At 36.6% G+C, this 66,893-nt stretch overlaps 8 protein-coding genes across 13 annotated transcripts; 5 read left to right on the top strand and 3 right to left on the bottom strand.

Moving 5' to 3' along the window:
* Positions 1-4,648: 4,648 nt before the first annotated feature.
* LOC6651930 (kinesin-like protein KIF23) lies at positions 4,649-7,991 on the top strand. Its single transcript, XM_002074343.4, has 6 exons — positions 4,649-4,665; positions 4,721-5,482; positions 5,538-6,087; positions 6,150-6,471; positions 6,553-7,109; positions 7,197-7,991. Exons 1-6 carry the CDS (start codon positions 4,655-4,657, stop codon positions 7,656-7,658), a joined length of 2,664 nt encoding a protein of 887 aa, XP_002074379.1. The 5' UTR covers positions 4,649-4,654; the 3' UTR covers positions 7,659-7,991.
* Positions 7,992-28,512: 20,521 nt separating this feature from the next.
* Positions 28,513-36,337, bottom strand: LOC6651928 (F-box/WD repeat-containing protein 7). The gene is made up of 8 exons (XM_002074342.4): positions 36,210-36,337; positions 33,408-34,699; positions 31,560-33,350; positions 31,305-31,486; positions 31,012-31,237; positions 29,566-29,776; positions 29,249-29,420; positions 28,513-29,185 (listed from the first exon to the last, which is right to left on the bottom strand). Exons 2-8 carry the CDS (start codon positions 34,629-34,631, stop codon positions 29,074-29,076), a joined length of 3,918 nt encoding a protein of 1,305 aa, XP_002074378.2. The 5' UTR covers positions 34,632-34,699; positions 36,210-36,337; the 3' UTR covers positions 28,513-29,073.
* Positions 36,338-39,105: 2,768 nt separating this feature from the next.
* LOC6651927 (solute carrier family 66 member 3) lies at positions 39,106-40,677 on the top strand. The gene is made up of 4 exons (XM_002074341.4): positions 39,106-39,552; positions 39,666-39,925; positions 40,264-40,384; positions 40,455-40,677. The coding sequence occupies exons 1-4, from the start codon at positions 39,399-39,401 to the stop codon at positions 40,580-40,582; spliced, it is 663 nt and encodes a 220-aa protein (XP_002074377.2). The 5' UTR covers positions 39,106-39,398; the 3' UTR covers positions 40,583-40,677.
* Positions 40,678-40,686: 9 nt separating this feature from the next.
* LOC6651926 (NF-X1-type zinc finger protein NFXL1) lies at positions 40,687-47,682 on the bottom strand. Of its 2 annotated transcripts, none has more exons than XM_002074340.4 (8): positions 47,509-47,682; positions 45,054-45,823; positions 44,845-44,961; positions 44,670-44,786; positions 42,072-42,412; positions 41,826-42,012; positions 41,282-41,740; positions 40,687-41,212 (listed from the first exon to the last, which is right to left on the bottom strand). In XM_002074340.4, exons 1-8 carry the CDS (start codon positions 47,627-47,629, stop codon positions 40,799-40,801), a joined length of 2,526 nt encoding a protein of 841 aa, XP_002074376.1. In that variant the 5' UTR covers positions 47,630-47,682; the 3' UTR covers positions 40,687-40,798. The 2 variants fall into 2 exon arrangements, with proteins under 2 accessions (XP_002074376.1, XP_023036737.1); XM_023180969.2 differs by lacking the exon at positions 40,687-41,212 and having other exon boundaries at positions 41,279-41,338; positions 41,413-41,740.
* Positions 47,683-48,419: 737 nt separating this feature from the next.
* Positions 48,420-50,691, top strand: LOC6651925 (phosphatidylserine lipase ABHD16A). 3 transcript variants are annotated; one of them, XM_023180987.2, is made up of 7 exons: positions 48,420-48,465; positions 48,557-48,695; positions 48,817-49,130; positions 49,204-49,355; positions 49,424-50,027; positions 50,107-50,374; positions 50,443-50,691. In XM_023180987.2, exons 2-7 carry the CDS (start codon positions 48,567-48,569, stop codon positions 50,551-50,553), a joined length of 1,578 nt encoding a protein of 525 aa, XP_023036755.1. In that variant the 5' UTR covers positions 48,420-48,465; positions 48,557-48,566; the 3' UTR covers positions 50,554-50,691. The 3 variants fall into 3 exon arrangements, with proteins under 3 accessions (XP_023036755.1, XP_046867725.1, XP_046867724.1); XM_047011769.1 differs by having other exon boundaries at positions 48,441-48,496; XM_047011768.1 differs by having other exon boundaries at positions 48,444-48,469.
* LOC6651924 (zinc finger matrin-type protein 2) lies at positions 50,692-51,644 on the bottom strand. Its single transcript, XM_002074338.4, has 2 exons — positions 51,305-51,644; positions 50,692-51,237 (listed from the first exon to the last, which is right to left on the bottom strand). Exons 1-2 carry the CDS (start codon positions 51,405-51,407, stop codon positions 50,753-50,755), a joined length of 588 nt encoding a protein of 195 aa, XP_002074374.1. The 5' UTR covers positions 51,408-51,644; the 3' UTR covers positions 50,692-50,752.
* Positions 51,645-51,725: 81 nt separating this feature from the next.
* Positions 51,726-52,112, top strand: LOC6651923 (V-type proton ATPase subunit e 2). The gene has a single exon (XM_002074337.4). The coding sequence runs from the start codon at positions 51,794-51,796 to the stop codon at positions 52,049-52,051; it is 258 nt and encodes an 85-aa protein (XP_002074373.1). The 5' UTR covers positions 51,726-51,793; the 3' UTR covers positions 52,052-52,112.
* An 8,339-nt stretch (positions 52,113-60,451) lies between these two features.
* Positions 60,452-65,737, top strand: LOC6651922. 3 transcript variants are annotated; one of them, XM_047011782.1, is made up of 6 exons: positions 60,452-60,472; positions 61,056-61,170; positions 61,902-62,217; positions 62,273-62,510; positions 62,568-62,727; positions 62,815-65,737. In XM_047011782.1, the coding sequence occupies exons 2-6, from the start codon at positions 61,084-61,086 to the stop codon at positions 65,371-65,373; spliced, it is 3,360 nt and encodes a 1,119-aa protein (XP_046867738.1). In that variant the 5' UTR covers positions 60,452-60,472; positions 61,056-61,083; the 3' UTR covers positions 65,374-65,737. The 3 variants fall into 3 exon arrangements, with proteins under 3 accessions (XP_046867738.1, XP_002074372.2, XP_046867737.1); XM_002074336.4 differs by lacking the exon at positions 60,452-60,472 and adding an exon at positions 60,714-60,809; XM_047011781.1 differs by lacking the exon at positions 60,452-60,472 and adding an exon at positions 60,729-60,770.
* The last annotated feature ends 1,156 nt before the right edge of the window (positions 65,738-66,893 follow it).

Genomic DNA, 66,893 nt, shown 5'->3' with positions numbered 1-66,893 from the left:
AGAGACTCCTGATGGTACAGTCTCCTGGCATGTAGTCGTGAGATTGCTTGAAATTGACACAAGCAACACTTCTACAAGAATGTGCCCAAAATTAACAAGGAAACACATATTTCCGAATTCTTTCGAGAAGATGAAGGTTAAATATGCAACGCAGGTATTTAGCCAAACAGTATCATCCGCCATTAAAACATTGATTCAACATGGCAAATTTATTGACTGCGAAGATGTGGCAATCGCAACATCTAAATTTATAGAAAAAGTTAATAGGTTGTTCGATTGCTTGAATAGCAGTAATATTTATGATAGAAATCCGAATAAATCAGCGATCCAGAAAGGCAGTGACAACGAAAAATACCTAATAGAAATGAGAGAGTATTTTAAGAAGTGTCTATATCGCAGAAAAGTTTATTGTTTAGATGGAATAGTTCTATCAATAAACGCAATACTAATGCTTACAAACGATATTTGGAATGAAGGGCACGGAGTATTTTTTTTAATGTTGTCACGTCTAAACCAAGATGCGCTAGAACATCTATTTTACCTAATAAGAAATAGGGGTGGCACAAACAATAATCCTATGTTATTCGAATTCAATGCAATAATATCAAAAATGTTATCAATGAAATTAATAACTTCAAAAACGACAACAGGTAATTGCGAGCCAGATGAAGATATGCTAATAAATGTTATTGAAGAAACAAAGCATGAACTGGCAATTGAAAACGTAAATGACCAAGATCAGGTGTATTACGAAGATTTTAACATAATCTTAGATGAAAATATGGAAGTATCCGAGTCTGATGAAGAACAGCCAACTGAAATCAGTATAGCCACTGAGAATTCATTGAGATATTTCGTAGGATTTGTTATGCATAAAGCCCAACAAAAGTTCAATTGCGATAAATGCAAAGAACTTTTGAAAGAAGAGATCGCAAATTATGAGGGATCGGAATTTTTTATCATTAACAAACATTTTAAAACTATAAACAACAACCTAAAGCTTAAAGCCCCACAAAATCATTTATTTAACCTGATGAAGCAGCATTATAAGATTTTCCATCAGTTCTTTAAAAATTTCCCACATGCGCGAAAAATAAAAGAAAAAATTATTAATGAATGCTTTTCGAATATTGAGAAGGACCCGAATTACCGAGATTGGTACAGTGAATCCCATGAATGCAGCGAGCATCGAAAATTTATTCTAAATTATTTTCTACTCGTTCTGCTTAAGAAAAATAGCAAATGGCTGATGGATAGTTTATGCGGTGCTTCTGAAAAGCACAAAAGCAATAGGAAAATATAAATTTTAGAGTCTTAAAAATAAAAAAAGGTCGATAAGCTACAGAGTCGGTATTCTGGGAAAGTCCGTCCGTCATGGGTAATTTTTTAAAATATAGATTTGCTCAGGATTTATTTATTAGTTTTTTTTTAGGTGGGGAACATGGAGAAGATTTAATGTGAATTTAATCATCTCAAGTCGACTCGAAGGTCATTCGTAAATGACCCCATTGCTATTGCAATGGCCTCCTCGTGGTGTTCCCTGGATACCGACTGTACATACTGTACATTGCAATCGGTAACGAATTCGAGCGGCGACCTTTATTATGCAGGTTTTCAGTATAAATAGTTATAAGATAAGCAATAAAGAAGAATGAAAAAAAGCGCGGTCAAGAATAGTGCAGGAAGCAGGAAGAGAAAAAAAAGAGGGGGCACGACTAAAACCAAAACAAAACCGATCACACTCCTCAATTGCTTGTTTATTGTTGCCATGTTCTTATTATTAAAATTGTTTATAGCATATAAAATTTAAATTTCATTAATATATGTATTATTAAGTATACATATAAAGAAAATATAATTAAAAAAAGTAAATAAATTAATAATTATTATAAATTAAAAGAGTAAATATATTTAAAAAAAAAGTAAATAAAAATGTATTAATAAAATATGTATGTAAAAAGAAAATTGGCATCGTCGCATCTCATTTTCGCTAGCTCGTCGAAAACTCAAAAAGTCTGCGAGCCAGCGACTGAAAAAGCTACGGTCACATCTTCGCTTGCTTAACTCAGCCTACGCATACATATGCAGAACGAGAACACAGCGACACAGACATGTGTTCATCGTTCTGCGATCTGTGGCAGACTGAATTATTTTCGATGCGTAGCGACAGTGCTGCGAGCGAACGTTTTTCGCTCTCGCTGCGACCGCTCTCTGGGGTTCTACGCTGTTCGGCTTTTGCCGAAGTTCTCTGGGGTTCCAGACTCAGGCTAGCATTTGTAATCAAAAAAACTTGAGTTTGACGCATCTATGTATTCTATGGTTAGTGCTAGAACATTCATGTTTTTCCCATGGTCAATTATACGTGGCATGTTGACGGGTCGGAAGACCATCTGCGTTGTTGGTTTTTGCGCCTGATAATAAAAGAAAAATTGTCGTGTATCACAAGGTACTTAAGTGAAGAGCATCCTATGTACTAAATACAGAAATAATAATGAATGATTAATGTAATATTTAATTTTTTTTTTTTGTATTTTTTCCAAAAAAAAAAACCCAATCTGTTTATTTATTGTCATTATTAAGGCGGAACAAAGTTCGCCGGGTCTCTAGTATATATCTAAAACTATAAATGAATATGCATTTGTTTTACGTTCGAAAACTAGGTATTATTTGACCTGTTGATATATTTAATTCTACTATTTTTTATTGTACTGGAGAAGGGTTCTTATATTTATTTACGTTAAAGTTCAATTTAGTTAAAACGCACATGAAGGGATGCTTATCAAATATACACATACATACATATGTATAGAGAAAATATGTATGTATGTACATATGTATGTATCAGAGAACGGCAGGGCGTGATGGTAAAAAAAATCACACACAAAAATAGCCGAATAATCGTGTCATTCGGCTCAGCCGATCAAACATTCGTATGTACACGAACTCGCTGTCGACTTAAATTGACTCCAATCCGCTCATATTTTTTTTTTACCGAGTTTATTCGGCTCAACATTGATTTTTTTCCTTGATTTGCTTATACGCCCAAATTCTTACTCAATTCACCTCACTGAACGAAAATCAGCGTTGAATGAAAATCAGCTCATGATGCCGATCACTGAACTCGTTTAGATGCATTACCGTTATGTTTTTGTTTCTTTGTTTCTTTTTGTTTTTGAGAATGCTTGCGATTGTAGGTTGAAATTAGCACAATTAGTTTAATTATTAAGAATTCATATATGAAGTCAAAATGTGTTCCTTTTTTATGTTATTTTTATATTTATGCACTCCTATGTACATATATACATATATACATATATATATATATATATATATATATATATATAAAAATAAAAAAAATATTTCACACTTATAAAATAAAAATATTTTTTTTATTTTATTTCATTAATTTTTTAATTTTTTTTGTTAATTTTCTTTTCGTTGTTATTGAATATGAAAATATACATACATATGTATAATCTGTTGTGAAATTACGTATTTTGATTTCCTTGACTTAGCACATGAATAAACTCATACGCGTTGATTTAAATCAATGTTGAGCCGAAACAACATACGCCCAAAAGATCGGTAGCACATTGAATAAACTCAACAGTGAGTTCGCGTACATACATATTATGTATGTACATACATACATTGGCATAGGAGTACAAATAAATGTATTGAAGTATTAAAATAACCAAAATTGTATAAATTACTAACTTTGTATCTACAATATTCATCTTTTTTATATTACGACAATTGCAGAAATTAAAAATGATTTTTTTTTTCTCTGCAGTTTGTAATAAGACTGCCTATGGCAGCTGTTGAGAGATGATAGATGGTGCTAGTGGGAATGGATATTTCACATCCACCGTTTATCCCAACCATTCCACGCAGATGGATCGAGTGGGAGTATGAAAACTTTTTAGATGTTATCACTAATCGTGACTAGAGATGAAACATCGACGTTTGGCCACATCGATATATCGATACTACATCGAAATAATATAGTACATTTTTTGATTTTCTATATATATATATATATGTATATACATACATATAGCCGATAGGTATATATATACATAAATCTTTATTAAAAACAACATTCTTTTTTCAAACTTAAAACTATAAAACAGAAATTTAATTTTTTCAAACTTAATACTACACAACAGAAACTCAATCTTTTAACTTAATACTATAAAATAAAAATTCAACCTTTTAACTTAATACCATAAAAGAGAAATTCAATGTTTCAACTTAATACTATAAAACAATCATTGCTATTCAGAGATCAGCTTGTTACAATTTATAAACAGATGCATGTCAACATGCTTAAACTTAAACAAACTTATCTTCTCGCTTACTATGATTCCAGCCTTACTGAACATACATACATACGTAATAGCTTTTACTGCGTTTCTTAGTGATTGAAAAACTGACAAAAATATCGAACATCGGAGAAAAAAATCGATGTTTTTTACGAAAGAAGAACCATCGATGTATCGATACTACATCGATGTTTCGCACAGCTCTAATCGTGACACTAATATTATTAGCGTCGCTTGGCTCTGTTTGGCGCTGAATATTTAAGAGCAACTATATTTATGTGAAAAATTTATAAAACGAACAGAGTTCAAGTAAAAAAAAAACAATAACAATGAAACAAATGTAAGTAGACTATAAGATTTATTATGTACAATGAACATTTTTGCATTTGTTACAGTCCTCGCACACCAATGCGTATCCCGAAAACTCCAAGAGCTCAGCCACCAGCGTCGGTAGCAGAAAACCGACGTGATGTATGTGAAAAGGCACAAGATCCGGTAAATGTCTTCTGCCGAGTACGACCTTTGCAATCCGACGCGGATCTCACATCGTTGCGGGTAAAAAACGCAACGACGATATGTCTTAATCCGCAGGATCAATTAATGCAGCATCACAAACCACTACCCGGCGCTCAACGCGAAATTCAATACATATTCAAGCATGTATTTCAGTCTGATGCGACACAGCGAGAAGTCTTTGCTGCAGTTGCACAGCCACTAGTTGAAAATTTAATACGAGGTCGGAATAGTTTGCTTTTTACGTACGGAGTGACAGGTAGTGGGAAGACTTTTACCATGACGGGTAATCTAAGACATCGTGGAATTATGCCCCGATGCCTGGATGTCCTCTTCCGCACAATTTCCGACTACCAAGCAAAAAAGTTTGTATTTAAACCGGACAAGTTAAATGGGTTTGAGGTACTTTCGGAAGAGGATGCCCTTTTGGAGCGACAGCAGGAGATGAATCGTCGTTTCGCTGGAGGTGGTCGATTTGGACGCAAACGCAAAGATTCCGATCCGGAAATCGCTTCACAGGCATCTGTTGACCCCTCGCCGATTGCTGGGTTGGACGAAGACAACATGTATTCGGTGTTTGTGACTTACATTGAGATTTATAACAATAGTGTGTATGATCTTTTGGAGGTATCCGGTATACAAAAGTAAGTGTAAAAGAATGTGTGATTTTATATGAATAATTTATTCATTATTGCGTAGGACTTTACAAAGCAAAATCATACGTGAGGATGCCAAGCGGCACATGTTTGTGCATGGTGTCACTGAAGTGGAAGTTAAAACAGTCGAGGAAGCCCTGGAAGTTTTCCAAATGGGACAGAAACGTAAGCGCATGGGCCACACAGTGCTTAATGCCGAGTCCAGTCGCAGTCATTCAGTCTTCAACATTCGCCTTGTCCAGGCGCCTACTGATAACCAAGGCGAAAATGTAATCCAAGATAGGCAAACTATAACAGTAAGCCAACTTTCATTAGTTGATTTGGCTGGTAGTGAACGTTCTTCGCGCACTAAAAATACTGGTGTACGCCTTCGAGAGGCAGGAAATATTAACAATTCGTTAATGACGTTGCGCACTTGCCTCGAATATCTTCGTGAAAATCAGCAAATGTGTAATGCAATGGGGGCGGCAAAGAAAATCCCCTATCGCGACTCGAAAATAACGCACATGTTTAAAAATTATTTTGATGGTGAAGGACAAGTCTCCATGATTGTGTGCATCAATCCGAGAATTGAAGATTATGATGAGAATATGGTAAGCCATGTCCAAATGCGCAGTAGCACTCAATAGTCAATAAAATTTTCCATCGGTTACAGCAAGTAATGAAATTCGCAGAATTAACCCAAGAAGTTCAAGTTGCCAGGGCCACTCCAATAATAACTGGACTTGGATTAGCACCTGGACGTCGTAGGGCCAACAAGCTATTTAAGATTGCTACCAATAATCTAACTGAACTTGGCATATCTGAAGCTAAAGAGTTACAAGTAGATCTGGGTTTGGTTTACAGTTTGGGTCCAGACTTTCCAAGCTATCAGATGAACAGTCCGGAGACGGAGATAAAAATCCAAGAGCTTATGTTCTACCTAGAGCAACGCATTGAAAAGCGTAGGCAACTTCGCGACAGTTTAAAAGTTAAAAGTAAGTCGAGATTCTGGAGATTTGTTTCATTGTTAACATTAGGCAGCATTTGAATTCCCGTCCTCGCATTTTCTTTTACAGGCGACAACTTCCGTCAAATTCTTATGAGAATGGAACAGGACAATCTACAGCTGCGCACAGAAGTGGCCTCATCAAAGGTTGTCTACAAACAAGAACGTGAACGCAGTGCCGCTTTAGAAAATAAGGTGCGTATCCACGAGAGTTCTATCGATGTGCTAAATAATACACTCAGCAAGCGGGAAAGACAAATCGAAGAGCTGACATATAAACTCAACGAGAAGGAAAATTTGCTAACGCAAAAAGAGCAGGAGAAAGAAAAACAGAAAAAGAAGTTTAGCTCTAAATTGGCCGTTGAATCCGATAAGAAAAAGCGGGAGTTCGAACAAAAACTTCGCGAGCAACGAGTCAAGTTGCAAGAGCGCATGCGCATTAAAGACGAAAAGTTGCGCCTCGTTTCAAATATTCTTCAAGCTGATGATGTGCCACCGAGCAGTCTGATCAGGTCACAAAGTTCCGAAGATCTACTCAGTGATAAGAATCGTGAGGGGGCATTTACTGCTCGCACCGAGACATGTGTGGCTTCAACACGAATGGACATCTACGCGACACCTCGTCATGTAAGTTAATACCACCACGCTTTCAAATGAAATAATGCAATTCGGTTTTTTATCTTTTTTTTTTTTTTTTCTTTTTGTTAAAAAAAGGGCGCGATAGCCGCAAATCCCAGACATCGCCGATCTCGTTCTGCTGGCGAGAAATGGTTAGAGCACCGCTCCGCCAAACCTATTCCTCTGGGTACCATTATGCAACCTTATCTTAAAAATCGCAAATCTGTTACGAAACTAACAGACTTAAAAGAGTTGACTGGAAATGGAACGACCAAATACTGCCTTGTTTCCCAGGAGGCAGACACTGATGGTGACGTGGAGACGAAACTGTACAAAGGAAATGTGATTCCAACATGTGGAGGCGGCGCTCAGGTCGTATTTAACGATGTAGAGTGTTTAAAACAGAAGTCCCCTATTCATTCACCTACTCGAAAGCGCATGAGCACCGGCACCTTGTCAGCCCTAGGTGGTCCCAGTACAGTAGCATCTGTGCAAGATGTGGCCATGCGTTGTAATCTTGGCATCGAGGGTCACAGCAGCAAGAAATCAAAACCATAAGAGTTGAGATGAAGACCATGTTTATTATTATGAATTAATGAAGATTAATTTCATTGTATGTTTAACGCAGCAAGTACCAAAATACTCGTTGTTTTACAGTTTTAATGTGCCATTAGGCGCTTCCTTTTTGATTTTTTTCTTACTTTTTTGAATCACCTAAAGAAGTACTTAAACTTAAAAAACTAGGACTATCAGTGAAATGTGTATTTTTTTAATAACCTTTTTACTTATTTTAAGGCAGAAGAATCTGAAAAAAAAAACTTTTTTGTGAGTGTATTAGACATGAATTTATCAATTTATGAAGAATATAATTATATTTAATACGAAAAGCAATTGCTTCTTATTTATTGCAGTTAGAAGTAAGTGGACATCCAATTATCAATTGTGAAGCAATTTGAAAATTGGTGCAGCTGGAGGCGCATGAAGCTGAAGAGAGTAAGCAATTTAATTTAAGCTCCATAATACAACCAATATATTTATTGGTTAACGATTCCATGGTACATCTGAGTTGTAAAAGTGAATTGAAGCCGATTTGTCAACTTAATAACAATTTTATCTACTTAACCAAATGTGGAAAAATATAACAAATTGTTTGAATATGTGTGGCATTTATAGCCAAGTCGAACTAGATTTGTACAGGCATCTGCAAATTGAAACATATAAATTTTTTGCCCACCAATGAACAGTCTAAATGCGTACGAAATTTGAAATAGATTCACTTCTACACGCAGATGACAGCCTTATTTTCTAAAATTATTTAATAGACAAACTATTTAATATATTAATCCGATCGTGGTAAAATAAAGTCATGGTCGGCGTGTGACTACTAGCAGCTATATTATTAAATTTTAAATAAAACTAAATTTTTAATCGCGTGAATAATAAACTAATTATTGATAAAAGTCACTCTTATCGACCTATCGTTAATATGGGAACCATATGACATAGTCGCCCGATCTTGATCAAATTTGGCACAATCATTTGGAGGTACAATATGAAACTCACAAATTACATAGTGGTCCGATCTGGTTGAATCCTATATATACAACCCGTGCAGTATATAGAAGCTGACACTCAAAGTTTTAGCTTTGTAGCTCTTACGTTCTAGGAGGAGTTTGCTCTGATATACATAGATGGACGAACAGTCAGGGCTATATCAACTCGTTGTACTAATCAGGAATATACATATATACTTCAAGTGGTCGAAAATGCTTCAACAAATGCGTTTAAACTCCAAAACGCACTTTTCACTTTAACGACAGTAGGTAAACGAAGGTAAAAAAAACTTTCAAGCAGTTTCATAGTAATTTTAAAAATATTTTTAGTTTATTGAAGTTCGCGGTGTATCATGGTATGGTATTTTGAAAATAATACTGTATTAACATCGGGATATTCGTGCTTATTAGTTTATTTAAATTATTTGTTGTTTATCCATTGAAATGTTTTATTTAATAGTTATTATGTTTTTCCTTTTTAACAAGCATTCGATAAATTCAACTTTCCCTTGAATTTGACAAGTTTTGTAGTGTTAAAAGTTCAATTTATTCCCTTTCTTGGATTAGTGCCTTCTTAAGGTCCTTAACAGTATCAAATTTGCTTGTACACCTTGCGTGGCAATATTCCCAATAGATCTTCAATTGGGTTTAGGTTCTGACTGATCGCAGGCCGTTCTAACACAGATTTTTTTTTATCGGCAAAAAATTGTTTTGTTTTCCGCGCAGTAAGAATTGGTGTGTTGTTCTGATGGAAAATCCAGTCATCTCCGTATAGGTCTCCAACAAACTCAATGAGTTATTGTGTCTTACAGTTCTATATACAGTTTTGCATTTGTTTTCGTGGGTATAAAACATAGTGGAGACTTTCCTGCATAACCAAATGCTGCCCAAATCATCAAGGATCCTACACCGTGGTTGCGCTTATGGCATGTTTCGCGTGGTTGCCTTTTATCCCGCCAATGTGACGTTTCAATAGCATGGGCATAGCCTCGCGGAAAGCATACAGTCAGTCACAAAAGTATTCGTCTTTAGGGTCCGTTATATTCATGCTCGTTTTTGCTGGATATTCAATAATAAATTCAATCGTTTTTTCACAGGATGGGGTAAATAACATATTTATCTAACTTAATTTTATTTAAAAGTTTAATATTTTAAATTTTTTCATAATAAAACAAAAAATCCCAATGAAGTAAGTAAGTCGTCTCGCCGACTTAGGTATACCATACACCAGTAAAGCAAACATTTCAACTTTATTAAACAAATGCATTTTCACATGCTTCTTACAAGCATATCTTAGTATCTCGCTCACTCAATCATACGAGCACCCTAGCGCCCCCACCAGCCAACGGCCAACTCCGGCCTTATGGAAAAACGTTTATATGCATAACTCGACTGTTTTTTGTCCGATTTTGATCATTTGAATCAGGGTGTATGGTATAAAAATCCCAAAAATGTTAGTATTTTTTAGTTGCAAACAGTTTTTTTTGGCGTTTGAGATTATTTAGGGCATTTTGAATCTATTTCGGGGAAAAGCCCATTTACTTTCTGGAACGAAACTTGACTTATTTCATTAAAAATACCAAAAGGTTCAGAATTAAACGATTCCCAGAAAAAAATCATCCTACACCTACACAATGAGGGCAAATCAAATAAATACATCAGTGAACTGTTTGAAAGAAGCGTCTCTACAATCAAAAGCGCAATTTCCAGAATGAAAACCCGAAATTCTTTGGAAAACCTGCCACGTGCCGGCCGACCATTTTGTCAGACAGAGAAGAGCGAAAAATTCTGGAAGAGAATAGGAAAAACCCTCATACATATATCGGCTCCAAAAATTAATAGTGCCTTGTCTTCATCCAACGTATCTGACGAAACCGTCCGCAGGGTACTAAGAAGCAACGATCTACATGGAAGATGCCCTAGGATTTTTCCTAGCCATTGCTTTCTTCTGCTAATGTGTCGAAGCGTCTAGACTTTGCAAAAAAAGACGAAATCAAAGATTTAGCATTCTGGGAGCGCGTCATATTTAGTGACGAAAGTAAATTCAATACATATACTTGGATCGGACGGCGAGGGAAAAGTCTGGCGTAAGCCTTGTGAAGCTCTGAAACAAAAAAACATAAAACCAACTGTTAAGCACGGCGGAGGATCTGTGCTAGTTTGGGGGTGCATGTCGGCTCGAGGCGTTGGCAATTTGATTTTCATTGACGGAATAATGGATGCAGATATGTATTTGAACATTCTCAAGGAGAATCTGCATTCCAGTGCAGATAAAAAGGGCATTGGAAAAGAGGACTTAATTTTCCAACAAGACAACGACTCAAAACATACTGCCTGGAAGGTAAAAATGTGGTTGTTGTATAATGTTAAATAGCTAAAGTTAAAAATGTGGTTGTTGTACATATAATGTTAAATAGCTATTTCTGTCTATTTGGGAACCATTTGCATAAGGAAGGATTTCAGCGAAACTAGAGATAATTTTAACGTAAAAAAATTTTTTAAGGATCATTCATGAATGTTATTTTGAAAATATTTTTGTTTCATATACAAAACTCTCATATTTTGCTTAAGAAAAATATAATAAATTTTTTCGCACGGATTTTTGAAGTGAAAACTTCTTTAGAATCGTTGGGAGTGATTTGAGACTCGATGAAACGAAAAAGCGACACTAAAAAGAGACACATATAGATCTTATAATATTTAGCCTGCGAGAGAATGAGATGCAAATATATAAAAAGCATTATGAATAAAAAGCATTATGAAAAACTTTGACCAAGCTGGGAGTCGAACCCCGGCCGCCCGATTGCCAAGCGAGCAGACTAACAACAGAGCCACGTCGACACTTTGTAAATTGCCGTCGAGTTCTGTAGTTAAGCACGCATCTCATTTTCGCTGTTTGCAACTAAAAAAAACTAACATTTTTGGGATTTTTATACCATACACCCATAGGGTGAAATGGTATATTAAAGTCGCCAAAATGTATGTAACAGGCAGAAGGAAGCATCTCCGACCCCACAAAGTATATATATTCTTGATCAGGATCAACAACCGAGTCGATCTAGCCATGTCCGTCTGTCCGTCCGTCTGTCCGTATGAACACCTAGATCTCGGAGACTGTAAGAGCTAGAGCCACCAAATTTGGTATGTAGACTCGTGTAGTATGTAGAGTGATCAAGTTTATTTCAAATTTTTGCCACGCCCCTTTCCGCCCCCGCAATTTAAAAAAAGCGTTTATCTCAAAAACTATTCTAGCTAGAGACACCATATTTGGTATGTATATTCGCTTAGTAAATGCACACATTTTGTATGTATAAAAATTTTGCCACGCCCTTTTCCGGCCCCGTAATTTGAAAAACTTGATTATCTCCCGTATTTTTTTACCTCATGCAATCAAATTTGGCACACTTAAATTTAATACTAATATCTATCAAAATACCAAATTTGATCAAAATCGGATAAAAAACAGTCGAGTTATGCATATAAACGTTTTTCCATAAGGCCGGAGTTGGCCGTTGGCTGGTGGGGGCGCTAGGGTGCTCGTATGATTGAGTGAGCGAGATACTAAGATATGCTTGTAAGAAGCATGTGAAAATGCTTGAAATATTTGCTTTACTGGTGTATGGTATACCAAAGTCGGCTAGACGACTTACTTACTTCATTTCTTCTTCTTTCATCATTCCCTAAGCAAAGCACGGCACGCATACACATACAGTTCATGTAGCGTTGCGTCTGTGTGTGTATGCATGTGCTCTGTTGATTTGATGATGACGTAGTAGGCAGCGCTTGAGCCGATTTATATTGACTTGTGTTCTATTTATCCGATTAGGTTCGAATTTTGGGATCTGAGGTTTTATATCCAATACTATCAAATTGGTAAATTTCTGCAAATATGTTTCTTCTAGAGCTATATGATATAGTGGTCCGATCCTGATGAGTTATATACTTTATCTTACCAGGGTAATAAAAAGCCCCAAATATCATCCATCCCGATAGCTCTTAAGATGGCTGAGTAAAACGTATATGCACCGACGGACGGACGGACACGGATATATTGACTCAGCTTCTCATGCTGATATGTACTTTATGGGGTCGGAAACGTCTCCTTCTGTGCGTTACAAACATCTGACCAATTTTATAACTTTAGGTATGTACATACATATGTGTATATAAACTACTTGGCTGGCATGGTTGAAGTTGACCTTGGGCCTCTAATTTTGTATATGTATACATACAGTCAGCAAAAAAAGTTTAAGTAAACTGCTTAAATTAATTTTATTTCTATTAGTACCCGTTCCATAATGGGAAAATTATTAAATTATGATTATTTTACATTAGGACATTTATTTATTAACGAATGGAGTGAAAAAGAACCGAGTTCCTTTTTTTATTTTCTTTCTACGCACCAAAAACCAAACCAAATGACGAAAAGCACGCCAAAAAAGTTTAAGTATGTTTCGTCTGTCCCGTTTACCGTTGGGTGTTTCTCGGAAATTGCAACGGTAAACTGCTTTTTTCCTTTACTTTACTTCAAATTCTTGAGTTATTATGCAATGGAATTTCATTTGTGTCAGTTTTGTGTGCGTAAATGGGTCATAATGGGTCGTGGCAAGCAAATACCTTTAGAAACGCGACAAATGATAATAAAACTGTACTTAGAGGGTAAAGGTGTATCCGAAATTGGCAGAGTGATTGGCCGACCACCCACTAGTGTTCAATCAATTCTAAAATCTTATGGGCAAACAGCTAGCCTTGAGGTTCAGCCCAGATCAGGCCGACCTTCAAAATTAAGTGCCAGAGATAAGCGACAAATTCTGAGTACTATAAAGAGTGATCCAAAAAAGTCGGCACCAAAAATACAGGAGGACCTATTTCTCACCTCTGGAGTTAGCGTTCATCCGCAAACTGTGCGAAATGTGCTCCACAAGGAAGGGTACAACGCACGAACTCCTCGTAGGAAGCCGTTAATTTCTGAGGTCAATAAGAAAAAACGACTAGAATTCGCTGAAAAGTATGTAAATGAGCCGGATTCTTTTTGGGACTCTGTTATTTGGAGTGATGAGTCCAAATTTAACATTTTTGGGTCGGATGGAGCTCAAAAAGTGTGGCGAAAGCCAAATACTGCTTTACAGCTGAAAAATTTGACTCCAACTGTGAAGCATGGCGGCGGAAATGTCATGGTTTGGGGATGTGTCGCCACGAGTGGTGCTGGAAAATTAGTATTTATAGATACTAAAATGGACAAACATCATTATCTAGGAATTTTGAAGGCCAATCTCAAGGAGAGCGCGACTCAGCTCCATTTAAGTGAGGGTGCATATTATTTTCAGCAAGATAATGACCCCAAACATACGTCGTATCTTGTAAAGGAATGGTTGCTTTACAATACCAAGCAATTGCACACTCCCCCACAATCACCAGACCTCAATCCTATTGAGCATATCTGGAATTTGTTGGATAAGAGGATACGAAAGCACCAAATATCCTCCAAAGCTACCCTTTCGTCGGTTTTGCGTTCCGAGTGGGAGAAAATTGTCGAAAATGACACCAAACCGTTAGTACGGAGTATGCATCGACGTCTGCTAGCAGTAATTGCTGCAAAAGGAGGCCCAACTAAGTATTAAGATATATTAAGCTACGTTTTTTTAAGTTTACTTAAACTTTTTTGGTTCGATTTTTTTGTTTATTTTTATGAATTTGCTTTTTTTTTTTTGTTCTGTATGTTAAAATGGATTAACCTCAAGACTTTTATGTTGCCAAATATTGAATAAATTATATCTTAGCACATTCATTTTCATTTCATTTCAATTACTTTTGTTTTAGCCCTATTTCATCAAAATTTGTCAAAAAATCTTCTTTTACTTAAACTTTTTTTGCTGACTGTATGTGCATACTTACCTACAAATTTATGCTGAATTTTGTTTTGATAGTCAAAAAGTAGCAATCGGTTTTTTCTAGATTCTGGAGGCGAAAGTAGGCGTGGCAAAAAAGTTAAATATCAATAATCTGCACGCATACTAAACAAATACATATCAAATTTAATAGTTCTAGCTTTGTTAGTTTTCGAGACAATCAGTTTTATTAACTTTTCGGGGGCGAAAGTCGACGTGGCAAAATTTTGAAAAAATCAAAATCTTCGCGTATACTAAGCCAGTGCACATTCCAAATTTGGTATCTATAGCTAGTATAGTCTTTGATAAAATCAGTTTTGTTTAAATTGGGGGTGGAAAATAAACTTGAACACCGTAGGTATTACAGTCTAAGTACCAAATTTGCTAACTCTAGCTCTTGTAGTCTCCGAGATCTACATATGTAGGGGAGAGTGGGGCTAATCGGCGCATTTTTTTTTAACCCTTCATATATCCTGATCGGGAGCTCGTATCCTCTCATATGAGCACTTAAATCAAAGGTTAATTCATTGTCGAACTATTGTTCAAAGATATGTTTCCATATAATTTACCGTTATAAAGCTATAGCGGTTTTTTCGTACATACCCCAAATTGGCGTTGTCAAAAATAACGGGGCAATGTGGCGCATCGTTGTTTTACAAGTTTTTTATATAAAAAAAAGCGATTTAAAAAAAAAAATAAATATAGCTTAATATAAAAAAACTTGTTTTATAAAAAAACTTTTTTTTTCAAATGTTGATTGGTTTAGACTTTTAATTATGATTGTTCATTTCATCGTTTGTCCATTAGCTACCATTAGCTATATGATATAGTATTCTGATCCGTCTGATTCTGGCAAATGTACTGTTTTTATCAATACCTAGTTTATATATCGGACTTTTATTCAAATATAGTTATGATTTTAAAACACCATATTTAAATTTCAACTAGTGCGCCACTTTGCCCCACCCTTAGTTTTAGCATTTTAAACTAAATATTTTAAAAACGTGTGAATTAAAAAAAAAAAAAACGAAGTGCACAGCATAACTTAATACATGTCGGAACCTGTTTTAGTTAACATCTATTAAAATTAAAAATTTATTCAATGTTTTTAAAACCAAAAAAACGAAAAAAAATTGATTTTTGAGGTTAAAAATTACATAATCCCAAAAATTTCGGATACTACGAATTGGATACGTCTAAGTTTATGATCCAAATATAGCCTACCAAAATGCGATCTTAGGACACTTATCACTTTTTGGATCGTGCTATTATATTTCAAGATAATTTGACTGCGACGGATTGCCCCATGCGCCGATTAGCCCCACTCTCCCCTACATATGTACGTGTTCATATGGACAGACGGACGGTCGGACGTGGCTAGATCGACTCGGCTGATATGTACATATGTATGTATATACAGTTGTGTTCAAAATAATAGCAGCGCATATAAGCTCTGACTTCAAGATTGAAAAAAACAATCATATTGACTACAGATCAAATTTTTTTTTTTCAATTTAGTATTTACATTTAAGTTCAAACAAAATTAGTGTGTTTTTTTTATCAAAAAACTTATTTCATTTATAAATTTAAGTAAAAAATGATAAAAATGCCGAAATTGCCCTGTTCAAAATAATAGCAGCAAAAATCGAAAATGTTAAATGTGTCAACTAAATTTTGTTTCTAACTTCATTTATTAAATTAACTATGTTACTTATGAACTAATACTTGGTTGTGAACCCCTTATTAGCTATAACAGCTTCACATCTCCGCGGCATGGAGTCAATTAAGTCCTGGCAGCGCTTTAAAGGAATCTGAGTCCATGCATCTTGAACAACTTGCCAAAGTTGCGCTTTATTGGACGGTTTCGACTTGGCCACACTTCGTATAACGTCCCCCCACAAGTTTTCAATCGGGTTGAGATCTGGGGACTGTGCTGGCCATGGCATTACGTCAATCTTTTCCGTTGCAAACCACTGTTTGGCAAGTTTGCTGGAATGCTTTGGATCATTGTCCTGTTGGAACGTCCATTTTAGTGGCATTTCCCAAGAGGAATATGGAAGCATAACGTTTTGTAGTATTTCCACGTATACTTTTGCATCCATAATCCCATTAATCATGTGGATAGATCCTACTCCGCCATATGAAAAACAGGCCCATATTAATATTTTTAACCCACCATTTTTTACTGTCTTTAGAGTGTGGTTAGGCTGATATTCTGTGTTTGGGAGACGACGGACATATGGTCTGGATCCAGTTCCACCGAACAACACAATTTTACTCTCGTCGGTCCAGAGTATGTTGCGCCACTTAGTTAAGGGCCATTTTAGGTGCTCTTTAGCAAACTGTATTTGAGCTTTGATATGTTTTGAAGTTAGAAGCGGCACTTTTCTTGGACTTCGGGCCTTGAGTTTATGCTCCAGAAGTCTTCGCCGAACATTTACGCCACTTACTGACAAGCTTAGGTCTGCTTTTATGGATTCCGCAGAAGCAAAAGGATTAGCTTTACTGGAGCGCACAATGCGTCGGTCGTCAATGCCAGTGGTAGATCTTTTCCTGCCGCGGGTTTCGGCTTTGGGTTGATAGTTAATCGCATTATTAATCATTTTAGAAGAACATCCAACCAATCTTTCGATTTCCCGGTATGTTTTCCCTTGCTTTCTAAGGCTTAATATCAATTCGCGCTTTTCATTTGAACAATGATTGCCTCTACCCACTAAAGTACAATTTTTTTCATTATTTTGGTGTATTCCCATGTAAATAATAGTAAACTCAACAATTAAACTTACTTTTAACAAATTAACAACTTTTAGTGGAATATTTTTAATATTGAAATGAAGCGCTGCTATTATTTTGAACAACAAAATTTCTGCCAATTCACGCAAAATTATCGATAAAAAGATAGAGAAAAGCAATTCTAACGGGATTTTTTCGTTGTTCTCTTTCCCACACCATATTCTACAAAAAAAATGCATCAGTGTTTGATCGTCATGAATGAACATGCCTAAAATATAGACATACATATTTGTAAGGAAAAGATGCGCTGCTATTATTTTGAACACAGCTGTAGGGGAGAGGGCCCAGTAATGACCCGGGTTTTGAAAAACCTCGAAATTTTTTCTTCAGTTCGGGAAAATGAAAAATTAAGAAGTTTAACATTTAAATATTAACCAAACGCAACTTTTTTCCAAAGAATGTATGTTTATTTGAGTTACTCAAAAAATTTTGAAACAGATTTAATTTGGATAACTTTTTTTAACTTTAAAAAAAAGTGGCCCAGTTATGACTCAACTTAAGAAATTCACTGAAAATAAGAAAATATGAAAGGAATGTCACACGAATTGTTGTGATTTAATGGTTTACTTATTTTGAAGGGCTTCAAAGCCAAAAACAATGAAAAACCCAAAAGAAAATGGCCATAAATGAGAACGATTTTAAGCCCTCGTCGTCCATGTCACTTTCGCAGTTTTTGCAAGCGAAATAACTTGCTTGCATATTAGCGCACTTCGAATGAACATTCCCGATCGAGATCTTCCAGAATATTCTTGGACAAACTGGTCTCAATATGTAAATTTCCTTTCCTTGTTGTTAAACAACATCAAAAATGTTGGAATTTGATAATTTTACATAATCCGAGTGCAAAAAAAAAATGGGACATAACTGGGCACCCCAGCTGAGTCATAACCGGGCCTTTTTATAGTTTAAAGTTTATATCTATATTTTTTATATACACTACATAATCACATAAATTTTTATAGAATCACAAAATATACGGCAAATACAATACTTTGATGCATTGCACTCACCTTTTCACTGTTGATTTCACAAAATTTTGGTACTTTGAAAAAAATGGAAAAAAACTTTTTCGCACGATTTTCAAAACGATGTTTGGTACGCGTATATACAATACGATTATTAACGTTGGGGTCTGTCCAAAAACTGCAGAACGTCTAACAAACATGATTTACAGGGCTCAAACTGTCATTCAATACCGCATTTCAAAAATATTTGAGAATGTCACAACTGGGCCTGAGTCACAACTGGGCCCTCTCCCCTACATATGTACATACATACCCTCCAGTACCAAATGTCCCCGGTCGACAATGTCGCCGCATCGTCGACTATACCGCCGCACAGTGGGGCCTTCTGGCATTTAGCATTGCAAAAATCATAGCGTCTAAACAAATAAAGCGATTTCAAAAGTTTTAAATGATATATACATATGATAAAAAATACCTTAAGCTTCAAAATGAATGTTTTCTCAAAAGTGCTGGGTGTTTGTGGTGCTGTAATATTCAAGGTCAAAGTCAGAAAATATTTCCAAGCATGTTTTTCCTTTAAAAATGGATCGAAACCCGGTTTTTTTCAATCACAAATGGAATTTTTCATTGTTATAGACGACTATGTAACATTTTTTAATGTTTTAATTTGATTTTTTAACATAATTACAAAAAGAAAAAAAAAATTTTTTTTTAATTTTTTTTAGGTTAATTTTAAAATTTGCTATTGATGGCTGATTTTCTTCAAAATAATTTTCAATATTTACATCAGTATCTAATAAACTCAACATTTCGGGACTATAGTTGCTATTTTCCAAATCCTTTCGTGATCGCACGTGTCTCAGTGATGCAATAAGTGGGTCCGAAGAGGCTGCCAGCATGTTAAAAAGGTCTTAATTTTGTCTAACACGAGAAGTTTTTAATGTATTAGTGTATCTAATCCTTTTGTAGTCCTTGTTTTTAAATTCCTGTGCTTCTTCGGATAGCTCTCCAATTGGTAAACACTGAAATTCTATTAAATCCTTTACGTGAGCCAAAATCTTATGTACCGTTAGGGTAAGTTTTTTTTTGCGGATACAATTCAGTCAAAAGATGAGCAGTCTTTGAAGTATATTCGGCAAATTTTTTACCATTTTCCATTTCCTAGCAATTTTTAACATTCAAGATAACAGCCAACCTTTTAATGATCTCTTGACTTATCCCTGTTATTAAAGATGCCATTTTATTATTTACAAAAAAAAACTCCTTGAAGTATTTCCATGATTACACTTATGTTTTTATATTATATATATTTTTTTTAATTAACTAGGTAGAACGAAAAATTGGTATTACCCTTTTTGTATTTAATATGTATTTACATCCAATTAGGTAAACGGAAATAAAAACGACCAACCTACAACTAGGACAAATTTTTCATCAACTTAAATAACATTTACCTGTCTTGTCAGTTTTTCCAAAGCAGGTAATTAGCAATCTAACATTGTAGAAAGGCATATATATAACCAGTTAGTATTTACAAAACAGCATTACGCATTAAGCATCATTTAAATACAAAGACGCTACAGGCCAATACGCATGCGCTCTTCTTCTTCCTTATACCTGCAGCGCATTTTTTAGGCGAGGTTGCCTTAGTTTTATGGCTTACGCATGGCTGTCACAGGTCTCCGCATATTGGGACTATATACATATGATAGGTAAATATTTCACCTACCTAGTGTATGTAGTCCGGTATTGATACTCGTTCAGTCTTGCTAGTTTTATTCCATCAAAGTTCAAAAAATGCCAATATTTAGTACATTTTTTAAACTCTTCTAGTTCAATAACGATTTAAGTAATTATTAAAATTTATGAAACATGCTATTAAAAAGGAAATACTTTTCAGATAAAACCAAAAAATCCAAGATCGATTGTTGAAATCGCCCAATATTCAGTTTTAAAGTTGCGATTTTTTTTTAAAAATGATCATTTTTTCCATTTCACTAAAAATGTCCTCTATGTCGCCTCTAGCACCCATGAATCTCAACCGATTTCAAAAATTTTTCGGATTCATAATCTCTGAAGTATTTCCTATCGATTGCATATATAATTTTTGCCAAACGCGATCATGAAAAAACGTATTTTTGCAACGCTATCCGAGCAGAGGCCCAACTGTGCGCCGTCGGCAGAATTAAATTCTGCCGGCGTCGACAAGCAAAGACCAGCCGACGGTGCCCGAACTATCCAATGTCGTCGTCGAAACACTTCGTCGTTCGAAAAGAATTGAAAACAATTGACACAAAAAAAAAAGGCAAGAATAGGAAATATGCAGCATCAAATAATATTTATTTTCATGACGGCTTTTCCATACCCTTGTTACTTATGGATGAGGGAAAAATTTGAACATTATTACCATATACATATTATTTTTATATATATGTACATAATTTGTCAATAACTTGATACTTATAAATTGATCATTAAATAAGCATGTTCTTTTGATGTGAAACATATGTAAATTTTACATAATTTTACATGCATCGTCGGTTATGGCCAAGCATACTCTGTGTTTTCGGCACGCGACAAGAAGGAAGACAAAAAGAACAAAGGTAAAACGGGACATTGCATTGTTTTTTTTGTTTAACATTGTAATTTTCGTTTCTCTTTGCATTTGATTTAGAATTGCGTACAAGACAGTTGTCAAAGATTACAGTGAGAAAGATTACAGTAAGAAAGATTACAGTGAAAATATTTAAATTATGAAAAATTTATAAAGGTAAGTTTGCATGCATTTCAAAATAAATCAAATGAAGTTTAATGAAAATAAATTGTAAAAATAGAAGTGACAAATTTTAATTTTTTATGTTGCAGAGGGTATTATAAAATTGATCAGATGATCAACATTTTCAGAACTTAAAAACTAAAAAATGAACCAAAAGAATGCCACAGCTTATTTCAACCAGCTAGTAAATTACTATTAAACTTATATTTGGAAAAAAAATGGATATTAATATTTGGTGTGACCACCTTTTTGGTCAACTACCATTTTGAGCCTTTTTGGCATCGATTCCACCAACTTTTGGGTCACTTGTGGCGTTATCTTCTTCCATTCCTCGGTTAATGCCGTTTTAAGGTCCGATTTATTCGAAATTTTTCTTTTTCGGATATTCAAAATATCCAAAATGGCCCACAAATTTTCAATGACATTCATGTCTGGTGACTGGGATGGTGGATGGACAACATGAGGACAGTTCCAGATGAGCCACGTCTGCACAATGCCCGCCTTATGCTTCGGGTCATTATCTTGGTAGAACCTAAAGACGTCCGCAATACCAAGTTTTTCTGCGCTTTGAAGCAAATTGGCTTTCAATATCTCGAGATAAACAGTTTTATCCATAGTTGTTTCAATAAATTGGAGGTTTCCGACGCCGGCTGCCGACATACAGGCCCATACCATAACGCTGCCACCGCCATGCTTTACTGTGGCCTTTAAATTTTTAGCTTGCAGTTCAGTATTGGGCTTACGCCACACATAAGAAGCTCCATCTGATCCGAAAATATTAAATTTGGACTCATCACAGAATAACACTGTATTCCAATAGGCATTGTCCTTGTGCAAATTGTCCTGGGCAAACTTCAGGCGACACTTCCTATTTTTGTCACTTATAAATGGTTTCTTGCGCGCTACTCTGCCATTGAAGTCATGCTCCTGGAGCACCCGGCGAATCGTTTCTGGGTGGCATGACTTGCCCAGCTCTTCCTCAACTTCATTGGCCACTTTTGGAGCCGATAATCTTGGGTTTTCCTTTATTTTGCGAACAATATAGCGCTCGTCTGATGAATTAAAAATTTTGTTGGGAGCACTTCTACCCTTGTCATGGGTTCTATTCTCGCGAACAAATCGGTAAATGATGCTTTGGACTGTGGAATCACTAAGTCCAACCATCTCCCCAATTTTCCTGCGGGAATGACCAGATTTAAAGTGGCTGAGGACAAGTTCTCGCTGTTCGATGGTTGTGCGTGGTCCCATTTTACGTAATGAATTTTTGTGCAAGATCTACTCTCAAAATTCATTAGAAATATATTCTACAATACTGAGAATAGAACGACTAAAGTGTAGAAAAAGAAACTACCGTTGCAAAATAAAATAACGTATTATTGCTCAGCTGACAAAGTAGGTGGTTGAAATAAGCTGTGGCATTCTTTTTGGTTGATTTTTTAGTTTTTAAGTTCTAAAAATGTTATAAATACATTTAAAAAATAAATGAATTCATATTTTATATTTTGAAACATTACATTAACTACCTGCATTTAAATTTTTTTGGTATCGCTTTTTGTTTAGATTTTATAGAAAGACAAACTTTTTTCAATGTGCTGGTTGAAATAAGCTGTGAGCCGCTGTATATTCTTGATCAGCATGACAAGACGAGTTGGAATCCGTCTGTCCGTCTGTCTGTCTGGATCAACAGCTTATTGTAAATAAATAAAATTAGTTAAAAATTAAGAATAAATATATAAATAAATATAAATATTAAATAAATATAAATAAAAAATATAATATAATAAATTGCTGTGAAATAAAAATTTAATAAATGAATAAATTAATCAAAAGAACATTTTGTATTTTGTTTTTTATTTTTGTATGGACAACACTATCGACATTCAACGCAATTGTCGATGGAACGTCCTCTGACGCGCATGCCAAGAAAATCCATCGATCAACGGTCGACATTCAAAGCAAATGTAGCTGGAACGTCCTCTGACACGAACGCAAAGAAGACCTGCCGACGTACCGTCGACGTTCAGAGGAAATTTCTTTGCAAATGTCCCTCAAAACATTTTCGAAAAACCATCCGCGGACATACCGTCAACTTTGTCGCTCAGTTGTCCCGATTGTCCTTATTGCTAGGTCATCTAATGTTAAATGTCGCCTCAACTTAAATGAGCGTGTCGCCGCTATGTCCCCAAAGACAGCGGACATGTCCCCGCAAACTCGACGGAGAGTCTCCGCAGGCGCGTACTGCAGGGTACATATGTACATACATACAGTATGTCCATTAATTGTTTGCAAAATGAAAAAAGGCACACAAATTCAAGTTAAACATGGAAAATTTAATGAAAGGCATAATTTGGGAGTTTTTTTTTTATTAACTATTATTTAAGCGAAATTCAGCTTTAGGTATGACAAAAAAAAAGAAACAAAATTTCAAGAAAACGGTAAAAGAAATGAAGAAAACTAAGAAACGGCATTTTTGACTCTGTCTATTAATTCTTTGCAAAATGCGAACACTGATTGAAAGAAGACGAAAGATAAAGTAACGGGACATCAAATACAAAAATTTTTCGTCGCGTGCTTTTCTTAAGTCTTCTTTGCAGTCACATTCCTTCCAAAATTTTGTTGAGTTCGGTGCACTTTATTGTCCAAATCAAATTTACGCAATGCCTGGTAAAAGAACCGACAACAATTTAATACAATTGGTTTATTTCCATTACAATAAAGGAAAGACAGCAAAAGAGTTGGCTGAAATGTTCCAGGTCAAAGTGAGAACAGTGTATAACATTATAAAACGTGCGGAACAGGAGAATAGGCTGGATCTGCAGACCTCCACAGGCAGGCCAAAAAAGCTTTCTCGACGGGATTGTTCAAGAATCCTAAAAACAATTGAGAACAAACCGCAAACAACCCTCAGGGAATTGGTGAATGACATTAAAATCAATCTCAACAAATCCGTGTGCCCTGAGACTGTTAGAAAAGTGCTAAATATTAGAGACCTGCACGAGTACATTCGAAACTGAAAACGAAATCCCTCTATACTTTCGGAACTCGTTTTCACACTTACTCGTATTTGTAAATCGAGTATATCAAGCATCTCAAACGAACGAATGAGTTTAAACGAGCAGGGCATACCGAAAAATCCGGTAAAGCAAATCCGAGCATATCGAGAAGCAAATTCCGAAAATCGAACCGAGTACTAGGTACTGTTCAAATGTCTTGCTCGTTCTCAGTATACCGAATTGTGAAGCAAGTACCTGACAGCAGACTCAATGTATATAATATGAAACATATGAAAATAAATTCATTTTATAAAAATATTTACAGTATTTAGTAAAAATAAAAACATGATTTTATTTTAAATTTAACAATGAAAGCTTAACAATAACTATTAACACATTTTCAAATATTTTTTGTGAAGATATGAATAATCTAAGACTATTTCTTCATTCTCATCCATGACCAGACCAAATGTATTCCAGACTTCACTCCGTCCTCTCTTTTTCTTAAATTTATATTCTCTTGTCAGCAGTTTGGTCTTAATCGATCCAAAATGCTCGATTACTCCTGAGCTTTCCGAATTCCATGCTAATTTAAAAAGATATGTATATGTATAGTGTACTTATACATTTGGATATGTACATACATAGATGAATATTAAACTAATTTTAAAAGTACTCTTACAAGGGGAACTTCAGGTATGCAAATCACCGATTTGGATGAATTTTGGATATGTTGTAGAATACCCCGTCAATTGTAGCTGTGTGAAATATTTCGGCGCACTATTCTATATTTTCCTACAAATCATCGAAAGACCTAATTCGCTATTAGACAAAAATAATTATTAAAAAAGCAAAAAAAAATGAAAACCCAAAACTAACTAGTTTCTGGCCGGGGTTGAACCAGAGTTTCGTCGATTTTAGGCAGGACCTCTAACCCTTACACAGTCGAGCTGCTTGTAGTCTACTCGGCGTTTTACTTATAAGTCACCAAAGCTATTACTTTAATTTATATTAGGAAAATACTCCAGTGAGATTAAAACAAAACCGAAATTAAATTGGCATTCGAAAATTTATTGACATTTCATAAGTATGACCATACTCACGAGTACTTGGAAGTACCAAGTAACTTGAAAGAAGTACCGTATTCATTTGTTTCGTTTGTAGTCTTTCTTATTTGTTTCGGCTTGCTTTGATTTTGTTTTTGTTTGTTCGGCTTGATACATTCAGGAACTACGAAACACAAAACTTCGAGACTTTTCATCTCGTTTCATTCGTTCCGAAGCAATATTATCAAATCAAATATAGGAAAATTTGTAAGTATTTGAAAGACTGAGGCAAATGAGTGTATTCGTGCAGGACTCTACTAAATATCCACAAATATTCATCACACGTAGCAAGGAAGAAGCCGTTGCTCTCAGCTGCTAATATTGAGAAACGGGTAAGCTTCGGAATGTCTAATGTCAACAAGCCTTTGGATGCTAATGGAGGGCATACAAAATATTAGCCAAATATTAGCTTCATCTTCGAGAAATTTTCTTGTATAATGTAATGTTTGCATTTTGCAAACAATTAATAGACACATCTTATATGCTGTTTTTTTTTGTTTCTATGAATTGTTTATGTTTTTGTTTCTTTTTTCACTTTTTTTGTTTACTATTTACTTAAGAATAGACTGAAAAAAAATATTATAAAGGGCCAAACATGAAAATTAGTGCTTTTTATAATAAATAATTAAGTTAAACTTCAAATTGTGTGCCTTTTTTCATTTTGCAAACAATTAATGGACATACTGTATGTTGAAGTTTACATACACACATACATACATATGTACATTCATATATGTATACCTGAATATTTGGACATTTTTGAAACTCATTTTCTGTGTCTCTCAGGAAACATACGGATACATACAAAACCTTCAAACTCTCGCTCTGTCTCTTTCTATTTCGCTGGCACCGAAAATCTTTCTTTGCCTTTACCCCTTTCCCCTTGCATACACACACATATGTACATATAAAGGTATATGTACATACATACATATGTATGCATGTTTTCTTAGCAGAGATCAACAAACGCAATTTTTTGTTTTCGTTTGAAAGGACAATGCAAAGTTAAAGTTGTATTTATTTTCTTCATTACCATTTTCTTGTCTTTTTCGTTTCTCTGTACAATTTAGTTGCAGAAATTAAAAGTAAAAAATACTCAATTAATTTGAATATGTTTTTAAATAAAATATTGAAGAAGTTGACCTTGCAGTCTTTGCAATGACATGTACATATATATTTTGAACTCTTTCTGTGTGCCAAACCTCTCACTCTATCCCTTTCAATTTCGCTATACCTTCTCTTTCCCATCTCCTTTGCAAACCCATTGTTTGTGTACATACATACATATGTATGTACCTACATATAAGGGATCATACACATGCAGTTTACGTAGCGTTGCATCTCTCTGTCTATTTTTTTTCATTTGATACATTCAGTCTTGTACGACAGTTGAATCAGTAAAGATACATTGCTCCGGCACTTGGCCGTAAATATGTACATACATATGTAAATCTTTCGATCATTAACTATATTGTATTGTTTATTTCGCTAAGACATTGTTCTCTCCCGATGCTAATGACTTGAGCCTATAGGGACATTAAAACTATACTATATTGTATTGTTTAATTTATTTCGCTAATACATTGTTTTCTCCCGATGCTAATGACTTGAGGACATTAAAATCGAAGACGATACTGACGAAGATAATACAATAGGACTTAGACCCCAGAAACCTGATTAAACTGAAATGGATCCAGAAGCGATAAAGGCAATAATAGAAAGCGCACTCGCGATCTTTGATCAACTCGAACATTAAAAAATTTATGTAAGCTTACTCAGAATAGAAACCCTCCAAACAAAAGTGTACAAATGGACCCCAGCATTAGAGGTGAGGTCAGACTAGACGTTTCAAAAACGGTACCAAATTTTAATGGTGACCACGAAGCATGGGTCTGGGAGACATTTAGCCACATATGCTTACATTTTATAACACTGTGAATAATTTCGATGAAATTATTGCTCGACTTGATTGCACATACGGTCCCAAAACGACATCATCTATTCTCGACGAAATGCTGCATATCGACATCTTCACGAACAACAAGCTATTCCTGACTTGTGTGGACAAATTCTCCATATTCGCCGTTGTACGACAACAAGAAATAGAATACTTATTACAGAAATGCAATACGCTTACTATTACGCTTGCCAAATAGAATATAATAAACCCAACTGTTATCGATCAAGAAGATTTTATGTCTATTTTTAGCAAGCAGTTCACAGAGGTCTCTATATTCAGTTTAATGAGAGTATCCAACATTCGTAAGGTCATAAATATATAAAGATATACGATAGCGTAGTAGCTTAGTGCGACGACGGTGTAAAGGCACTCACCGAATGCGCCATAAATAACTACATATGTGGATTATACTTAAGTGAATTAGCCATGTGCCGCACGCAGCCCAGTCACCTGGAACCCATTACAAGGGATGACGAGGTGAACTCATGACGTTTGAGAAGAACGCTTTGATAAACGGTACCTTTACCACAACAAGGCTGTAAACAAGGTTCCTCGCTTTCCGATTTTTCCATTGCTTGTTACAACGGTACACAATCATGTGTTGAGGCTACGTTTTCTGCAGCGAATGAATAAACGCCACGTAAATGCCATTCGTGCGTTAAGTGATGATGTAACGTCCAAAGGATTCTCCACGGTCTGGTTTGCAATGGGAGTAGTTCTCAGCCTCCTGTTCTGTAGCCTCATAGTAGTCGGATTTTCTTGAATATCTCGAAACAAGGAAAAGAAATTTTTCATTTAATGCAGGCTCTTTGGTTTCGAGGATAATAAAAACAAATATCAACAGAATCAGATGAATATTATTAACTATTTATTACTCCTGCGTTTATTTAAATATATGCTTAAACCAATCAAATTTATTGAAATACATACGGTACCATTACACATACATATTTGTAGATTAATTTCAATTACTAATAAATCAGTCTATAATTAAAATATATGTTTGCTTAATGCATTGTATGTGTGTGGATGTGTTTTGTGTTGAGTGTGCCCGTGGGTGGGTGTGAGCTAAACTCCTTGCTACGAGTCGTTCTTAAACACTATAAAACGACGACTGTGGCAGGTTTCTGGCCATGATCGGGAATTTTCAATTATTTTCCCCTCTTTCAGATTTTGAGTCTTTTAAGGTGGAAGCAAATATTTCGGTAACATATTAAATCAAAAATCAAGAGTATACAACAAATTCATATACTGCATATAGTACATTAATAAACAAAACAATTTGAACGAAAACACTAATGTAAACAATAAACGTAAATGGGGAAGCAATATTCAAGTGCAAAAAAAAAATGCGCAACTAGCATTACATATTCAATTATTCAGTTAAACAAATTTAAATTTAATCAATATAAAGCTGTTTTCCATTAACTTTTTTCCAACTCTGTCTTCTCTCTCTGGGTCAGCATTTTCGACGGTTTCTTTAACAGTATATTCAGAATTAAAAAAGTAGGGTTAAATATAATATTATATTATTACTATGCCTATTTATGGCTTATTCAATCGATTTCGAATGTAATTATCAATCAAAATAAGAATTAAAATAGCAAAATTATTCTATGAACGACATTAAATTTTGGCTATGACGCAACGTTAACTGAAGAAAATAATAATAAAGCACACTTATAGCCATCCCCAAACTATGCCCAATCCCTTTTTCTTCGCCTGTTTTGATGTGTTTTTTTCATGTTGTTGTAAATGTGTGACTGAGTAGCTGCATTTTGTTGGCAAGGCAAGCAACTTTCGTTCCGGACGATCCCGGTATAAGTTTGTGATCTCTGTTAAAATAAATTTGCAATGGAATCTCACTTAGAGGTCTTGTAAATCTTAGAGCATAGCAAAGTCGTGTGTAGCCAAATTGGAATTGCGGCTTATCCTGCTCCTATGAGCATTTAACACATGCGCCCTCCACATCAAAATCTAGAACCATTAGCTTAGTTTCTTCTGTTCCATTACGTGAGCCAACAGCACAAATAAGCTTTGTATCATTTGCCCTGAAAGAAGTGTACGAGAGTTGGAAAAAATTTTATAAGCCTCCCCAACATTTAATAACTTACCTGATACGCCACACAACGCCACCGGAACCTCCGGAATCAAGGGCGACTAAGTTACGAATGAAATCACCGGTCTTCACGTCCCATAGCTTGACGGTGCCGTCATCGGAACTAGTTACTACAAATCTCGAATTGAATTGTAAACAGGTAACTGCGGACTGATGCTTATTGGGGCCTGAAAAATAGATAAATAGATTTGTTTGGTATTTGATTGTGAACGTAACACAATAGTTTCAGTAAAAATCGATCAACTAGCTACATTTTACGGAGTTGATTCTGATACTGTATAAATATAGTCCAAATATGTGGCTGATCCTTACCAGATAGTGTCTGCAGGCATTGTCCAGTTGTGATATCCCACACCTTAACAGTTGAGTCGGCATTACCCGAAACAAGGATATTTTGTCGCAACTCCATGCCAGAGGTAAGACTTTGATGACCCATTAGAGTGTGCTTGCAATTGCCTGACTCTACATCCCACACTCGTATCGAAGTATCCAGCGATCCCGAAACCACATGTGAGCCATCGAACTGCACGAGATCACAATTATTAATTTGTCGATTTTTTTAATTATTATATTAATTACACAGGCCGACATGTTTTTATTTTGATAAATGTTCTTAAGAAGTTAATATGCGTACCCTGATTCTAATTTAGATATGAATTAGGTTCACATGACGCTATTAATTTAATTAAAAATATCAAAAAAGCTAACTTCGGCTATGCCGAAGTTTATATACCCTTGCAGTCCTTGGCAACAATATTTTTACTTTTTGAAATTTCTTTCCCTGCAACTCAATTCATCAATACACAAACAAAACTTTATCTTTTTGCTACAATTTGTTCTTCTTCCATTATTCCTTAAGCGAAGCACCGCACGCATACACATACATACATACATTCATGTAGCGTTGTCTGTTTGTGTATGCATGTGCTTTGTTGATGACGTAGTAGGCAGCGCTTGAGCCGATTTATATTGACTTGTGTTCTATTTATCCGATTAGGTTCGAATTTTGGGATCTGAGGTTTTATATCAAATACTATCATATTGGTAAATTACATGGGGATACTCCAATTTCTGCAAAAATGTTTCTTCAAGAACTGAAATTTTTTTTCTGTGTTAATTTATTTATTTATTTATTATTTGGGGCAGATCAAGTACGAAAATCGTTACTTTATCGGACCACTATATCATATATGTATGTAGTTGTACACGAAAAGTAGGTGAAGCAGTTGGATTATCGCTATGAAATTTACTAATGTGATAGTATTGGGTGTAAAACATCAGATCCCAAAATTTTAATCTGATCGCATAAATAAAACACAAGTTAGTTATTATACATAAATCGGTGTCGGCAGCGCTGCTGGCTGCCTACTACGTCATTGATCGAATTAAACAAAGCAGCAGACCACACACACACACACTCATAGACGCAACGCTACGTAAACTCTATGTGTATGCGTGCCGTGGTATGCTTAGGCAATGAGGGAAGAAGAAAAAATTTTAGTAAAAAGAGTAATAATTTGAAGTTGTAGGAAAAGAATTTTGAACATGTAAAAATATTATTGCCAAGGACTGCAAGGGTATATAACCTTCGGCATAGTTGAAGTTAGCTCCTTTGACATTTTTGTAAAAAAGGGTTTAAACACATGAATGTGCTGGAAAAACAACCCAGATTCGTTAACACCATGTACTAAAAAACACACATTAGACTAGAAACTTTTCTATATATTAAAAAATCTAGACCTGTGTTTTTATCCATACCTGAAGCGAATAGACGCGATTTGTGTGTCCCTGGAGTGTGTGAAGACACTCCTGGCGCTCTGGATGCCAGATCTTGACCATATAGTCGTATGCTCCGGATACAATAAGCTTACCATCATATTGCACACAGCGCACAGCGGCTAAATGCCCAACAAGGACATGCAAGCAGGAGCCCTGCTCAATGTCCCAGACCCGTAAAGTTGCATCACGTGATCCACTGACCACCCTATTAGGTAGAAGAATTTAAACAAGTCTGTAAGTTTTCAGAGAGTATTCAAGCCATAAAAACTTACTTGCTACCATGCAAATGCATGCAGCGAACTGTGGACGTATGTCCTTGAAGTGTGTGAACGCAGGCGCCGCTTTCCATATCCCAAACTTTTAAAGTGCGATCCGTACTGCCAGAGATAATGATGTTTCCCGACATCTGCGAGGACCACACTCCGCCAGTATGACCAACTAACGTGCGTAGGCACTAAGAATGAAACAGGGATAATACGATTAGCTAACTGTCGAAGTAAAGAATTAAGCTGATTGAAATTGCTAACCTTTCCATTAACAGCAGACCAAACTTTAAGCGTATTGTCATCGGAACCAGATACGATGCGATTACCAGAGAATTGAAGGCATGTTATGACATGATCGTCGTGACCCTTTAGGACTTTCGGCTTTCGCACAGGACGGGAACGCCAGTTCATTTCAATAATATGCTGCCGCATATAGGCTGCTTTCCAAGGAGACGATATGGGTGGCATATTTCCATCACGGCCTCGTTTTGGCCGATCGCTGCGTGACTCTGTGAGAATCTGGGCTTTCCTACACTTTTCCTTCCACAGCAGATTGTCGTCACAAAGGAACTGCCAGCTACGACAGGTTTGGGCGGCACGTAGTAAATCCTTCGGCTCCAAGTATGAGAGCACAAACAGGGCTAACTCCCGAGGTAACAAGGATATAAAGTCTCGCTGGAACTGCGGTTCAATGACCTTCATCATGTGACGCACTTGTGAAGGATCGCAATTGTCGATCAAGCGGTCAACGGCAAGTAAACGTTCTGCATGAGACCAGCGCTGGAATTGAGCCAGCCAGTGCTGAAGTTCCGGTGGCGGGTTGTCACGTGTGAGAACCAGTCCAGAACGAGGAGTTCTGCGTCCTAAAGGCGATGAGTGGGCTAACTGAGGGGTGGGTACCATAGACATCATCGCTATAGGTCCAGAACTTCGTGGAGTCGAAGCAAAGTCGTATGCTATTCTTTTGCGACAATTATCCCCAATTCCACTGCCAACAACACTTGTCCCAGTGTCGGCAGAAACAACCATGGAATAATCGCAACCATCTAGCAGATGTCCTTCGTTATATTTACGTTTGCGTTGCTGAGAGACCGTCGAGCTAGAATTGGGCAGATAACTGTCGCCTGTGGCTGCATTAGCCTTGACAGAGGTCGATGTTGATAGCAAAGCTATTTGCTCGTCGTTTTGCATAGCATCCATTTCTATGACCTCACTTAGGCTGGTACTGCTGCTGCTGCGACTGGCTCCGTTTCCATTTTGGCAAGTGCAAATCTCCTCTAGATCTGAGCAATTGTTCTCCTCATCGCAATTTACCCAAGGCTCTTCCGTTCCACCAAAATTGCCAGGATCAACGAGTTCGCTTTCCCCGCTTCGATGTCCGTTAGTGGCTTCCTCCTCCAATACCACATCTAGAACAATTATCTCATTACGTCTTCGTCGGGTAAGTGGCGCTTGAGTTGATAATGCTTCTCCTCCTGCTCCGCCGTTAGGTGCTAAATTATTGGTTCGCGAAAGAAAACGTTCCTGAGTCTGGGCGCTGGCGTTAACATGGCGCAGCGTTTTTGTGGCTGCTGCATAATGGCAACGAGCTGAAGAAGTTGTAACGGATGACGATGTCGATGGTTGCGCATCATCTAGAGAAGCATTTTGAGAAGAATTCAAGACACTACTGCGACTGCATCCGCCTTCCTGAGTGGTCTGAGAACCAACAGAGCTAAAGGAAATGGAATGTGAGCCCGTTGGCTCAAGGTTCTTGTCCTCCTGATGACAGCTCAAAGTAGGAGCTAAACTTCTTGCCAAACATGCGTTATCATTTGAGTTGGTATTCGTGAAACCATCTGTCCGCGAAACTTCTTGACAAGATGTGGCTGCCTCCGATGACGTCGTCGATGTCGACATAGCATTAGAGGAGGCAACGGCGAATGTTGCTACCGGCAAGGATTCAGATTTCAAAGAGGACCCCAAGTTGAGTTTAGCAGTCGATTTACTCAAACGACTATTTGTGTACTTGCGGCTGCTTGTTGGTGTGGTCGATAGATCTTTGTAAGTGCACTAGAAAATTGAAAATGGTAAATTGTTGGTTGTGTCCTATATTAGCTAAAAACTTACCTTGCTGTCTGAGGAAATCGCTCGTCCTGTGCTGCTAGTGGGCCAATCGTCGGTGCTGCTACTAACTCCTGCTGTTGGTCCACTCCCCAAAGAATTTATCAGACTTAGATTTAGTTTGTTTTTGCTCACAATTGAACTAGTGCGCAGTACAATGCCCCCAGTAAGGCGCTGTTCAGTTTCAAAATCGCAACGCTCAATTAAATCCATCGATTCAGTATCCGCCTGAGCTGGTGTGGCAGCTATTGGTAAGGAGGTGGAGGAAGAATTAGAAGCATTAGCTGTTAGGGTCATCTGCTTCAGACGCACAGACATCAATTTGTCGTGTTGGGATGTAGACGCCACATTTCCCTCCTCCCTTTCGATTTCCCTGGGTTGCGGATCCTGGTTATGACATGCGTTTTCAGGTCTTGACTTTATTTCGGTAGGTGCTACAGCCGATGCCTGATCATCCAATAGGTCTTCAGCAATCATAAACTCATCACTGAGTCGCTTGGGTTTTCCGGGCTTCTCACCAAGCTCCGATACTGTTGCAACAGTATCGGCTTCACCAGTGTGCTGTTGCACATCCTCAATGACAGGGGTCTCCAAAAAGATCTTGGATCCATCAGCTGCAATGATGGTGCCATCGGGCAGCGGCAATTGAGAAGTGTCCGGACAATCAATGGCAGCATCCACAATATCATTGCCATCCTCATCGTCATCATCGTCCTCCTCGATCAGTACCTCCGCTTCGTCATCGTCATTTATTATGCAGACTATTGCGTCCTGTTTCTCTCCGTGATCATTATTATTGAAAAATACTTGACTATGTTCGGAGGGATGATCATGCCCATGCCCTACATTAAGGGTGTCAGTGGAGGAGCCATCGTCCACAGCCACCACCACACCTACAGAATGCATGGCTTCCGTGTTGGTGGGCAGCGAGTTGGAAGAACTTATATCGAAGGTCTCTAACACCCCAGATGTACTTGACTCATCATCGAGTACTACGGCAAAGCCATGCACTTCATCGACATCATTCCTCAGTTTTGACATAGATACAAGTGCTTCTGTTTTCGCTTCAGTTACTGCTTCACCAATGTGTCCTTGGCTAGTTGTTGGAAGATGATCAAGACCTGCCTTAAAATCGGATTGGCCAGATATGAAGTTTGTGGCGGTAGCGACGGTAGTTGAAGTTGCACTTGCCACGGATTTACTGTTAGCAACTGAACATCCTTTTTCCATAATACTTATAATTCATCCAAAAATTGGAGTCACACTCTTACCAGCTGACTGATGAGATTGCTGCTCTTCTATAAATGTTAAGAAAATCTGTTTTAATTGACAAAAGAATCAAGTTCATGTGTTTAAGGGGGAATTCAATTCAATTTTTAATTTTAATGAAAAAGATTTATTACAAATTTTTTTTTATCAAATATCGCACCAATTCACAACAAAAAATGTTTTGCAATAAATCTGTTCAAGAAATGATTTATTTAAGAGAAGTTACACTATTATTCATATAAAAAAATGACACAAAGAGCATTAACATATATTTAAAATTAAAAAAAAAAAAAAAAAAAAAAAAAAAAAACACTGACAGATCAGCTTGACGGGAAAAGGCAGTGGCAGAGGCTACAACGGTGCAAAGCAGAATAAGAAGAAATACAAAATGGTACAACAGCAGCTAAAACTCATAAACACATAGAAACATGGATTGAGGTGCCGAGAGCGAGAGCCATGGAAGAGAAATGACAAGAGACATAAGTAACGGACGGAGGAAGAAGCACCAACAAAGATCCACAGCAGCGCAGAAGGAATATCGCTACACCTTGCAATTTAAGCCACTATTTTTTCCTCCTACTTGAGATTGGCGTGTAGAGATGAGTTGAATATCACTGATTCACAGTGAATGGGTGTGTAGTATTAAGTGATTCGGTGTGAAAATTAAATATTTGTTTTTTCATGAGGAACAATGTTAGAGCACTCTTCTAAAGATTTATTGGATCGAGAAATTATTGTTCAGTTATTATGCACGAATTTTTACACAAAGAATGACCCATCGCTAAATGACTGTCGACCTCGTGCCTCATTGCAAACACACCAAAAAGGAATCCGTTGCAGACAGCATCTGCGGCAATCAACGACGTGAAAATCATAAAGGAATTTTCTAAAAACAAGAAGGGAAGATCGGCAGCTGTGTTAATGTTAAGGTTTTTGCAGAAATCAAACATCTTTTTTGTTTTAGAGCCATTGGTCACCATAAATTGTACTAAATTAAAATATTATTACTTTGGGCGACTGTCAAGAAACATTCGAAGTCTTCAAGACACGTTTACGTATATTTTCTGTTTTTATACTATAAAAAATATAGTTTTTGGAAACACCAACACTTTGTATTTGTTAAATGTCACATCAATGAGAAGATATTGCTAGAAGTCCTTGATGAATTTAAGATTTTAAGGCCAATTTTGTGTGGCTCACAGGGGTTTATTAAAAAGCGCCAACATTTTCTGATTATTTTAGAATAATACTTCTGTCTCCATTACTGGACACATAGAAAGTCCCATATACATACATACATACTCGCATGTGTTCTACTGAACTTGAGTATCATAAAATGTCTGCCATGTGAAAAGGGGCGAGATCACAAAGGAATTTTTCCCGCTGGGTACACATACATACGTAGATGTGCATATTTATGTACATACATTTTTTAAATACACATGTCCAAACACAATAGCTTGCCTCCTTCTTGCTAAGACATTAGTAAGACAAAAAAAAAGGTAATACAAGTAAATAATTATTTTTTAGATTGCTTACCTAGTTCAATTATGTATGCACACACTAAAGAAATAGATAATTTTTTGCTTTCGTTTTTGCTTTTTTCTTGCTCTTTTACAACGATTCAGAGTTGATATTCATCAATTCCTGCTAACTACAGAGTGCTGCCAGCGCTCTGTAAGAATGTTTCAATGTTATCGATATATTTGCTATTAAATAACCGTGAGTTTGGTCTTGCCAGATGATAGAAATAATTGTAGCTGCTTGTACAAAGGTAAATATTTACATGTCCGTAAAGTTAGCGACGCTGTTAAGTTTGAGTTAGCGACGGTCCTCTGTTAACCCTCTGTTAACTTTTTTGCAATTTTTAATTTTCAATTTTTTCGTTATTTATTAACTTTTTTGGATGAAATAAAGTTGTATTTTGTTAAGAAAATCAAAATCTATTGATTTAACTAGTTTTTGAGGGGTTTTCAACGTTCCTAGTATTAAAAATTTGCACTGGAAAAATCGGCTCCCCACATTTTGGAGCATAGCTCCACTCAGGGTCACCATCAAGCAATGCACGATACGCCAAAATGAGCGCTACATATTCAAGAGTGTCACCAGAAAGTTTTATCAAAGTCTACTGAGCAGTTTTTGAGAAAATCGCTTATCAGTGGAGCAACCTATGATTTCGCTCCATACAAAAATCGTAAAAAAAATTGCATTCGAATTTGAGCTCGAATATCTCAGCTCAGAGCCACCATCAAGCAATGCACGGTAGCTTGTTCGATTAGGGGATATTTCAAGAGTGTCTTATAAAAGTTTTATCAACTTCTGCTGAGCAGTTTAATAAGAAAAAATCAAAATGTTTTTATTACCACACGTGTACCACAGTGCAAAACCCAATATTCTTACAATAAGAAAAAATCAAAATGTTTTTATTACCACACGTGTACCACAGTGCAAAACCCAATATTTCATCGGCACCATATGTGCCTGATACCCCCTATTCCACCCTATGGAAAGGCGAAATTCAAAACTGAACGGCAACCTGCCTTTGCTGAACAAATATATACCCTTACCTTTATGCATATTTCTCGAAAACCTTTCACACGTTCTAAATAAAATTCTATGCACATATTTCTGAAAGTCCATTGATCATTCTGGCATTCAATGTCCATTGAGCTGTGTTCTTGGAAAAGTGTGCATTCTCGCCAAAGTCGGCGCAATTTTTGACATATTTTGTATGGGGATATAAAAAGGGGAAGAAGAAGAAAATTGAGGCGAATTGGCTTTGCACAAAAAATATTTATTTCATTGAGGTACCCATATATTTTTACATATTTCTCGAAAACCTTTCACACATTCTGAATAAAATTCTATGCACATATTCCTGAAAGTCCACTGATCATTCTGGCATTCAATGTCCATTGAGCTGTGTTCTTGGAAAAGTGTGCATTCTCGCCAAAGTCGGCGCATATTTCTGGCATATTTTGTATGGGGAAAAACATGGGTGGTCAACAAAAATGCAATTTTCTCGAAAACCGTTCACACGTTTTCATTGAAATTTCTTGGGGATTATAATGAATAATTGGGGAAAATTCTGGCATTTCATTGTCATTGAGCTGTGCTGAACGAATACGTAAAATGCCCATTTTCATGGACAAATTGTAAATATATAGAATGCTCAAAATCCTCCAAAAGTGAATAAAAACAATAGATTGATATATTTTTTAGCATATTAAACTTTATTTCATTTAAAATAGTTACTAAATAGCTGAAAAATTGAAAATCAAAAATGCAAAAAACTTAACAGTGGGTTAACAGAGGGTTGTGGATAACTCGGCATTAACAGTGTGGCTAACTTTACGCACATAATATTTACTTAAACTACTCGGGCCTAAAACGCGCTTAAACTACATAAATTTGGTATCAAATGAAAGAGGAAAATTCCACGAGCAAGACCTCTGGTGCGCATTGGCAATTTATTGCATAATTTTTCTGTAATTAACAAACGAATAATTATGTTTTTATCGGGACTATAGCAAAAATAACTATTGTCAAATTTTGAGATAGTGTTGCCAAATTTCGGATACTCGAATACGCGGGCATTTTGAAACTTCTGTTCGCACTAAATTCAACAAACGAAAATATTGTTGAGTTTACAATACTTCTTGACTTTATAGAATAAATATAGTTCAGAATTCAGAGCAGCCGAATATTCCCCGATTTTATAATTCAGGGTAAAATATTTGGCTGCCAGAGTAGTTAAACAACGCGCCAAATAAAACAACAGAGTGGCAGCACCATAATACATAGGAAATGGCCTTTGCCAACACTGAAATATAGCGTTAGCCGATTTTTCCATATTTACCATTATGTCATCTGGCAACGCTTTTTTTACGTAGTGTCTATTTTTCAATTTTCTTTTGCCATATCTAGATAGATCTATCGCATGTAGCCCACTTGATATCACATGCGATCGATATCTTATTATTCCCTTGCAAAGAAGATATATTCAATAACTATTATTCATTTGGTGAAAAGTGTGCAACGCATAGAAGCCTCTCCGCGACAGGTTGTATATGTACATATCTCCCATCTACCATTAACTTCAATATTTTCTAAGCTATAATCAAAATTAATATATACCTAATAATATATGTACCAACAAATGACAGTGCTAAAGGACCAGGATCGAGAGACTACATATATTATAAGATCTATCGTTGTAGGCCTTTATTTCAGGTAAATTCTACTTGATATTCAACGCGTCTTTCCTCTTTGACGCCTGTTGGAAAGGCAGGAGTTAAAAAAGAACTTGCTAGGGTATACAAAACTTCGGCGCCGCCGAAGTTAGCGCTGCACCTCTGGTTGAGTGTAACCGATAACTTATCGCATACAATCTGAATAGATTTTGAGAAATGTTAATTATATATTTAATGGAATAATTTTACAAAAGCTAGAAAATAAATCGCAAGGGAATGCCCAAGTTTATGTGTCTTGACTTTTTTCTTTTTTGCTCGATGCTAAATGATTATGCTGTTAACCTTAATAGATAACCGGTTTGCGTTGAATGAGTGTTTTAAAGTGAATACAATACAATCACTACACAAATCACAACATGATTAGTTAATCATTGATGGCCGAATGCCTGGTGGTAAAGATATGACATTCTGGTAATCGATACCCGTCTCCCAAAAGCGTTGACCAATTTGTGTTAAAGTTCGTTGGACGGTCGCAATGGCTGGTGGTGTGGTCGAATTGGTCTTCCACTACTTGGAAAAAGGCGTTGTGCTTGTTTTAGCCGATATGCTAAGCCTAATAACGGTCTCAAGTTGTCTGTTTATTAAAGTGCCACAGATAAATACCATCCGGAAGGCAAAGTCTTCCAAAGGTGAGCAAGAAATTTCATCTCTCTAGTAACACAAACTTATGTACATATATGCACATACATATGTATGTATGTCTATTAATACCACAAACATAAATACTTAATCAATTCCCCAGGGATAAGTATCGTGGGATTATGCTTGGAGCTTTTTAGCTATACGGTGATGTTATCTTATAACTACACGCGAGACTATGAATTCCTCTCTTATATGGAATACCCTGTACTGCTCTTGCAAGAATATGCCCTCATTTATTGGGCTTTCAAATATCAGGATCTTCTAGGCAACCGAACACAATTTTTTTCGATCATCTATGTGATAATTGCAACACTTATATATCTGAAGCTGTTTCCCATTATCATTTTAACATTCCTAGTGGTGAGTCAATTGCTATAATTTTATCATGTTACTGCTTGGAGAGAAGCTTTATATACCCGATAAGAGATAAAAAAAATCGACGGAAATTAATTTGTCGATTTTGTACACCACAATCATTGATTTAATTTTATTTTACATTTTCAGTAGTAAAACGAGTTTTTATTTTGTTTTTGTTTTCTATTTTGTAATCGTGTGAGCGTAATCTGCTTGGTCAACATTATTAAGTAATAATTATGTTGCTATCTATACGTAGCTTTTCCGCAAATTAAAGTACATATACATATGTATCAGTGTTTAATAAAATCCATACCAATGATTTTTGTCTATTTTTTGATTAGCCGTTCTGTACGCCTATTGGAGCGACAAGCAAAGTTCTTCAGCTGATGGCTATATTAAGGACCAAGGATGCCAGCTCCGTTAGTCGCACAACCTGGGTCTTGTCCGCATTTACCAACATGAGTATGTATTGCTTGTAAAACCCCGTTAACATTCGACTCTCTAATCAGGTTATTTCCATTTTTCTTAATAGCACGTATTTATACCGTTTACGTACAATCGTTTGACAAGATGCTGCTAACCAACTTTTTTATATCAACGCTCCTAAGCGCTTCTGTGTTTGTTGCTGCCTCTATCTATAAAAAGCCTAAGAAGGCGTAAGCCAACCGGATATTTAAATAATTGTCTTTCAAGCACATCTATTTGTCTTTACTTGTTAAATTATAGCGTCTACCGTGAAGTAGAGGAGTAATTAATTTCCGAAGTTTTACTTAAATCGTTTTTTATTTCATTTTCTGAAATAAATTAAACATGATTGACTACAATACAAAAATTTGACCCAAGACAAATATTAGGAATTAATGATAAATATGTGGATTACCTATCTGCATAGTAAGCTACTGCCAGCGCTCCTAATGTTGCCGTTAAAGACACAGCATAGATGGCTCCGCGTTGCCAATTGAACGTCTTTTGGCTTGGCTCTATGTCTGCAATTTTGCGCTCCTTGTGCTTGCGCTTTTCAAACTTTTGTTGAAATTTCTCGAACTCCAGACGATTTTTTTCTTCCTCCAAGTGTTGTTTTTGTGCAAGTTCTCTAAAAGCACGTGAGTTAATAGCTTCACATTGAGAGTTGCACTGTAGTAGCAATTGGCGAGCTCGATGAATATCACATGAAATTTCTTGCTTTAACGTTTTGCAAGGGCAGTAAATGCGTACTTTTTTACGACATAGCTCGGGACCTGGGCATATCCCAGAGTGACAATCGGCTAGACATCGATGACCACAAGGAAACTACAATATAAAGACGCCAATTAATCTCGGAATTATAAGATTACTTCTTTTATAGGCGCTTGTACAAACATTTTTAATACAACGATTTCCGCAGCTTCCCAATCTCTCCTTTTGCTCGAGTTGCTCCTGGATTGAGGCCGTATCGTTAAAAAATTCGCTACACTTGTACATTACTTGTATGAGTCCGCAATGGCACTTACTTTTAAGCAAAACACTGCATGGAGAGCAGGGAGGTAAATGACAGCTTTTGGGACAGGGATGACTACAACCACTAGATCTGGGTCTAACGCAGCCCTCTTCACAGTTGATACAGCCTACCTGTTGCTCCATGCTCTCCAAATTCGGGACCGTGTGGCAAGTAAGATTACATTGATGATTACCACATTTCAATACTCTGCCACATTTACGATAACACGAGGTTGGCTTAGAGTTCCAACAAGGTGTGGTTATCACTTCGTGACCACCAATGCATTTGACATTTACGCTCTCCTCACAACGCGGATGTGGAAAAACTTTATATTCATATGTCTGATGACAATGTGAAAAATGAGACGTTTAGAGTAGAACTAAAATTAAGCTGGTTTAAAAGATTATACAAAAATTATTAGCTCACTTTTTTAATCTGCGTTTTGATATTTAATGTTTTCTGATTTTTGACTTTTACGGCCTCGTGGCATACCGCTTTGCAAATGTGGCCACAACCGCTGACATCATTTGGAAGGCCACATTTCTGGCGGCATGGCGGACAATCACCCTTATGGCAACGATGTTCTACGAAATGATGACACTTGGCTGAAATTCTAAAACAGAAAGGTCTGTGTAAGTACTCGATTAAAAAACAGGAGCAAATGCAACTAACCGACACAGCTCAAGGCATAGGTTCCGTGTATTTCTCTCTCTGCCACAAGGAACATGTCGTCGTGTTTTGCCACATCGGCAATTAACTACTGACTCCAGCCTGCATGGATAACAAGGCCCACGGTGACAAACCGATTGGCATTTGTGCTTGTTGCAACTCAAAGGCTTGCCACATATCTTTTCACAGGGCAAACACTGATCTCCGCAGCACTTTCTGTTGCAGGCATGTTTTCCGCAGTCCCGAACTTGCTTGCATTTAGTATCACACGTAAACTCTTTAGAGCATGGCAGCTCCTTTTCGTGTAGACCACAGCGGCACTTCTTCCTTGTTGTGACTGGGCACTGTTAACAGATAAAAATGTTTTATTATCATATCATATTATACCGATCACCCAGCATAAGCCAGGCCCGGACTGGGACCCTAAGGTCCACCGTGCATACAAGTTGAAGGGCCCCTATAAAATTTAAATATTTAAAAGATTATACATTGTCTAAAAGGCTAACGATTTAAAAGCGCGTTAAGCGGACAAATGTATTAAAAATGAAGTAAGTAAGTCGTCTCGCCGACTTCGGTATACCATACACCAGTAAAAACAAATAATAAGAAATGTATTTACGTATTTTTACAAGCATATCTTAGTATCTCGCTCACTCCAACATACGAGCACCCTAGCGCCCCCACTAGCCAACGGCCAACTGCGGACTTATGGAAAAACGTTTATATGCATAACTTGGCTTTTTATACCCTTGCAAAAAGGGTATATTAATTTTGGTCAGAAGTGTGCAACGCATAGAATGAAGCACCTCCGACCATATAAAGTATATATATTCTTGGTAAATATTTACTATAGCTACTCGGGCCCAAAACGCGCTTAAACTACATAAATTTGGTATCAAACAAAAGAGAAAAATTCCACGAGCACGACCTCAGGTGCGCCTTGGCGATTTATTATGTAGTTTTTGTGCAATTAACAAAAGAAAAACCATGTTTTTAGCGGGATTATAGCTAAAAGTAGCTTTTTCCGGCTAAAAGAAGCTGTCAAATTTTGAGATAGCGTTGCCGGATGCCAAATATCGGATACTCGAATACGCGCGCTTTTTGAAACTTTTGTTCGCACTATTCTTAACAATCGAAAATATTGTTGAGTTTACATTATTTCTTGATTTTAGAGAAGAAATATAGTTCAGAATACAATATTCGGCTGCCAGAGCAGCGGACCGTAGGAGCTCCTAGACCGTAGGAGCTACAGAGCTGAAGTTTTGCATGTAGGTTTGTATATACTGCAGGGGTTGTATATCTCTGATTCAGCCGGATCGGATGACTATATCATATAGCTCCCATAGAAACGGCAAAGTCACGAACAGTGACTTTTCTCAATAACTTCGTTTTTCTGAGCTATTGTCGCTATTGAAATTTAATATTGGTGACTTTATTACACATATAAGTGACTATGCCAAATTTGATCAAGATCGGGTGACTATATCATATAGCTCCCATAGGAACGATCTTTCGAAAACAGTGACTTTTCTCAATAACTTCGTTACTTTTAACGCGATTGATTTCAAATTAAACATTTGTTAGTTTAATATATCTGTTAATGACTATACCGAATTTGATAAAGATCGGGTAACTATATCATATAGCTCCCATAGGAGCAATCGGTCGAAAACAGTGACTTTGATCAATATCTTCGTTATTTCTTATGCTAAGATTGTAGGCTGTTCTTTCGCAAATACAAGGTGGCGCAGAAGAAGTCATCCGGGCCAAAAGAAGTCACCCGATGTTGTTTGACTCTCATTTTTTTCTAAATAAAAAAACTTTGATTCTGGTTGCAAATTGAGAATTTTATTGGTCAAATAAACATAATGTAAAAAAAACAGAATCAAAGTTTTTTTTATTTAGAAAAAAAATGAGAGTCAAACAACATCGGATGACTTCTTTTGGCCCGAATGACTTCTTTTGCGCCACCTTGTATTAGCCTTTTTAGATAAAACGTTTTTCCACTTTGATGGCTATCAACCAAAAAAGTTGCAAGGGTATACAAACTTTGTCGCGGTCGAAGTTAGCGCCGGCACTCTGGTTTTAGTCCAATTTTGATAAAATTTGGTATTTTGCTGGATATTATTATCAAATTTAAGTGTGCCTTATGTGATTGCATAAAGTAGAAAATTACGAGAGATAACCGAGTTATTTCAAATTACGGGGGCGTAAAGGGGCGTGTCAAAAATTTAAAACAAACTCGATAAGTGTACATACTATACGAGACTACATACCAAATTTGGTGGCTCTAGGTCTCAAGTTTCCGAGATCTAGGTGTTCATACGGACGGACGGATGGACTTGAAGTTAATTTGCACAGACGGACGGACATGGCTATATCGACTCAGCTTCTCTTGCTGATCAAGAATATATATACTTTATGGGGTCGGAAACGTCTCCTTCTGTGCGTTACAAACATCTGACCAATTTTATAATACCCTTTGCAAGGGTATAATGTACACAAAAGATGATATACATTTGGTCATGAAAAATTTAGTCGTAATACAATCAATTACTGATGATTTTAAATTGTGATTCTTAATTAGAATTCTGAACTTACCGAAATGCAAGGTCCACGATGACAACGTTGCGTGCATGTGTGTTGGCCGCAGGACAAAATCTTTTGACAAGTGTCGCCACAGGAATCCACCACTTCACTGCATGGCAAAGATTGGCTCTGTAATTCAATTAATTCACTTTTAAGCAATCCTAACAAAAATAACAGATAAACTTACATTTTTACCGCAGGGACAGCTTCGGACGTTAAAGGGACACTCAGCCATTTCGCATGGTTCTTTATGACATATTTTATCACAAGAGTGCAGTCCACAGACAAAACGGCCACCACAAATCTGATCAAATAAGGAAAAACATATATGTACATACATACTAAGGACATATTTTAAAGTATTAAGTATCATTAAGCATTTACGGCGGCACGTACATTCTGGCATTTCCATTTTCTATTGGCACAGCTGACAACCTTCATATCTCGTCCGCACTCACATGGTTGTGTACTCTGCCTGGTGCAGCCTGGGCAGTTTCCTGCACGGTGACATCTCTGATTGCATTTGTGTTTGCCACATGATAGAAGATTTTCGCATCTTTCTTGGCATTGCCAATCTCGGTCTATACAGCGCAGAGGCCGTGGCGCAGATTTGCCGCAACGGCAAGTATTTTCAGACTGCTGCGCACACGGTGGACAAGGCCCCGGATGACATAGAAGTTTGCAGTCATGGCCACACTTTGGTTTTAGAAACTTTCCGCAAACCTCGCCACATGAATGTGGAACTAGGAAGGGCTGTGCAGTAGGATTGATTTCCTTACCACAAAAACAGTTGTATGTGGTTGGCCTCTCCTCAGGTTGATATTCCATACGACACTGCGGGCAACACCAGTGAAGAGACTTTTTACGCTTTGGTGGAACAAACTCCCCCAAATGATTATAGTAGCCCTGATTGTCATTTCGCTGCTGCTCTCCTTTTACCTTCATTTGCATGACACTGTCATTAGCCCAGCGTTGAATGCAATTTAGGTGAAAAAAACAATAACAAGATTGACACGACCAAATTGACTCTACGCGTTTGATGCCACCAATACATATTAGGCACGTTGCAGCTCCCGAATGCAGTGTATTTTCAAGGAACACGGATGTACGGTAAGTTTGGGTTCGAGATGCATCCGAGACGGGTTGGTAGTTTTTGTACAATAGATCTGCAACGCGATTAATGCCGCAAATATGTATAAGTATTAATTCGTGGAAAATACAGATCGTCCACAATTATGCAGATTTTGAATCGAGTATTTTTAAATTCTGTTTACATATATGTTTACATGTATGTACATTATGTGTGCATATGTATATATATATATGTATATTGATATTCTTGCCCGATACAGTCAGTTTCTAGTGTCCGGCTATACATGTACATATATCATTGTATACATTTGTATTAATCATTGTAAAGTGTAAATTTTTAACATTAAGGTTAGAGAAGAATATTTTAACAATACATATTTTGGTTTTCAATTTGACAAGTGCAGGATAACATAGTATGTACAGTCATGGGTAAAAGTATTGTAGCCAAAAAAAAAGCACAATTTTGGAAGAAAAAATTTTAAAAAAATATTAAAGAAGCTGCAGTCCTTGGCCATAATATTTTCAAATGTTTCAAACCCTTTTTCTGTATCATCAATTCATCAATGCTCACACAAACCTTCTAAATATCATTTCCATTTCTTGTTCCTCTTCCCCATGCTGCATGCTGCGATTGGCACGCATCCACATACAGTTTATGTAGCGTTGCGTATGTGTTCTGTGATCTGATGTTTTATATCCAAAACTACCATATTAGTAAATTTCATAGCGATAGTCCAAATTCTTCATCTATGTTTCTTCTATAACTATATGATATAGTGGTCCTGACAATTTTCAAACTTAATCTGCTCCGGGCTATAAGTAGCTCAAATATCAAGATTCATCCCGATAGCTCTTAAGATAGCGGTGTGAAGATGTTTTGCACAGAAGGACGGACAGAAGGACACAACTGTTTCAAGTCAGCTTCTCATGCTGATCAAGAATATATATACTTTATGGGGTCAGAAACGTCTGCGCCTATGCGTTACAAACATCTGGCCAATTTTATAATACCCTCTGCAAGGGTTTTTGTTTCATCAATACAACAAGCACAGACAAAACCTTGCAAATATCATTTCCATTCCTTTTCCTTCCCCATGCTGCAGGCTGCGATTGGCAGGCATACACATACAATTTACGTAGCGTTGCGTCTGTGTGTGTGTGCTCAGCTGCTCTGTGGATTTCAAGCAAAGACGTAGTAGAGCCGATTTATATTGACTGTAACTTATGTTAGTTTTATCCGATCTGATTGAAATTTTGGGATCTGATGTTTTATATCCCAAACTATCATTTTAGTAAATTTCATAGATACTCAAATTTCTTCATCTATGTTTCTTCTATAACTATATGATATGGTGGTCCGATCCTGACAATTTTCATACTTTATCTGCTCCGGGCTATAAGTAGCTCAAATATCAAGTTTCATCCTGATAGCTCTTAAGATGGCGGCGTCAAGTTGATTTTCAAAGACGGAAGGACAGACATGGACATGGCTACATCTGACTGAGCTTCTCATGCTGGTCAACAATATATACATATACTTTATGGGGTCGGAAACGTCTCCTTCTGTGCATTACAAACATCTGACCAATTTTATAATATCCTCTTCAAGGGTCTAAAATGATTCTACTGTACTACTTAGCTGCGATTACTTTTGTCCATGACTGTATATACATACATACATACATATGCATGTATGAATTAGGTGGTGACGCTTCCCTGATACCAGCTGTGATATTTGACTACCCAAAATACAAATTACCCAAGATATGCTTTTCATCCAATTCTTCTTCATCTTCTGAACTAGAGATATGGGTAAAGGTATTCTCAAGTCTCTTTCCAGATGCCAAGTTTTTTGATTGCACATGTTTATGCTCTTCCATTTCTTAGCCGCTTATTAAGGTACTTAAGCTACATTATACAGACTAACTATCGAAGTCATGTTTATCGTTCGGATTGTATGACACTACACTGAGTCGAGGGTCCTTGTTTATTTAACACTGGTTATTTTAATACTCATTTTGTGTGCAGAATCGAAAATTGTGCACGCAAAACAAGATTGGTTTAATGCATTGGACGGGTAATTTGGCATATGTAAGTACATACATACATATGTATATTTACATATATACATGTATATTTTAAATTTGTGCAGATTTTTGAGACACGACATTAATTATCGAAATTAATTATTTTATTCTTTTCGTCACAGAAATCTATTGTATAATTTTGTTTTTTAAAAATGCGACAGGCATTTCCTTAATGCCCAGGGCGACATTTTCGTAAGTTGGATTGTGGATCTTGTTTCACAAAACCAAAACTTTCGAATGAACAAGTCCATCATTCATTTGGTGACGCATACTAAGGTTATTCATAATATATGAATGATTTGATAATTCATTCATTTGGTTTCACAAAATCATTCATTCATTTTGTTGCACAAAGTCATGCAGGCAGTTCCGTTGTATTGTAGTTTATCAAAATTAACTGGCATGAATGTTAATTTAAATACTTAATATATATTCGGATAACTAAATATTTTGTATTCGAATATTAAAAGGTACTCTGAATAACAAAAGTTTTGAATGTATTCGTGCAGCCCTCTAATATATGTATGTACAATTATTGTCCCATCTGTTTTGTCACGTTTTAATCAGTCCTAATGCCGATAGTAATTATTTTACTACCACCCTGGTATCAACGTAACTTGGGATGACATGTGAGTGAGTGGCCCTGGTCAAGCTTTCACAGTAATTACAATAAAAAAAAAAAACATAAATATCCACATTTTCAATTTTTTAATAACTTAGCAAAACCAACATGACGAGTTTCCTCAATTATGTGTTCGGCCCCAATCTCTATATGGAATATAAGGGAGTGGCAGAGCCGCAGCGTAAAATGTATGAGGCCGGAGCAGCCGAGAAATTTGGTGAACAAATTCTTTCAACCGTACGTAAATACATACATATGTATGTACATAAGTATGTACATATACATACATATATATGTATGTATATTTCTATACCGAATGCCATTTACGTTTATCCTACCACATAATAATAATTTGCAGCTGTCTGTTATGTGGTCAGTAGGATACTACACATCGCCATTGCTTGTCACATTTCTCTATAGACGTGGGTACATCGTTGCCGATTCCATGCCGACCATAGCTAAAATCACCACTAGTGTGGGTCTCATTGTTATTATATCGCTGTTTATGCGGGGACTCGGTCGTAAACAGTCACGAGCGTATTCGAATATGATAAAGGCATTGGCTCAGGCCAGAAGCAGCAAGTCATCTGGAAACGGTAACAACGAGCTGCGACGCTTTGATATTGAGTTCAGTGCGTGGCCAGTTGATTTCGATGTAAAGACATTGACAGGGTAAGTGCAAAAAGTAAGGCACTTAAAATTATTACACACTATGTATTTTAATGATTGGAACTGTTCATCTTAGGGATGCTAAGAAACCAACACAATCTGTGGGTAGGCGGGAGGCTATATCGCTAGCCACTCTACCATGCGAGCTATTAGCGTATATTGCTATTCATACATTTGGTTTGCCTATGATATATCCAGGTTCGGTGAAGCTCATACAAAAATTTATGAGTACGTACATATAGGCAAATGTTTTAGAAACAATTGAATTATCAGTAATAATTAATTTTAATTTGCAGAACCGATGCTGATATCGGGACGCGCAAAACTTATTGACGACGATAATGGCATACGTTACAAGGTAAAAACCATAGACTCAAACGAGATTGACACGCTTTTCATTGACAACCGCAATGACAACGAAGGTAATGGAAAAACCCTTGTCATTTGCTCGGAGGGTAACGCTGGATTTTACGAAGTAGGAATTATGGGCACACCCATTGCTTTAAAATTCTCAGTACTTGGCTGGAACCATCCGGGATTTGCCGGTAGCAGTGGTAAACCGCATCCGCAACAGGACCAAAACGCAATTGACGGGGTTATCCAGTTTGCCATTAATCACCTCGGTTTTTTGGTGGAGGACATAATATTGTATGGCTGGAGTATTGGAGGGTTCAGTACTTTATATGCCGCTTCCATTTATCCGGATGTTAAAGGCGTAGTTTTAGACGCCACATTTGACGATGTCTTGTACTTGGCCCAGCCTCGAATGCCTTTGTGCCTTAGTGGCATTGTTCGTATTGCTATTCGCAATTATTTTAATCTTAATAATGCTGAGTTGGCCGTCAAATATAACGGTCCAGTTTCGCTAATACGTCGCACTGATGACGAAATAATTGCCGAGTAAGTTGCACGATTTTTAAAATCTGTTGCGACAACTATCTTCCTTTTTTTTTTATTTATTTATTTTTTTTGATTTAAGGGACAACCGTATTGAAACAAATCGTGGCAATTTCTTGGTTTTATCCCTGCTGAAATACCGTTATCCGAATATATTCAATGTAGTGCAATTATCTAAGATGAATAATATATTGGCAAAACCATTGGAGCCATATAATATTCCTGGCATCGAAGAGAAAAAATGCATGTCGCGCCTTATTACATATGCTTCCGATGAGGGAAAATCGTTTCCTATGCTGATCGGGGCCGAGTATTCGGACGAGGTGCGCACACAAATGGCAGTATTCTTGGTAAGTTTTTGCTTTATCCAAAAACTAATTTTTATTTCGACAATGAGGATCTGTGTTTTATTACTTAGTTGCGCAAGCACTTACGAGACTATAACTCCACACATTGTACCCAGCTGCCAGGAGAATTTTTCAACATTCCGTGGGATATACCAACCGAAAGTGGATTCGTATTTACTTAATCGTCATTGTTTTTAAGAGGAAGAGGGAACAAAGTATATTTTTTTGTTTTGCATTTGGCTGCATATTTAATTAATCTACCAATTTAGTCAACATGATGCAATATCTGACACTACAAAATAAATAATGCAAAACTCAAATCCATGATAAATTTATATTTCTTAACTGTCTATTAATTAAAAGCAGCGCAACATCTAAAAGCTAAGAATTTTTTTTGGACCCACCGAACCCTGAGAATCCCATTATAGCTGCCATTTCATCACGTAGTCCTTCAGCCACGTCGTTATCATTGTCGTCCGCCTTCCTTTTCCGCTCTTTTCTCTTTTCCTTACGATGCTCTTTGTATCGATCCTCTTCTTCTTTTGCTTCCCGCAGCCTCTTCTCTAGCTCGTAGTCTTTTTGTTTTTCTTCCATTTTTTTTTTGTTTTGCTGAAAACGCTCCTTAACCTGGTCTACGGTACTGCGCTCCACCTTCATAGACATGCCAAGATTACGTTGGTGCTTCTTGCCATTGATATGATCCAGAAAATTGATAGAGTCCTTGACCACGCAGTCACACACATTACAATAGTATCCGCCGGATTGCGAGGTCGGGGTGTTCTTGTTTATAACAACGCTTTTACCAAGCTTGCTGTCTAGGTCTACTTTGTAGTCGCGGCGTTTTAAATTTTCTCGTTGCACGGGTTCTTTGGATAGAGATTGTTTGAACAAGAATTAAATCGAGAAAAGAGAAAATATAAATGCAACACTTGCCTTCATCTTTTGGTGCTGCTTGATGGATAAGCCGCTCAGCTGCTAGCTTTTCGTACTCATCCTTGTCCCATTTTCGACGGTGATCATCCGGTCGCATCGTCATTATAATGCTGACTCTTTAATATTTATTAAAAAATTATGTTTTTGTTTTTTTTTTTTAATTTGGTCACTCTAAGGCGACTTTATATATCGAAGTGAACTAGTTGTCAGCCTTTTCAGTGAACTAAATCCCCAAGCAAAGACAAAAAATAGTTTTTAAAATGTAATGCAATATTTTTATTAAATGAATTGTAAATCAAAAAAGTTGTCATAACCTGCTTGTTCGGTTAGGATATCGGACTATTGAAATTTCGATGATTGGTTCTAAGGGCTGCAAGTATTAAAAAACGGAATGTTATCGATTATAAATTGATATTTCTTGCTATATTTACGATATTTATTGATTTATTAAATAAAACGAAAGGACAAAAGCAAAACATATCCTTAAAAATGGGCGCTGCTTTCTTTCCTGTGCTCTTTTTTACCGCTGTGTGGGGAGCTGTTGGCATCGGTATGCCAGTAATGACGCCTAAAGGACCCCATCAAAATCTAATACGCTGCATTTTAATGCTAACAGCGGCTTGCTGTTGGCTCTTCTGGTTATGTTGCTACATGGCTCAGATGAATCCTCTGTTTGGTCCCAAACTCAAGCGGGACGCTATTGCTATGATTGCCAAGTCTTGGAATAACAAACTTCTTGAGGGCTAATCTTATTGGTAAATTGTTTAACACAGTGTATATGTCTATTTAACAATTTATTCAACCAGTATATTCACAAATACCAAAAATGATAAATAAATAATGTTATTTCGTTCCGCATATCTTGTGATCTTGATTTGTTTAAAAAGAAAGAAGGTACTCGTTTAATCTATTCAGCCAACTCTTTTCACCTTAGTCGTTGTTGAGCGCCAGCCGTGTTCAGTTGGCGCAAGGTGTCTTCGGGTGATTTTTTTTTTTTTGTCTTTTTGGTCTTGTGCTATTTTTTGTATAATATGCTACTAGGATGAACAAATTTTTTATGAGATTTAATCGCATTGGATTTATAATATTTTAGTCAATAAACATATATTTGGTGAGTTAATGAGATGAGTTGTGTCCATATGACTCTCGGCTAAATATGAGGTGCATGGTAAACTAAATGGTCTTACACATTAAAGATACTTACATATTTACATACATACTATACATACAAGTATACAGGGGTGGTCAAAAGTATTTACACAATGAACTTTTTTGCAACTTTTATTTTTAAAGTTATTTTGTTGTTGTTGCAATTAAATTACAACAAGAAAACATCCTTCCACATTCTAAGCTTAGAATGTTTTCTTGTTGTAATTTACTTACAACAACAACTAAATAAAAGTTGCTAAAAAAGTTCATTGTGTAAATACTTTTGACCACCCCTGTATGTAAATTCGCATTTGAAGAGCAGTCGCTACTAAAGTTGAAGGTACAAAACAAGTTACATTACTTAATAACGGCATTTTCCTCCCTAATATCAAAGGTGCAATAAAACAAACGAGTTAACGGAGCAAAAAATAATGAATGTTAAAATTAAAAAGTGAACGAAATCAGCTTACAAAAGATACTCGGAGCACTTTGCGAGCCACAAAACCGGTTGTGATGTCATTCTACAAAAGAAATTAGAAATAAAAACTTTAATAAAAGGGTGGCAAAAACTCGGTTCTCGACAAATAACTCTTCAAACAATAATACAAATTTCTTGTTACTAGATTGGTTAAGTTTTCTAAGTCGCAGCGCAATTACCACGTTTATGAACTGGGCCAATTGACAGTTGCCCGTGGCCGCGCCGAATACTAGAACCGTTGCTTGACCAAAGAGAAGAACAATCAGCATTACTTTAATGGGAGCCCACAAACACTGAGAGATAATGGTATCTTGAAACGTTTTGCATCTTCTTAGCTAAATATTGAGGTTGAGGCATAAATTGATTCCGATTCCGCAAAGGAAGAGGCGGCAATTGACCCAGTTCGAGGCTTTTAAATGACAGAAACTATAAGCACATTCGTAACTGATTCACGGGCACATAATCACTTCAACGCGCTGGTGAAAGTCCCAAAAGTGATTTACAAAATGTCGGTTGTATTTCAAATTGAAAATCACGCAACATGTTATTCTCCGTTTGTCGAAAACGGATAAACTTCTCAAAGAAATAGTAAAAGATTCCGAATGCTATTAAAAGATGACCAATTTGTTTATAAACCACAGGGATGCGTCTCACTTGGGATGTACCGAAGTTTGTATGCCTTTGCAGGTTTTACATATGAAATTTACTAATGTGATGGTTTTTAATGTAAAACATAATTTTAAATCTAAAAAAAAACACGTTACAGTCACATTTGGATCTCAAGGACTGCAATTTATATTCCCTTGCAAAAAGCGTATATTCATTTTTGTCAGAAGTGTGCAACGCATAGAATCAAGCATCTCCGACCATATAAAGTATATATATTCTCGATCAGCACGACGAGTCGTGTCCGTCTCTCCGTCCGTCTTGATCAACGCAAACTCCTAGACCGTTAAAGCTTGAGGTTTGTCCGTTAAAGCTTTGTAGGCTTGTTTATACTGCAGAGTTTGTATAACTCGGTTTCAGCCGGTTCGGACCACTATAAAGTTCCCATACAAATGTCAAAGTCGTCAAGTCAAACTTCGTTATTCTCTTAACTATTGTCGTGAAATTTAAGTTTATTGCACCTATAAACGACTGTGCCAAATTTGATCAAGATCGGACAACTATATCATATAGCTCCCATAGGAACGATCGGTCTAAAACAGTGGTCGGCACGGCCATTCCCCGGACTAGGGCCTAGCTTTGCCGCAGCGCTGCCATCTTACATACACTGTATGTACACTGTACAGTGTACAGTGTACACTGTAAATGCTCGTGTAATTCGGCAACGACACTTCGAAAACAATTCGAGTCGTGCTTGTCAGAAAACAAATGAATATTGAAATATCAGAGAAGCTAACATCGGCTATGCCGAAGTTCATATACCCTTGCAGTCCTTGGTAATAATAATTTTACATGTTTGTTTTCTGCAACTCAATTCATCAATATACAAACAAAACAATTTAACTTTCTATTTTACAATTTGTTCTTCTTCTTCCCTCATTCCCAAAGCAAAGCAACGCTCGCATACACATACAGTTTATGTAGCTTTGCGTCTGTGTGTGTATGCATGTACTCTGTTGATGACGAAAGACGTAGTAGACAGCAAGCAGCGGCAGAGCTGGGAGCAGAGCCGATTATTATATTGACTGTAACTTGTGCTATATTTATCCGATCACATTCAAATTTTTGGATCTGGGGTTTTATATCCAATATTATCACATATGTAAATTTCATAGCATACTCCAATTTTTATGAAAATGTTTCTTCTAGTTCTTCAAGAGCTATGTGATATAGTGGTCCGATCCTGATGGTTTTCATACTTTACTTTCCCGGGTAATAAGAAACCACGAAAAAAAATTTCAGCCCGATGAAAGACGGCTGAGTAAAACGCATACGCACAGACGGACGGACAGACGGACATGGCTATATCAACTGAGCTTCTCATGCTGATCAAGAATATATATACTTTATGGGGTAGCGAAACAAAAAGGGACTTAAAGGTTTTGTTTGTGTATTGTTAAATTGATTTACAGAAAAAGAATTTCGAACATGTAAAAATAAATATGCCACGGACTGCAAGGGTATACATATGTATATGTTTTTGAATCATAAAAATTAATTCATTTTTTTCCAAAGTGTATTAGCGCTTGTCTCACCTACATATGTACATACATACGTGGGCACACACAAAGGTACATATGTATGTATGTATGGATGTATCTACATATGTATGACATATGCTCGCCGAAGCATGTGAAGAAGGTGCCTCGGTTGGATTAGAAGAACTGTTCTTAAACTTGTTTGTTCTAATTGGTCGTCAGTTAGCAAATAACAGTAAATGTTTTAATAGCTAGAACTTAAAGACTTCTTTAGATTCACATAAGAACTTCCACTACGTACGAGTATGCATATACATATGTATGTATATACATACATATGTACATACATATGTATATACATGTGTACATACATACACTTTAAAAGATTTTTGAAAACTTTAAAAGATTTTTGGTCCTTTAAAAATTATCCGATCGGCCCCAAATCAGTTTTCCTTTTCATACCATACACCCATAGGGTGAAATGGTATATTAAGTCGCCAAAATGTATGTAACAGGCAGAAGGAAGCTTCTCCGACCCCATAAAGTATATACATAGTATATTCTTGATCAGGATCAACAACCGAGTCGATCTAGCCATGTCCGTCCGTCCGTCTGTATGAACACACAGATCTCGGAGACTATAAGAGCTAGAGCCACCAAATTCGGTGTGTAGACTCGTGTGGTATGTAAATACATATATAGATATTTGGAATTTTGGCCACGCCTCCTTACGCCCACAGAATTTACATAAAACTGGTTTTCTTAAAAAGTATAACAGATGTAGACATCGAATTTGGTTTATATACTCGTTTAGTTTAGCGCGCAGAAAATAATTGTTCCAACTTTTTGCCACGCCCCCTTCCGTCCACGGAATTCACATAAAATAGATTTTCTTAAAAACTATGAAAGCCACCGACATTAAATTAGGTATGTAAGCTAGCCAAATAGACGCGGAGATATTGACTATGTACACATTTTGCCACGCCCATTTCCGCCCCCGCAAATTAAACAAAACTGATTTTCTCGAAAACTAACAAAGCTAAAGTCACCAAATTTAGTACGTATACTGGCTTAGTATGCGCGCAGAATATATAGGTACATATATTTTAATCGGACTAGAACATGCAAAATATGCGTATAAACGTATTTTGATACGCGATCCATAAGGGCAGAATTGGCCGTTGGCTAGTGGCGGCGCTAGAGTGCTCGTGTGTTTGTAGAGCAGTGCTGCCAGCTTAGCAAATTAGTTGCTGGATCTGGCAACTTTAAAAAAATTTGCACCTTTTTTTTTTAAATGCTATTAGCCACAAATCTAGCAATTTTAATTATTTTTGCTAGCAATTTTAACAATTTTATTATAAAAATAACAATTTTTATATGTTTCTTCGGGGTTTTTACATTTTGTTTACCTTTTTGTCATCGACTGCAAAATTCCGAATGAAGATCCACCAGATCAATTAATAGTGGTTTTGAACTTGTATTTGACTCAGCGGTTCGACTACATATGTACATATACAACTCTATATGTGATTAGTGATTGAGATTTTAACAAGATGCCGAAAATTTATAAGCAACAGTTTCGTGATGCCTGGCTGCAGGATGAAGAATTCAAGCAATGTATTCGTAAGGATATCACCGATCCAACGCGAGCTTATTGTGCATATTGCAAAACCTCAATTGGCGCAAAGCTTTTTGACATCCGCCACCACGGTGCCTCAAATTACTGCTGACGAAGCTGACGAACTAGATAGTATTTTAAGTATTCTGTATGTAAATGTAATTATAATTGTTTAAGATCATGTTCCTTATTAATTTAAGAGTTATGAATTTCGATTTTTATTTTTGTATATCTTAATTTGTTAAAAATTAAAATAATGGGCTTATCAATTTTTTAAAAAATTGTAGCAATTTTTGGCAACTTTTCTTCCCAAATCTAGCAATTTTAGCTTAATAGATTCTGGCAGCTCTGTTGTACAATGAGCGAGAAGGTATCATTCTGTCCCTTTTTTTTTTTTGCGTCTGTATGTGTGTGTGTGTGTGTGTGCGCTCAGCTGCTCTGGTGAGTTCGAGCAAAGGCGGCTGGCAGCGTTGTACAGCGGGGCCTCTGCTCGGATAACGTTGCAAAAATCAATTTTTTATAATCGAGTTTCGCAAAAATAATGTATGCAATACTTCACATATTTGTACATGAGTGTATACTTTACAGATTATGAATCCAAAAAAATTTTAAAATCGGTTGAGATTTATGGGTGCTAGAGGTGTTCTTTATTAATTTTAATAATTACTAAAATTGTGCTTGAAGCGTAAAAAATTAAAACTTTTGAACTTTGGTGAAATATAACAAGGATCAACTAGTATTGACGCAAAAACGGCCTTTGCTTGATTTTTTGAAAGGTGTTTTTGTACAATAATTTATTAAACATAAGAAAAAAAAACATTTTCAGCAATTGCTTAAATGGAACTCATTAAAAAAATAATAAAAGTTTAGTTGAACAGTACTTTATACCATTAATATTTCGATAGAAGAGGAATAATATCCAAATGTTGGAGAAAATGTAGATCGTTTTTAAAACTTTGAAAAGACATTTCTGTGAGACCCTACAATTGGCTTTGGGTAAGTTTCAGGTCATTATAGAGATCTGTGACATCTCTGATAGAGAGGGATTCATAAACTTGAAAGGGTATTAAAACATCTAGCCCGGCCATCAGGTTTTTCATTGCATTGGTATGACAATGTATTTATATCATACAATAGATTTGCTGATTTCTGGCTTGGATGAATAATTCAGCTTCCCGATTTAGTATTCACTATACAATCTGTAAGTTGAATCTTTCATTTTTTTCGCATTGTTGAGACAAATATTCGAATTTTCGCTTTTTCAGCGGTTTTATTTATACATTTTAAAAATAAACTTTCCATTTCGCTGCTTTCTGATAACCGAATTGTTGACATTTACATCACTATCGGCTTTCTTTGGCCTTCTACTTTGGTACATTTTGTTAATTTAGTTAAAAATATAAATAGCTCTTTCAAATGAATGAAATGGACTGAATTCAATGAAAAACTCCCGTTAGATACAAACTCGTAAATACATATGTATGTACATAATAGAAATTTTAACAGAAATCACTCAGATTTTCATATTTAATGTATTTTACATTTTGTTGAATTTCACCACTGGGAAATTGGTTTAAGAAGAGAAATTAATTAATTTTTGAATAAACTAATAAACTAGCCCTTACAAAAATGCTATATGTATTAATTTTGGTCTGAGGTGTGCAAAGTATAGAAGAAAACATTTTGCACAACATAAATTATATATGTATGTACATATGTACATATGTACATTTGTCCGATATCATCTTCTCGACTTAACACAATTATTTCTAAAGGTATAAATAAACATAATCAAAAAACAGAATCGAAGTTTTTCATTTAGAAAAAAAATAAGAGCCAAACAACACCGGATGACTTCTTTTGCGCCACCTTGTATATCCATATACGCCACTGTTTGTGGGCCGTTCTTTTGCGCAAAACAAAGTGTACATATATGTATGTATGTATGTACATATGTACATACATATATAAAATATCAAAGAAGCTAACTTCGGCTGTACCGAAGTTAATATAGCCTTACAGTCCTTGGCCATAATATTTTTATATGTTCCAAACTCTTTTTCTGTAACTCAATTCATCAATACATAAACAAAACATTCCAAATATCATTTCCATTTGCAGAGGGTATTATAAAATTGGTCAGATGTTTGTAACGCACAGAAGGATACGTTTCCGACCACATAAAGTATATATATTCTTGATCAGCATGAGAAGCTGAGTTGATATAGCCATGTCCGTCTATGCGTATGTGTTTTACTCAGCCATCTTAAGAGCTATCAGGCTGGTACTTTTTATTATCGTGAGCAGATCAAGTATGAAACTTATCACTATATCATATATGTAGCTCTAGAAGAAACATTTTCATAAAAATTGGAGTATCGCTATGAAATTTACATATGTGATAATATTGGATATAAAACCCCAGATCCCAAAATTTGAATGTGATCGTGCTCTGCTCCCAGCTCTGCCGGCAGCGCTGTTTGCTGTCGACTACGTAGTAGACGTACGTCTTTCGTCATCAGCATAGTACATGCATACACACACAGACGCAACGCTACATAAACTGTATGTGTATGCGTGCGTTGCTTTGCTTTGGAAATGGGGACCCTGCAGTACGCGTCTGCGGAGACTCTCCGTCGAGTTTGCGGGGACATGTCCGCTGTCTTGGGGGACATAGCGGCGACACGCTCATTTGAGTTGCGGCGACATTTAACATTAGATGGCCTAGCAATAAGGACAATCGGGACAACTGAGCGACAAAGTCGACGGTATGTCCGCGGATGGTTTAATTCTGCCGTCGTCGGTATAGTCGACGATGCGGCGACATTGTCGACCGGGGACATTTGGTACTGGAGGGGAAGAAGAGGAACAAATTGTAGTATAAAGAGTAAAATTGTTTTGTTTGTATATTGATGAATTAAGTTGCAGAAAACAAATTTTGAACATGTAAAATTATTATTGCCAAGGACTGCAAGGGTATGTAAACTTCGGCATAGCCGATGTTAGCTTCTTTGATATTTTTTCTTCTTCTTCCCCATCCCCTTTTACAAGCAAGCCGCGTTTGGCATGCATACACATACATTTTATGTAGCGTTGCGTCTGTGTGTATGCGTGTGCTCTGCTGATTCGAGCAATGACGTAGTACGCCTCTGGCAGAGCTGCCAGCTGCGTTTGAGCAGACCCGATTTATATTGACTGTCACTTGTGTTCTATTTATCCGATCTGATCTGATATTTGGGGATCTGATGTTTCTGCGTTACAAACATCTGATCAATTTTATAATTCCCTATGCTTCCCTATAAAGATATCATGAACCGAATTAAATTTAAAGCATTGTTTACTGGCAAATTTTCAAATAGTCTCTTTTCTTTCATAAAAGGATAAGAAGGAGCTGCTTTGATTTGATAGTAAAAATGAAATGTCCCATTTTATTATACTTCCCTTTTGTTTTCTTGAGTAATATCACGCTCATTATTTTTTTTTTTAATTTTCTATTTGTTTCACATTAAAATGTATACATTTTTATTTACATTGATATTTTAAAATTAAAATTTATGAAATATTTGAGAACTTCAAAGTAAAACTTTTACTTTTGACAGCTGTCAAGTGCTAAAAGATCTTATAATTTGTATTTACTATGCGTTTGTATGTATGTATGTATGTATATATAGTATTGTAGCTACCTATCGCTGACTTTACCTCGGCTTCATAACTTCTTTGAGGTTTCTCTGTGTGATTCTATTTCTTCCGCTCTCTCTCACAGGTTGACCCGTAACGATGTAAGTGTGTATACACAAATATGACGGTCCCGCGAGCAATAACCCCCGACGAGCCATTCCAGCCAAAGAACTGGTTTCTTCTGAGTCGTTAAATCCACTCGCATTGTACAAGCTGTCGTATTGGTTATTTCCCAAGCTCTAGACATTACTGAGTGCAAGATAGAAGTGAAAAGTCCAAAATTGTTTGGCTCGTCAAGCAAGCTTATAAACGTTTCTAATTAAATTTGTTTTTGGAAAGGCTTTCGTTTTTACATGTGGTCATCGGTGACATTTTCACTCTACCCCAAATGTGAATGAGGTTAACAAATTCCACAATTCTGACATCCACATTGTACTAGTAAAAATAATTGAAACATACATAAATCTTCTTCCTTTTTTTTTTTTGCGTTTGTGTGAAAAGTGAGAACATTGGTTTTGGAAGTATCGAAAATCATCTACTAAACAGGACTAGCAGGTTTTTGTTTATGGACTTGCTGAGATTCCAGAGATTGACACCAATGAGAGTTTAAAGTCTATTAAAAAAAAAAACTTTTTAGTCTTTTTAAACGAAAGTGTTTTCTTGCATATGTTTGTTCAATTTCAGAACATTTTAGATCGCTAAAGTCAAAAAGATGGATACAGTCTATGGAACAAAGAAATACTTTCAAAGTTTATCTGGCGTGGCTGATATATATCGAACGCAGACATGTCGGCAGATGGTAAGTTATTCAAACTAATGCTATAATGAAATAAACAATTTGTACATACCTTGTGACATTTTAAATCAACACAATTTGAGATTCTCTTAGTAATCAACTGTTGCAAATTTGATTTGATTTGTGTCGACTTTCCAATAACTGCACGTATTTAGATATACATACATTAGATATACATTATTGCTAACTTAAACAAAGAGTTAAGAAAGAGGCAAAAGCACAATCGAAAGGTGAATGACTTTTTTGCTAGAATAGCTAAGAGAATCTAATTGTACAAATCAACGCAACACAAAGTAAACGAGCAAGTCGGGACATCGGCTTAAAGATACCCAGTACGATGTAAAAGTCAAACTTGAAATGCGTAGAACTTAAGTAAAACGATTAACATATGTCATGTTTTATTATTCATCGCCACTTTGCTATGGGTTACTTATAAAAAGGGGAGAAGAAGAACACAATTTCGAAACTAAGATTAAGAAATAACAATCCTAACCTACATGATATTATATGATCAATGAAAAAAAATGTAAATATGATTCGTTGTTCATATTATTTTCCTAATGGCTAATGGCTTCTTGACTCTTTACTTAAAAAAGAAAGTTGCTACTGCGCTAGATGGGCTTAAAAAAATTGTCAATAATGATATAATTTGCAACCATTTGACAAGGGAGCGCATTGACATGCTTTAGAAACAGAGTTACCAATACCAATGTCTCAATTTTTTTTGATTTCAGAGTGCGGACTGCACATACCAAAACACTTTGGGTAGACGGTCTCAGCTGGGTGCATACTATCATATGAACAAACAGCCAACTCATACAAATGATCATAGTCTTAACGGTCAATATGGCTACAATACATGGGGAATTTGGAGAGATGGTCGAAATATAGCTCCATCTGCATTTTCAACAAAAAGTCACACGCAATGTCAAAAAAACCGGTCATTTTCTATTATTCTGACTACTGCGGCGTTTATAGTTCTTTTAGCAGTAATTTCAATAGCTGGATTAGCCTTCTATTTTAGTTCAATTAAGGCAACGCTTGAAGATCGTAAGTAGTGCATGTAAATAGATTTAAGCGCAAACTAAGCCATTTTAATTCACAGCAATATTGGGTTTCAATGGATCCTTTCGAATTTCCAAAGGCGATTTATATTCGACAGGACTTAAATATAATCATACTACCACGTATAAACAGAAAATTGAATTTTACAAACGATTTGTAGAACGGGCTTTGACAGATAACGGTCTACAATCGCTTAAAACAGATGTCTGGGGTTTCGGCGATGGTCCCCTGATCAAGGTTTTCTTTCGTGTTTTTTTGGATGTACGCAAATTGCCAGAGTAGGTTGCTCAGTTTTTTTTGACAAAATCAGTCACTCAAAACTTATTTAATTGTAGGAACATTCTGAGTGTTGAAGAATATATCAAGGAGTCACTATTTTTGGAAACCTCGGCTGGTAAGTCATTATATCGATCGCTCCGTCTAGACACTGAATCGGTGGAGATCAAGCGTATTATGGACGAGCAAATTGTGCAATTTGCAATTTTAAGGGAGGCTGTAAGTAAAATTGAAGCTTAGCATATGTACAATGTACATATATCTTATTCCACTGATGAATATGATATGCATTTTTTCCTTTTGTAGCAAGCTGTGCCCACTAGTCAAACCCAGCTGGAAAAGCATCTGATGAAAAAGGGGTCCGCTGGACACACTTTAGAAAGTAAGCTAAATTTGGGCGTTAGCACGCTCAAACCTCGACATCCGAATACCCCATTGGGAACACGTTCGTCTTACGAGGAGCCGGATATCGACGTAGATAATGCGCCGGTTATTCAAGGTTCATTTGAAGGTTCCTTTGAAATTACCAAGACAGATGCAGATATTGCACGGAAGAAAGCTGCTCCTACAAAGGAATATCAAAGCAGTAGTCTGCCTCCCAAAACGATTGCAGTAACGCCTTACTCCCTACGAGTGAACCCCAAGAAGCCAAGTGTTGAAAAGTTAACCACAGTGCTGTCACAGCCACCAGTCACTAATGGGCCTTTTAGTACAGTTAAACCCACTACTCAATTACCTACAACAATTAAGACTACCAAAACCACAACCACTAAGGCACCAAGCATACAGTCACCGTCAACTATACCGACAACCACCACAACAACTAAGAGGACAACAAGTGCAACTTCGACTACCAAGGCAGTGCCAATGACCACTACAATCAACGCGCTTAAATTTTCTGGCCTGACACAATCCATTCCCCCCTCCACAATTGTGGTACCGAAACTTGACGCGAACCTTTTTACGACATTCCCTATATTAGATACTCAGCCTTGGCGCCCTATGCATCGTGAGGTGCCGGAACTCCTACCAGGACCACCTCCTGCCTTTCCAACAAAGACGCTTCCTTCAGTTGACGGGGCTCCAGCTACTTCAACTATATCTTATATGCCTCAAAAACGGATTGATGAACTAGAGCTACCATTTATCGGAGATAATCCGATTCCGCCTGTAGCTGCTATGCCACCGGTAATTAAAGATTCGTATCTGGGACTCCGACATACTGCTTTGCGTAAACCAGCCCTAAAATTTGAGAAATCCAGCGAGGGTCAGGATAAGGATCACGACTTGCTTTTCTACCACAATTTTGCTAATCCGATTTTCATGCCGGGTACCGATAATTTTGAACGGTTGGGTGGAGCGTTAGTCGAACCACATCCATTACCGGTGCCCCTAATAGATGATGTAATTATTCCGCCATTCAAACCTATAATTCCTACTCTTTCGTCTGGGGGTGAGTCTCCATTCGATACTGACGGTAGCGATGGGAAGTTCGAGCACCTTGGTGGGGGAGTAATAGCCAAAAAGCAAGAAAAAGAGGAGATTTCAAGCAAACCCGATACGAACACAACTGTCCAAATCGTCCCAAGCACAATATCTGATTTTACCACACCGAATATAATTGAGACAAGAACAACAAATCCCGTCATATCTTCCGAAAATCCAACTGATAATTCTGCGCTTGCCGATACCATTGGCGAATTTTTCATGGAGCTGTTAAATCTTCCTAAAGAGGAGAATACGACCACGTCTCTTAATTCTAAATTGGATACTTACAAATCACATACTGAGCTGGAGAAAGACAATGTAGAACTGCCAGAACCTCTGTCTCACAATTTGACTCTGTCCAAACCAAACTTTATGAACCTTAAAGAGATTATACTACAACGTCATACGCCATCAACAATTTACTCTAACAACACGTCTAACATCACCACTTCAACCCCATCCACCACTACTACTGCTAAAGAGCCAAAAATAAAAGTAAACACGAGGTTGGGAATTCAAACGCGTCCCAGCAGTGATCGCCCCACCATGCTGGATGACTCCGTTCTCTTTCCCTCGCATTCAAAATGGGAGTTCGTCAACAGTTCATCTAGCCAAAATTTTGAATACAATGGTAACATGAAGCGCGTCTTTAACAAGACCCTGCAGGCCTGGGTCTCCATGTCCGAAGACATTGATAAAATAGAAAATTTCACACTAAACGACATCAAAACACGTATTAACAATGCCAGTAATATCCAAGACATATCGCTTATCTTTGACAATCTGGCCTCAAAAATGGGTATAACTCCAAGCGTTCCTACCAAAATTCCGCCTTTTTCACAGAATAAATTGAGGCATCCACAGAAGAATGAAAAGAAATCTACACCAACTAGTATAACATCGACTGACCCGACTATGCATGATTCGAGTATAAGGGGACATGTCGAGTTACCCCCTCAATCGCGACAACCGTTCATCAAGCCTATGTCCAGTTTTATAAACGATGAATCCGGTGAAGTGCCTGGAGCCGCCATTCCAATTGTAGGTGAGGCGGAAATAGAAGTAGTGGACCCATTGAAATACGAAGAAATGTTACAAATTTCACAATTCGTCGAATCAAGCTCCACCGAGAACAGCGCACATCGGTTGGTAACACTTCTTCCCGTTCGATCTAATTCGGGAATTCGAACCTACAATAATTACAAACCGTCCACCGAAGACTCAACGTCCGAAAATCAAAGCGAACTGCCACCATTTTTAAGCAAAACAAAGACTAACCTACGGCGCAAGGGTAACGTCAGTCAGAGTCGTAGGTATGCTCAGCCCCCGTCTGAGTCTGTCTTAAAAATGGGCATTAATGTAGCGCCGAATAAATAAATTTTAGTAAGAGGAATTAACTTTTTAGCTTAAACGATAAGACTATAACAATACAACCCATGAGTTATTTACGCATATCGAATAGTTTAGTTAATGGCTAGCAAATTATACCATAAAACGATAACTTGTTCGAAAATTGTTCACCTTATATTTTTCAACATAGCATTAGGAACAATTTTGGAATGACAATTTTTTATACATAAAACTCAGTATTTAAGCTATTTTATTCTCTTAACCTTATTCTTCTCCAATAATTATGTACATGATATATGATACTAAAAGCAAAGTTACTTATTTATATATATGTATGTACGTAACTAAAGATGCGTTGTTTATAACTTGGAAATAAAATTGACTAAACAAAGGATATCCTCAAACCAGAAATCTCTATTTGACAGTCCGACTTTTCCTCATTTGGATAATAATGTTCTTCTATCAAAATATGAACGGAACCACAGGGCCGAGGCTAACTACGACCGCGTCAAAGTTTGTATACCTTTGCAAGTTTTTTGTTACTCTTTCCTTACCTAAAGCCGCTAAAGTGGAAAAACGTTTTAAAGTCTAATGTTTGCGAAAGATAGGCCTACAATCTTTGCATAGGAAATAACGAAGTTATTGATCAAACCACTGTTTTCCAGGGATCGTTTCTATGGGAGCTATATGGTATAGTCGCCCGATCTTGATGAAATTTGGCACAGTAATTAACAGATGTATAAAAATGACAAAAGTTTAATTTGTAAGCAATTGCTACAAAAGTAACGAAGTTATTGACAAAATTCACTGTTTTCGACCGATCGTTTCTATGGAAACTATATGATATAGTCACCCGATCTTAATTAAATTTGGCAGAGTCGTTTATAGGTGTAATAAACCTAAATTTCACGACAATGAAGTTATTGAGAAAAGTCACTGTTCGTGACTTGGACGTTTGTATGGAAGCTATTTGATATAGTGGTCCAATCCGGCTGAATCCGATAATATACTATCTCTGCAGTATATACAAGCCTTGATGCAAAACCTCAACCCTGTAGCTTTAACGGTCTAGGGTATAAGGAACATATAACAGAAGACAAAAGTGATAAATGGCTTCTTTAGTTCTTTAACGCCTTATTGAAAAAATCAAATTCACCATCTGCCCACTGGTCTTCAAACCAAAAAGAAATATTCACGTTGAAGTTCTATTATACCATACACCCATAGGGTGAAATGGTATATATGTATGTATGTATATTAAAGTCGCCATAATGTATGTAAAGACGAGATGGGCACACTGATCTCAGATGACCCCTTTGATGAGGCGTGTAGCAGCTGAGAGTGAGAGGCATCTACGCGAGAGAGTAGAGAGTCGAAGGGTAGACGTCGTCGAGAACGGGCAAGAAATAAACATGTTACGAGAGCGTTCGGCAGTTGTAAAATTAATTATTATTCTCAAAGAAATATATGTAATATAATTTAAACCAGAGGAACGGGGCTAACTTTGACCGCGTCAAAGTTTGCATACCCTTGCAAGTTTTTTGTGT

The sequence above is a fragment of the Drosophila willistoni genome, assembly GCF_018902025.1.
Source record: "Drosophila willistoni isolate 14030-0811.24 chromosome XR unlocalized genomic scaffold, UCI_dwil_1.1 Seg106, whole genome shotgun sequence".
Classification (NCBI taxonomy): Eukaryota; Metazoa; Arthropoda; class Insecta; order Diptera; family Drosophilidae; genus Drosophila; species Drosophila willistoni.
Note: the sequence above shows the minus strand (reverse complement) of the source record. Positions and strands in the feature narration are given on the sequence as shown.

Coding starts and splice junctions, on each gene's coding strand:
- LOC6651930 (XM_002074343.4), top strand. Junction 5,483..5,537: donor GAGGTATCCGGTATACAAAA/GTAAGTGTAAAA, acceptor ATTATTGCGTAG/GACTTTACAAAGCAAAATCA. Junction 6,088..6,149: donor AAGATTATGATGAGAATATG/GTAAGCCATGTC, acceptor CATCGGTTACAG/CAAGTAATGAAATTCGCAGA.
- LOC6651928 (XM_002074342.4), bottom strand. CDS start 34,631: ATGGAAAAAGGATGTTCAGTTGCTAACAGTAAATCCGTGGCAAGTGCA. Junction 33,351..33,407: donor CGATTTCCTCAGACAGCAAG/GTAAGTTTTTAG, acceptor TCAATTTTCTAG/TGCACTTACAAAGATCTATC. Junction 31,238..31,304: donor ATGCATTTGCATGGTAGCAA/GTAAGTTTTTAT, acceptor TCTACCTAATAG/GGTGGTCAGTGGATCACGTG.
- LOC6651927 (XM_002074341.4), top strand. CDS start 39,399: ATGGCTGGTGGTGTGGTCGAATTGGTCTTCCACTACTTGGAAAAAGGC. Junction 39,553..39,665: donor GAAGGCAAAGTCTTCCAAAG/GTGAGCAAGAAA, acceptor TCAATTCCCCAG/GGATAAGTATCGTGGGATTA. Junction 39,926..40,263: donor TCATTTTAACATTCCTAGTG/GTGAGTCAATTG, acceptor TTTTTTGATTAG/CCGTTCTGTACGCCTATTGG.
- LOC6651926 (XM_002074340.4), bottom strand. CDS start 47,629: ATGGAAGAGCATAAACATGTGCAATCAAAAAACTTGGCATCTGGAAAG. Junction 42,013..42,071: donor CTATGCCTTGAGCTGTGTCG/GTTAGTTGCATT, acceptor TTTCTGTTTTAG/AATTTCAGCCAAGTGTCATC. Junction 41,741..41,825: donor TCAAAACGCAGATTAAAAAA/GTGAGCTAATAA, acceptor CATTGTCATCAG/ACATATGAATATAAAGTTTT.
- LOC6651925 (XM_047011768.1), top strand. Junction 48,696..48,816: donor GTGAACAAATTCTTTCAACC/GTACGTAAATAC, acceptor AATAATTTGCAG/CTGTCTGTTATGTGGTCAGT. Junction 50,028..50,106: donor GATGACGAAATAATTGCCGA/GTAAGTTGCACG, acceptor TTTTGATTTAAG/GGACAACCGTATTGAAACAA.
- LOC6651924 (XM_002074338.4), bottom strand. CDS start 51,407: ATGACGATGCGACCGGATGATCACCGTCGAAAATGGGACAAGGATGAG. Junction 51,238..51,304: donor AGCAGCACCAAAAGATGAAG/GCAAGTGTTGCA, acceptor CTCTATCCAAAG/AACCCGTGCAACGAGAAAAT.
- LOC6651923 (XM_002074337.4), top strand. CDS start 51,794: ATGGGCGCTGCTTTCTTTCCTGTGCTCTTTTTTACCGCTGTGTGGGGA.
- LOC6651922 (XM_047011782.1), top strand. CDS start 61,084: ATGGATACAGTCTATGGAACAAAGAAATACTTTCAAAGTTTATCTGGC. Junction 62,218..62,272: donor TAAGGCAACGCTTGAAGATC/GTAAGTAGTGCA, acceptor TTTAATTCACAG/CAATATTGGGTTTCAATGGA. Junction 62,728..62,814: donor TTGCAATTTTAAGGGAGGCT/GTAAGTAAAATT, acceptor TTCCTTTTGTAG/CAAGCTGTGCCCACTAGTCA.